Source organism: Lepus europaeus, chromosome 2, assembly GCF_033115175.1.
Source record: "Lepus europaeus isolate LE1 chromosome 2, mLepTim1.pri, whole genome shotgun sequence".
Taxonomy (NCBI): Eukaryota; Metazoa; Chordata; class Mammalia; order Lagomorpha; family Leporidae; genus Lepus; species Lepus europaeus.
The window spans coordinates 175,250,120-175,321,883 of NC_084828.1; the positions used below are offsets into that span (position 1 = coordinate 175,250,120).

General features: G+C 47.1%; 1 long non-coding RNA gene and 1 pseudogene across 1 annotated transcript; one reads left to right on the top strand and one right to left on the bottom strand.

The window, feature by feature from the left end:
* The first annotated feature begins 4,023 nt into the window (after positions 1–4,023).
* On the top strand, positions 4,024–18,446 carry LOC133777026 (uncharacterized). The gene is made up of 3 exons (XR_009868473.1): positions 4,024–4,171; positions 5,194–5,354; positions 18,359–18,446. It is a non-coding gene; the product is annotated as an uncharacterized LOC133777026 (long non-coding RNA).
* Positions 18,447–31,806: 13,360 nt separating this feature from the next.
* Positions 31,807–32,300, bottom strand: LOC133752284 (protein FAM136A-like; annotated as a pseudogene).
* Positions 32,301–71,764: the final 39,464 nt, after the last annotated feature.

Genomic DNA, 71,764 nt, shown 5'->3' on the forward strand with positions numbered 1-71,764 from the left:
CCCGTCCGTATTGTGTGGGTAACCGTCAATCACGGGATCCAGTCCCTTTGTGTGGGTAACCATCAATCATGGGATCCCGTCCGTATTGTGTGGTTTACCGTCAATCACGGAATCCAGTCCCTTTGTGTGGGTAACCATCAATCATGGAATCCAGTCCCTATTGTGTGGGTAACCATCAATCACGGAATCCAGTCCCTTTGTGTGGGTAACCATCAGTCATGGGATCCCGTCCGTATTGTGTGGTTTACCGTCAATCACGGAATCCAGTCCCTATTGTGTGGGTAACCATCAATCACGGAATCCAGTCCCTTTGTGTGGGTAACCATCAATCATGGGATCCCGTCCGTATTGTGTGGTTTACCCTCAATCACGGAATCCAGTCCATATTGTGTGGTTTACCGTCAATCATGGGATCCCATCCGTATTGTGTGGGTAACCGTCAATCACGGAATCCAGTCCCTTTGTGTGGGTAACCATCAATCACGGAATCCAGTCCCTTTGTGTGGGTAACCATCAATCATGGGATCCCGTCCGTATTGTGTGGGTAACCATCAGTCATGGGATCCAGTCCCTATTGTGTGGGTAACCATCAATCATGGGACCCGTCCCTATTGTGTGGGTAACCATCAATCATGGGATCCAGTCCAGATTGTGTAGGTAACCATCAATCATGGGATCCCGTCCGTATTGTGTGGGTAACCATCAATCACGGGATCCCGTCCGTATTGTGTGGGTAACCATCAATCATGGGATCCCGTCCATATTGTGTGGGTAACCGTCAATCATGGGATCCAGTCCCTTTGTGTGGGTAACCATCAATCACCGAATCCAGTCCCTTTGTGTGGGTAACCATCAATCATGGGATCCCGTCCATATTGTGTGGGTAACCGTCAATCACGGGATCCCGTCCGTATTGTGTGGGTAACCATCAATCATGGGATCCCGTCCATATTGTGTGGGTAACCATCAATCACAGAATCCAGTCCCTTTGTGTGGGTAACCATCAATCATGGGATCCCGTCCATATTGTGTGGGTAACCGTCAATCATGGGATCCCGTCCATATTGTGTGGGTAACCATCAATCACGGAATCCAGTCCCTTTGTGTGGGTAACCATCAATCATGGGATCCCGTCCATATTGTGTGGGTAACCGTCAATCACGGGATCCCGTCCGTATTGTGTGGGTAACCATCAGTCATGGGATCCCGTCCGTATTGTGTGGTTTACCGTCAATCACGGAATCCAGTCCCTATTGTGTGGGTAACCATCAATCACGGAATCCAGTCCCTTTGTGTGGGTAACCATCAATCATGGGATCCCGTCCGTATTGTGTGGTTTACCCTCATCACGGAATCCAGTCCATATTGTGTGGTTTACCGTCAATCATGGGATCCCGTCCGTATTGTGTGGGTAACCATCAGTCATGGGATCCAGTCCCTATTGTGTGGGTAACCATCAATCATGGGATCCAGTCCCTATTGTGTGGGTAACCATCAATCATGGGATCCAGTCCAGATTGTGTAGGTAACCATCAATCATGGGATCCCGTCCGTATTGTGTGGGTAACCATCAATCACGGGATCCCGTCCGTATTGTGTGGGTAACCATCAATCATGGGATCCCGTCCATATTGTGTGGGTAACCGTCAATCATGGGATCCCGTCCATATTGTGTGGGTAACCATCAATCACCGAATCCAGTCCCTTTGTGTGGGTAACCATCAATCATGGGATCCCGTCCATATTGTGTGGGTAACCGTCAATCACGGGATCCCGTCCGTATTGTGTGGGTAACCATCAATCATGGGATCCCGTCCATATTGTGTGGGTAACCATCAATCACGGAATCCAGTCCCTTTGTGTGGGTAACCATCAATCATGGGATCCCGTCCATATTGTGTGGGTAACCGTCAATCATGGGATCCCGTCCATATTGTGTGGGTAACCATCAATCACGGAATCCAGTCCCTTTGTGTGGGTAACCATCAATCATGGGATCCCGTCCATATTGTGTGGGTAACCGTCAATCATGGGATCCCGTCCATATTGTGTGGGTAACCATCAATCACGGAATCCAGTCCCTTTGTGTGGGTAACCGTCAATCACGGGATCCCGTCCGTATTGTGTGGGTAACCATCAATCATGGGATCCCGTCCATATTGTGTGGGTAACCATCAATCACGGAATCCAGTCCCTTTGTGTGGGTAACCATCAATCACGGAATCCAGTCCCTTTGTGTGGGTAACCATCAATCATGGGATCCCGTCCGTATTGTGTGGTTTACCCTCAATCACGGAATCCAGTCCATATTGTGTGGGTAACCGTCAGTCACGGAATCCAGTCCCTTTGTGTGGGTAACCATCAATCATGGGATCCCGTCCGTATTGTGTGGGTAACCATCAATCATGGGATCCAGTCCCTTGAACCCTCTGCTCTGCTTCGCTCACTCTGTTTCCTTTGGTGAATCTCAGATCCGTGACTGTGTGCGTGCTGCGTGCTGCCTTTTGAAATCTTTCAATAATACTCCAGTTGGATGAAGAATTTTAGAAGCTGGTTGTACTAATTAGGACGGTTTGGGTTTGCAAAGGACGCAAAGGCCCCCTGAATTACATGGAACCTCCTGATGGCCATTCTGACAGTGTATGTGGTAGGAGCCACTGATGGGATGGTTTTCTAGCTCTAAGTTAGAGGGAGTCAAGTGACATCACAAAGACGGGCAGGAGGGGGTCTGGGTGACCAGTGTCCCATGGAGTCTCTGTATTCTCATTTTTGCTTCATGCATTTACTTCTCTACCTCATTTATATCTTTCTTACTCTCTTGACTGGCTTGTTCTATGCATATGGAAAGAAAATAAGATTTCACTTACAGTTTCAGTTACCTGGAAAGAGATGGACTCTCCTTGTTTTCAGATACCAATCCCTGGCAAAGACCCTCAGTGGCCAGCCTGGATCAGATGTTCACCCTGGAACTGATGTGTTATTGAGGACAAATTGCGGAAGATGATGCATCCATGTCTTCCCCAGACCAGCTAAGGCCGGGTGCTGGTCCAGAGGTTACTGCGTTGATAGAGGGAGCAGAAGATAGGAAGGGGCGATTCCCAGAGCAAAATAAGGTTAGAATATATAGTTAGAGAAATAATTGTTCATCACAGTAATTTGAAGGAATTGGATTCCTGTAGTCAATGAGGTGCATATACTATAAAATACCAACTATCTTTGGTGCTGAGGAGATGAAATAGTTCTTTCAGGAAAAGAGAGTGCTTTAAAAATTTCTTCTTCCTGATTATTATGTGAGTGAAGATGAAAAATAGTAAAAAAAAAAAAAAACCCTAATATTACAATAATGTGATTATTGGAATGTTGATAGCAGTTAAAATGAAATGTCAAAGCATTGTAATTTTTCTTCATTTACACAGCTACTGAAATGTCACTTCAATTGAATGTGTATTTAGTTTAGCTCTTACTGCTGATTTAGATCTCAGAGCATTCGTTTGTTAGCTGGAATAACTTTTAAGGCCCAGCATTTTCCCCTTTGCATCTCAACATTTTATTCATGATGTCACCTATATGAATATTTGCAGATCTAGTGTAATCATTACATTGCTATACATTACCCCATCATATGGATATCAAAGTCCCCCCCCCCCGGCAGAGTTTGAGAGAGAGAGAGAGAGAGAGAGAGAGAGAGAGAGAGAGAGAGAAAGGTCTTCCTTCCATTGGTTCACCCCCCAAATGGCCACCATGGCTGGCGTGCTGTGCCGATCCAAAGCCAGTAGCCAGGTGCTTCCTCCTGGTCTCCCATGCGGGTGCAGGGTCCAAGGACCTGGGCCATCCTCCACTGCACTCCCTGGTCACAGCAGAGAGCTGGACTGGAAGAGGAGCAACCGGGACAGAATCCGGCGCCCCAACTAGGACTAGAACCCGGGGTGCCGGTGCCGCAGGCGGAGGATTAGCCAAGTGAGCGCCGGCCCACAATGCTGTTTTAAGTAATGGAGCCATTCTCATCTCCAGGCTGTGTTTCACTTGCCTGTGGAATAGCCTTACTTCCCGAAGTCTCACACGTTCCCTCAAAGGCTCACCAAGGATTTGTTGCTGCTTTGCCAAAAGTTCCAGCCGGTTTCCTGTTACCTGGGCTTATCTCAACTCACCATTACAAGTAAGATAGCTACAGGTGAGAGCCCACCCTTTCCTCTTTAGAGGATTCTTGAAATGGGTAAATAATCTCTTCTCTTTGTGCAGCAACAATAGCCAATGCTGATAAATTACTTATATCATACCGAACTCTGGGGTAAGGTCTTCTTCACCTACGTTTCACTTCTTCTCCAATGAGGGAGTATTATGACATTAACACCATTAGCCTTGGTCTCAGAGATTAAGCAACCTACAGAAGTCCAATGCAGAGAAGGTGTGGGGCTGATACTGGAGCTCAGGCAGTGTGACTCGAGTGTGTGTGTGACATGGGACTCTCAAATACTTGACACACTTTTCTGTTTCACCTTCAAGATCCTGTGCAGTATAAGAGGACCCAACATTAAGCCAAAGAAAGAGACGGAGACCCTAACACCAGAGAAATTTAATTTCATAGCTCTATACATTGAACTTCTCGCCCTCAGACAAGACCATGACTTGACATAACAGGCCGAGGGTCGAGGGCAGAGCCAGGAGGGAGGCGAGAGGCCACCCTTGTGGACATGAGAGAGGGACAGTTATTATAAAGTCACATTTGGGGCAAGAAGGCTGAGGACTCTCGTGGAAATCCACCCAGTAGGATCCCCAGAAGGCAGGGAGGGAATGGAATCAGAGGAAGTTCAAGGTGCTTGGAGAACCTGCCCTTCGGTTCCTGTGGGATGGAGACCAGAGTTGGTGCAACCACTTCCCTCTGGGGCAGCCCCACCTGCCCAATATCACCTATTGCTTTATTCTTCCCTATTCCCAATTCCAATGATGAAAGAAGAAATCTGATTGACTCAGTATCCTTCACCTCTTTTTGGGCGGAAACCCCAGTGCAAACCCCAGACTTGTGGCAGGCAAACAGTTGGCTGCCTTTGGGTCAGGTGCCTGCACGGGGCCCAAGGGCTGGAAGATGGGCGGAGCATAACCACCAAAAAGTCTTGGCTCCAGACCAGGTTGCAGAGCTGCTGTCGGGAGAGGGCTGGGGGTTCACGGGCATTGACATTAATGTCTCATTCACAGAGGGAGCGTGCTATAGCTCTATAGGCAAGACTGCTCTTCAGTGCTGCCCTGGACGTGTTTGTGTCTGTGGAGCGGATGTCTCCATTTCTGCAGGCTGCAGAATTCTTTCCACAGAGAGTCAGCCCACAGCACTCCTTCCCTGCCTGGCAAATCTGACGGAGGTAAAATTCCTGAGTTGTTCTACATGTTAAAATATTCTCACCTAGAAATTTCTGAGACTCAGGGTCACCCAATGTGATTTCCTGTTTTTGAAGACCCCATTTGGGAGTTTGGTTGAAGTTTTTAGGACTTACATTCTTCTTATTTTTTTTATTATCATATCTGCCACCTCATAATTTTCACATACATTCTGGGAGTCACCAGGGTTTTCTGCTGGCGCATGTTTTATACCCAGTGATTCTCAACTGTGGCTACAAGGTAGGATCACCCTGGGAATTGTAAAAAAATACTGTAGCCCACTGTGCACTTCTGAAAATTCTAATTTAATTATTCTATGAAGGCTTGAGCATTTTTCAAAAGCTCCCCAGTTGATTTGTTTTAAAGATTTATTTATATATTTGAAAGGCAGAGTTAACAGAGAGGCAGAGGCAGAGAGAGAGGTCTTCCATCTGCTGGTTCACTCCCCAAATGGCCGCAACAGCTAGAGCTGTGCTGATCCGAAGCCAGGAGCCAGGAGCTTCTTCCAGGTCTCCCATGTGGGTGCAGGGCCCTAGGACTTGGGCCATCTTCCACTGTTTTCCTGGGCCATCGCAGAGAGCCGATTGGAAGTAGAACAGTCCGGATTCGAACTGGCAGATATATGGGATGCCGGCACTGCAGGCGGCCGCTTTACCCACTACGCCACAGTGCCAGCCCCAACCCAGTTGATGTTAATATAAAGCCAGAGTCCATAACCACAGTTATCTGAGTGTGTCCCCTGCCCACAGCACCCTGAACGTGCAGCCAGTTAGAAACCTGTATTCTAAGGCCTCCCCCCATGACCTGCTGACTTAGAAGCCCTGGGTGGGCCCAGCAATCAGTGTTGTCCATGCCCATGGAGGATTCTGATGCATGCCCAGTCTCAGAGCCGCTGCCCACAGGCCAGGACTGTCCATTGACTGACCCTAAACAGAACCACACTTCAGACTTTGGAACTACGCCTTTTGCAGGTGGCTGTGGAGCCACGCAGCGACCCTGGGCTGTCTCATTGCTCCACAGAAGGTAATCATTTTGGCAGTCTTGGCAGTCCTTAGCTTGTTTGCTTACAATTATTAATTACCAAAATAAAGCAGCTAGTCCCATACCCCTCAGGGGCCCTCTTTACTATTTTTTTAAGAACATGATTGCATCCCTAATTGTCTCAGACAATCATTTTTCTCCCTGCACCTGTTTCATGACAAGATAAATTGGCCAGGTATTAAGGGCTGCTGGTTCTGTCTTCAAGTGCCTTAAAAAGATTTGTAAGCTTTTTGGGAGAAAAGACCCAGCAGTTGCTTAACAAGGTTTTCAGCGCTAACCATTTTCCCAGCTACAAACAGTGTGATGTGTTTTCAGTAAAGTTAAACGGCTGTGGTCGTCTGTTTCAGTGGACGCCCGTCCATGGCATTAGGAAGGCTGCGGTGCTGTAACTGTCACTGTGTCTGCGCCGAATGTGAGCTTCGGGATGGTGCACACTTCATTCTTGGCTGGCTGGCAGGGTGGCAGGGGTGTGGTGAACACTGAACACGTTTGATGAATGAATGAAAGAAGGAATGGATAATGGCATTGTGCAACACTGGCTGGTCGATCAGTGATAGCTCTTTTTCTTTAAGGTTTGTTTATTTATTTATTTGAAGGGGAAAATTAGAAGGGGACACACACATACAAAACACACACAGAGCTCCCATTTGTTGCTTCACTCCCAAAATGGCCACAATGGCCTGGGCCAGGCCAGGCCAAAGCCAGGAGTCTGGAACTCCCATTTGGGCCTCTCACGTGGATGGCAGGGGCCCAGGCACATTAGCATGGACTCGGATTGGAAGCAGAGCAGCTGGGACTCGAACTGGAGCTCCAGTATGGGATGTCAGCAATGTAAGTAGCAGCTTAGCTTGCTGAGCCACAGCACTGGCCCCTGTGCCATTGTTTTTATTTTGTATGATGGCCACAACTATGAAAGACTTGTTGTAACCCAAAGGTAATAACCAGATGGGGACATCAGAGTCCTTTGGGCGTCTAGGAGAAGACAGACTTGTGGGGTTTGGAGTTTCTCCTCAGTGGAGCGGAGCAGACCCCTGTCCTGCTGCACCGGGGGAAGTAGGGAGGGCGCAGTACTGTGCTGCCAGGGAGGGGTGGAGAGCACGGCTTGGGAGCTCAGCACGAGCGCAGTTAGGCCAGTGAGGGAGAAGACTCAACTGCAGTGGGGGAAGCCAGTCCTCCTCTCCCTGGGTGCCGAGTTGTCCATGGCAAGTGAGTGCGGGGAGGCTGTGGAGTGGTCACCTGTTTGGAGCATAATCCCCAAACAGGCATCGTGACAATAGGCTATTCAAAGGTGTTTGAGACTGTGGTGAAAAGGCACTGGGGCAGATGAAGCCAAGTTTTCCCAAGGCAGCCCTGTCAACCCCCAGGGGAGCGCCTGGCTTCGAGCCAACCTGGCCTGACCTTGTACTGGGGCTGGGGGTGGTAACCTGGTCCTCAGGGAATGTGGGCAAGTCCAGGAAGCACAGAAATTTCATGAAGGTCTCAGACTAAGAACAGACTTCCTCCCTCCACAGACCGGGCGTGGGCACCATTTGTCCAGGCGAGATGTGAGAGAGAAAGGCCCTTGAGCTGGGGAAAGCTCAAAAAGAAGCATTTCTGCCCATTGTTAGCAGAGACAGCCAGGGCTGGGCCAGCCTGAAGCCAGGAGCCAGGAACTCCGTCCGGGTCTCCCATGTGGGGGCAGAGGCCCTGCACCTGGGCCATCTTCTGCTGCCTTCCCAGACACATCGGCCGGGAGCTGGATTAGAAGTGGAGCAGCCGGAACCTGGCCCTAATACTTAGACATGGGATGCCAGTGTTCCAGGCAGTGGCTTACGCCACTGTGCCCCAACACCAGCCCCAATGATTTTTTTGGGGGGTGAATGATTTGGAATGAGGGTCTCCTGCTCACTCTGGTCAATTTTCTCATTGCCCTGTACTTCTGCCCCTAAGCACTTACTGTTACTCTGCTTCCCCCATCTCCCATTCTGGTCCACTTGCAGGTACAGTGTGTGTCAGTACATGAAAACGCAGTATTACCTTCCACCCTCACCGGGATCCATTGCTTTGCTTCATTCTCCGTTGTGAGGACAGCCAACAGGGTTTTTGTTTGTTTGTTTGTTTATTTATTTATTTTTAATAATACTGGAGTTTTTGTTTTTTAAGGAAAGTATTTCAGGTTGGTTTTTGTTGTTCTTAGTGTCTTTCTCTGCTTTGTGTTGTTACAACAAACACCCAGGACTGAGTAATGTATAAAGAAAAGAGGTTTATTTCACTCAGAACTCTGGAAAGTCCAGGCTGGGGTGGCCTTGTCTGGTGCTGTCCACCATGTCCTGGCACCACAGCTCAGTGGATGCCCCACACACGCTGAGTGTGTGGGAGAGCCATGAGTGGTGCACTTGGCTGTGACCCAGGGCTGTGGGGTGGAGCCTCCTGGAGAGCCGTGACCAACACCGAGGTCTGGGCTCCGCCGTCCAGAACAGTGCGTCTGGAGCTTCCCAGGTGATGCCGACGTGCAGCAGGATTGAGGCTGCCAGCTCTCCTGTGAAGAGGCACCCGGTGCATTCGTGACCTGAGAGACGGAACACACGGACGGTAGGTAGGCTGACCACAGATGACAACAGGGCTCTGACCGTAGCTCCTGCAGCAGCCCACCCAGAGCATCAGGATGTAGTCGCCAGCTGCCAACTTCCCTGTTTGTTCCCTTCTCTGTCAACTCAGGACCAAGCAGAGAAAGCCAAATGTGTTCCACAAATGAATCCTACTCTGCCCTACTCCTAGTGAGTCTGCCTCTGGCACCCCCCACCCGACCCCCAATCGTGCCCCAGTCAGGGCATACCCAAAACCCCCCTCCGTTCACCGTGAGGCTTTCTTATTCCCCCACCTGCCTTTTGAGACTGTGCCAAGCCCAAGTGGTGCTGGCTGACTCCCTGGTTATACCAAACGCTTGATTTTCACTATAGTGGTCTTCGTTTATTTCCATCTTGCTGCTCTTCTCTTCCATAACTGGCGCTGTGATCACAGCACATATAAATAACAGATTCTTTTGGCATCTCTCAAAACAAGGAGGATCCTGCAACACTGGGATAGCCCAAGTGAAAACTGGACCAAGTAGAAGAATTGAGGGTGTCTCAGATAATCCCGGAGCAGGGTACAGCTGGGCCTCCAGAACCTAGGAACAGAAGGTTGCAGGGAACAAATCTCTGTGTCGTATCTCCACTTTCTTCTCTGCATTGGCTTCCATCTTTCTTCTTTGTTTAGACCACCATTTAAAAAAAAAAAAGATTTATTTATTTACTTGAAGGAGTTACATGGAGAGAGAAGGAGAGACAGAGAGAGAAAAGGTCTTCCATCCGCTGGAGCTGCGCCAATCCAAGCCAGGAGCCAGGAGTTTCTTCCAGGTCTCCCATGTGGGTGCAGGGGCCCAGGGACTTGGGCCATCTTCTACTGCTTTCTCAGGCCACAGCAGAGAGCTGGATCAGAAGTGGAGCAGCCAGGACTCAAACCGGCACCCATAAGGGATGCCGGCGCTTCGGGCCAGGGCGTTAACCCGCCTACACCACAGCACTGGCCCCAAGACCACCTACCTGTCTTTATCGCAGAATATCCACTGCCAGCAACTCCTAGTTTGCTGCTTCTCAAAGACAGAAGAGAAGACCAAGTGGGATGTGCTGGAGGAGCGCCGTGCCTTTCCCTGCAGTCCACTGCACACGTGGGGACACTGGGGAGGGGTTTGCAGGGCACACAGGGAGCAGGGCTGAGGACACGCGAGCAGCACGACTTCAGGAATAATTTTAACAAGCAGGTGATTTAGTCTAAACCGGTGGTGCAGCACGTGTTCCTTCCTGCTCCCGAGGGACTCTTGTCTCGTCTGGCAAAGCTTACCTTGTGTAACCTGTACCCGCAGCTCCACTTCCCTGCGTCTGGGGATTATTTTAACATTTTACAGAAAATTGTCTTGAGATCTTGGTGCCGCACAGGGCCTTTCTGTATCCTCGCCACAAGCTCAGCTGTGGCCCCGTGCCTGTCCGTGCCCAGGGACCACTTACGCCCAACAACTGCCTGGGACTGCGGCTTTTTGAGGGGCCCTCGTGTCCTTGGGTCCTCTGGGCATGCAGACCTGGAGTAGGACATCTGAGAGCACCCCACTTCCCACGGCTGAGGGGGCACCCCACTTCCCAGTGCTGAGGGAGCACCCCACTTCCCACGGCTGAGGGGGCACCCCATTTCCCACGGCTGAGGGAGCACCCCACTTCCCACGGCTGAGGGGGCACCCCACTTCCCACAGCTGAGGGAGCACCCCACTTCCCACTGCTGAGGGAGCACCCCACTTCCCACTGCTGAGGGGGCACCCCACTTCCCACGGCTGAGGGGGCACCCCACTTCCCACGGCTGAGGGGGCACCCCACTTCCCAGTGCTGAGGGAGTACCCCACTTCCCACGGCTGAGGGAGCACCCCACTTCCCACGGCTGAGGGAGCACCCCACTTCCCACGGCTGAGGGAGCACCCAGACTTCCCACTTCTGAAGGAGCACCTCGAATTTCTGCTGAGGGAGCACCCCATTTCCCACTGCTGAGGCAGCACACCAAGTTCCCCTTGCCAAGGGAGTACCCCACTTCCCACTGTTGAGGGATCTCCCCAAAATCCCACTGAGGGAGCACACCGAGTTCCCCTTGCTCAGGGAACACCCCACTTCACACTGCTGAAGGAACACCCCAACTTCTTACAGCTCAGGGAGCATCTCAACTTCCCACTGCTGAGTACCCCACTTTCAGATGAGAGCACCCCAACTTCCCACAGCTGAGGGAGCACCCACTTCCCGTGGCTGACAGGGCACCCCAACACTACAAGTTCCCACAGCTGAGAGTGCAAGCACCCATGAGGAAGCACCCACTTCCCACTGCTGAGGGAATACCCCAACTTTCCACAGCGGTGGGAGCAAACATTCCCACAGCTGAGAGGGCCCCCCACTCACTGCATTTACCTCCACTTACAGGAAGTGGCACTGTTTCCTGCACTTGCCTGCCTTCACCGGTTCTCAGGGGCACAGGGACAGCAGGGAGGTGAGGTACCAGGGACACAGAATTTCTTGAGGTGGAATGAGCTCAGAGCCATCAACCCCTAATCAACTTAGATACCGAACTCCAGGCAACACAAGGAGGCAATTAAGTGTAAGTGTATGCCATTTGCTTTGCAGCTGAATATAAATTGCAGAGAGCAGAGTTTGGAGACACTGCTCAAGCCAAAAGTAGGGCACACTGCTTCTGCCATCAAATCATACACTCTAAGTACAGAGCAGCCCGCAAGATTAAGTCTGGAGTTGATACTTTCAAAGGAAGCTTGGGGGAAATGCTGCTGCAAATGTTCCAGCTGCTGGAACCATGGAGCTCTACACCGAGTCTTTATATCAAAGATTTTTCGGAGACATGACACATTTTCCATTATGCAAATTGCATATTCGTACTTTTTTCATCTGTGAAGTTCAATTAATGTTTTATTGTGTGAAGTCAAACAAGCGCCTACTCCTTAAACTTCTGGCTTTAAGCAAGCAGCAATATTGTCAGTCTGCTTTGATGTCTGCTTGTCTCTGAGCAGAGGGGGCAGGAACACAGGCAGCCGGGAGTTCTGCCTTATGTAATTGCAGAGTTCACAGTCTGTGCCCTTCTTCAGGGCTTGGGCATCATCTGATCCGGCATTTCCTACGCCAGGTATTTCAGGACCGCTTCGGACAGAGTGTCCCTCCCTGCCAGCCCCCCTGCTGCTCTGTTTTGCATTGGTTTGCAATGGACCTGCGCCTTCACTGGGAGGCACTCACCAGAGGACACTGAGGGAGCCAGAGGAGCCAGAGGACATTGTGACCCAGCTGGGAAGGCGTGAACGCCTCTGCTTGCTGATCACATAGGCTGTAGCAGAACACAGATATTTTTGAACCTTGATTTCATCATCGGTCAAACAGGATAAATGAGAAAAGCCATGTATATTCTTTCTACCTCACAGGGAATCAGATGACAATAAAAGAGATCCCGGCCTGGGGGGTCTCATTGACTGAGAACTTGCTGTTTGCCGTGCATTCTGCCAGAGTCCAAGAATGCAGTATTGGAGCAGAGACAGACATAGATGCTTCCACGTGGTTTACTTGAGTCTTGGAAAACTAGACATACATTCTTGTTTGTTTTGTTTTCATTTTATTTGAAGGGCAGAGAGACAGACACAGATGGACAGCCAGACCCAGCTCCCATTTGCTCGTTTACTTCTCAAATTTCTGAAATAGCCAGTGCTGGTCAGGATGAAGCCTGAACTCCATCTGGGTCTCTCATGTTGGTTGGCAAGGACCCAAGCCCTTGAGCCATCACGTGCTGCCTCCCAGGATCTGTTTTAGCAGGAAGCTAGAGTCAGGACAGGATCCTGGACTCGAACCCAGATACTTACATGAGAGGCAGGTGTCCAAGGACATCCTAACTGCTGCACCGAATGCCCACCCTGATACTACATTTTAAAGTCACACAGCAAATACAAACTTTAATGAGACCAATGCTCAAGGCATAGATCGTGGTGCTACAAGAGGCAGTACAGGATGCACTGATCTGGATTGGCAGTCAGAAGGCCCTGTTGTAGTGAAGATGGAGCTGTGCTCTGATGGAAAGTGGGCACTGGGGAAGGGGGAGGGGAGAGCCGGCCAGGCAGCAGGAACGAGGCCTACAGAGCCTGTGAAAAGAGGCCAGGATGAACACAAGGTATGAGGGCGCGAGAGACCATGCAGAGAAACAGGCGCCTTGCCCCGCCACCTCTGTCATTAGGTGGGCACATTGCATACACAGGACGGGGCATCAAAGTAACCCTGCATCCTGAGCTGACCACAGAGGTCAGAAATACCCTATCTACCCCCTGTCCCCCACAAATAAAACCTTGGCCCTTTCTTGAAAGTCAAGAACAACTTGGTTCCTGACTGTTTTAACTCTGTTGTCTTCAGATACACAATGATCCTTGTAGATGTGGTGACCAAGGAAGGAACTTCAGTTTTTTGAACAATGAAAATGTTCATACCTGAGACCAAGGAGCTTAGAAAGAATAGAAGTTTGTTTGGCTTATGGTCCTGGAGGCTGAGAAGCCCAAGACCACGGTGCTGGCATCTGCTCATCTGGTGAGGGCCTCGTGCTGCATCATCACACAGCAGAGGCATCCCACGAAGAGACAGCAAGGCGCCAGCCAGAATCTCTCTTCCTCTTATTAAGTCAAGGTCCCATCGTGGGGGCCACCCAGATGACCTCATCTGAGCCTCATTACTTCCCAGAGCCCCCACCTCCCATACCCATGCAAATTTCAGCATTAAAATTCCAACACATGGCATTTAGGGAAGAAGCCTCGCTCTTCTTCCAGCTTGGTGACTGAGGTGGCTTCTGACAGGCTGACCCGCCTGCCTGTGTCCGTCTTGGATGCGTTTTCTCTCAACGGGCAGAGTGATGGTCTTCAAACGTAAGAGATCATTTCTCCACCATCCCCAGTGACTTCCCCCTGGCTCTTAAGGTAAAGGCAAGATTTCCTAGCACAGCCTGCGGGCTTCTTTGCAAGCTGACCCTGACTAAATCCCTCTGGCCGCACTTCAGACGATTCAGGCCAGCATCAGAGGGAGATTAAAGCTGCTAGCATGTTTCTTACAATGTCTGCAGAAATGTCCAGCCTGCACACTGCTGGGACACTGTGAGCAAGGGAAAAAGCAGGTATTTAAGGGAAAACATTACACTTAACCAGTCCAATGATTATTTTCATTGTTCAACAGAAAACAGACTCAGACAGTAGGCGAGGTGGACACAGTTGAAAGCTATATAGGCCTAGATAATATATAAATGCCTATGTAGTCTGGCCTGGATGGTGGAGCCTTGTCCTGAGCTGGGAAACACTGAAGAGGACAAGGTTGGGTTATGTGAAGTCCCAGGTGCATGGAAAGTGAGTCTCAGCGTCCAGGGACTGGAGCATTCCTAGGGATGGAGGTGAGATGGTGCTCTCGTCCAGACCACAGGTGCCTTCCCAGCGCCCCTAAGTCTTAGGATGCAGTTCATTAAACCATCTGGTGAAACACAGAGAACTCATTCCTCTGTCAAATGTTCCATTGTGTCTCCTTGAATAATTCGCTTAAATGTATATGCAGGACAGATGAGAAATTAATATGAGGGCCGGCGCTTTGGCTTAATGGGTGAAGCCGCTGCATGCAGTGCCGGCATCCCATTTGGGCACTGGTTCAAGTCTCAGCTGCTCCACTTCAGATCCAGCTCTCTGCTATGGCCTGGGAAAGCAGTGGAAGATGGCCCAAGTCCTTGGGCCCCTGCACCCATGTGAGAAATCCGGAAGAAGCTCCTGGCTCCTGGCTTCTTGCTTCGGATTGCCCCAGCTCCGAGCGTTGCAGCCATTTGGGGAGTGAACCAGCAGCAGATGGATGATTTCTCTCTGTTTTTCTCTCTGCCTGTGCCTCTCTTTAACTCTGCCTTTCAAATATATAAGTAAATCTTAAAAAAAGAAATATGAATCAGCATTGTGGCACAGTGGGTTAAGCCACACCTTGTGATGTTGGCATCCCGTCCTAGAGCACTGGCTGAAGAGCTGGCTGCGGGGCCGGCACTGTGGTGTAGTGCAGTGCCAGTATCCCATATGGGCACTGGTTCGAGTCCCAACTGCTCCACTTTCAATCCAGCTTTCTGCTGTGGCCTGGGAAAGCAGAAGATGGCCCAAGCACTTGGGCCCCTTCACCCATGTGGGAGACCCAGAAGAAGCTCCTGGTTCCTGGCTTCTGGCTTCGGATTGCCCCAGCTCCGGCCATTGCAGCCAATTAGGGAGTGAACCAGCAGATGGAAGACTCTCTCTCTCTCTCTCTCTCTCTCTCTCTCTCTTGCTTGCTCTCTCTGCCTCTCCTCTCTCTGTGTAACTCCAACTTTCAAGTGAATAAATCTTTTTTAAAAAAATTCTTTCTGCATTGCAAATAAATAAATATTAAGAAAAAAAAAAAAAGAAAGAACTGGCCGCTCTGCTTCTGATCCAGTTTCCCATTAATGCGTCTGGGAAGGCAGCAGAAGATGGTCCAAGGACCTGAGTCCCTGCACCCAAATGAGAGATGCAGGTGGAGTTCTTGCCTCCTGGCTTCAGCCAGGCCCCATTCCTGGCTGTTGTGGAGTGAACAAGAGGATGGAAGATCTCTCTTTGTGTCTCCTTCTTTCTGTCAATTGCCTTCCAAATAAATAAATAAATACATAAATATTTTAGGAAAAAAGAGAAATTAACAACCTTTTATTAATAACTCTTTACATGTATGTGGCATTTTAAAATTCACTACTCAAAATGTGATCCCCGAATCAGCACCAGCAACTGGGAGCTTATGAGAAACCTGCATGCCCAGGCCCTGCCCCGGGACTAGTGAGCCAGAAACTCGGTGTTTGGGGGAGAGGGCAAGTCTGAAATCTGTGTTTGACAGACGCTCCCTGTGATTCCAGTGCACACCCACTTGTGAGCAGCGCTGCTTGTGTATAATAGCTGTTCAGCGCTTAACAACAGTTGTGGCAGGTAGACATCACAAGCGTACTTCAGAAAGCTTGTGGAAAGCAGAATTTAAAGAGATTGTGCCCACTGTGGCGTAGTGGGTAAAGCTGCCACCTGCAGTGCCAGCATCCCATATGGCCGCCGGTTCAAGTGCCGGCTGCTCCACTTTCGATCCAGCTCTCTGCTGTGGCCTGGGAAAGCAGTAGAAGATGGCCCAAGCCCTTGGGCCCCTGCACCCATGTGGGAGACCCAGAAGAAGCTCCTGGCTCCTGGCTTCGGATCAGTGCAGATCTGGCCATTGCGGCCACTTGGAGAGTGAACCAGCGGATGGAAGACCTCTGTCTCTCTGCCTCTCCTTTTCTCTCTGTGTAACTCTGACTTTCAAATAAATAATAAAATACATCTTAAAAAACTTGTGCCCATTTCCATGCACTTTGAAGTACCCTCGAATTATCATCCTGATTTCACTGAGGCAGAACTGAGGCTCTGAGAGCTCAGGTGGTTAGCTCAGAGACCCAGTCAGGGATGGCAGGAGCACAAACCCAGGCTGAGAACCCACGATTCTCCAGATCTACACTCAGTGCCCATAACAGCTTCTAAGTTGCACTGAGTGCAGGGACTTGAGATAGCTTGTACATTCTGCTAGGGACCGACGCTGTGAAATCTGTGGGTCAGGAAGAGATGGAGGAAATTCTAACTTGCACCAGATAATGAGCTGCTAGGTTATGTTCTTCTGCCTGGGGTCAGCCTCACAGATGGGAGTAGCGTTGTGCCGGCGCTGGCTGTCAACAGCTCACAGAGCCGATAACACACATCTTGGGCAAACTCTGAGCCTGAGGTGTGTGCTGGGGGTTACAGCAGGGTGAGAGTGCTTCCCCCACGGAAAGTGGCTGGTGCTACAGCCCAGGGTTCCCACCCCGCCTCCCAGGAGCTGGTTGTTAAATATCTACCAGCACAACACTGGGTGGGTGTTAGACACAAAGGTGACCCAGGGAGAAGGTGGGAGATGGAGCTTGGACAGGTCCACCACGGTCAAGGCGAACTGGAGCTTTCTTCTGTGGATTAGGATAATTGACAACAAATAAGTCAATCTTAAATCATGCACTTGTCGCTGAGCCCGACCAATGAACATGGGAAACAATGGATACCCTCTATTTGAGCCGAATGAAAAGCCTTTTACAAATGGATTTCTGGTTTCCACTAAGTATAAAGTGCAACTCGGGCAGGACTTCCATGAAGAGCATTTCTTCAGCCCCTCTGATGTCAGCTTGCACAAAATAGTTACGTGCCATCAGCAAGACCTAGTCTAGAACAGAGATGAACTTTCACCAAGACAGGTTTATTTTGTATATATTTCAGTGAGAGTTCAGGTCGCCTAAAATTCCACGAATTTTTCTTTAAACCCGACACGGGGAAACTAATCATTGCAACATGAGCTCAGTCTGGGCCGGCTGTACCCAGACCTTTAAACCAGGACATCTAGACGCAGGAGGAGGCGTTTGAACATGACTTTTTTTTTTCTTTTCAACTTTTATTTAATAAATATAAATTTCCAAGGTACAACTTTTGGATTATAGTGGCTTTCCCCTATAACCTCCCTCCCACCCGCAACCATCCCATCTCCTACTTCCTCTCCCATCCCAGTCTTCATCATGATTCATTTCCAATTATCTTTATATACATAAGATCAACTTAGTATATACTAAGTAAAGATTTCAACAGGCTGCACCCACATAGAAACACAAAGTATGAAGTACTGTTTTGAGTAGTAGTTTTACCGTTAATTCACATAGTACAACACATTAAGGACAGAGATCCTTCATGGGGAGCAGGTGCACAGTGACTCCTGTTGTTAGTTTAACAATTGACACTCTTATCTATGATGTCAGTAATCACCCAGGGCTCTTGTCATGAGCTGCCAAGGCTATGGAAGCCTCTTGAGTCCACCAACTCCGATCTTGTTTAGACAAGGCCACATTTAAAGTGGAAGTTCTCTCTTCCCTTTAGAGAAAGGTACTGCCTTCTTTGATGGCCCTGAACATGATTCTAATTCTCACTGAGGTCAAGGATGTCAGTCCTGGGACAATTTAGAACCCCAGCCCCTTAATTCACAGATGAGGAGCTTAAAGTCCTAAGAGCCTTGATTGCTGGTCCAGAGCCACTCTGCTAGGTGCTAGCAGGTGTATCATCAGTCTGTTAACAGTTATAGAGCACCTAGTGACTGTCAGCAGAGCAGCATCTGACTGTGTGCTAGAGATGGGAATCCCCAGCCCCATCATAGACCTGCTACAAAGCATCCCGAGTAATTCTGAGAATGCAGAGCCTTGTGGGGGGGTCACTGCAGTGAGGCTGCAGGACTGGGGAGCTGGTTCCATGGTACAGGTTTAGTTAGATATCAGTTGACACATGCCAACCAGCTGCCTCTCTTCCTGTCCCTCTTCCCAGGCCTCCCACCTACCCCCAGACAATCAGAGACCTTGAAGGGGTGGCTCAGATCCTGGTTACTGAGGATGGCTCTTCTACCACGCTGCGGTCTGGAGCTACAAGGAAGGTGGGGTGCAGGGCAGGTAGCTGGTTTTACTCGGTGCTGTTCACCATCACTTTTGAGTGGACTGTGTTAGGTGTCAAACACCACTCACCACCTCTTGAATCAGGGCTAGGGTGTTGCTGCTGGTTATGCAGTCTGGTGCCCCTGACCTGCAGCCCCCACCTGCTTTTGTTCTCTCATACCCTGAGTGGCAGGGACTTCTGAAGGACGCCCAGTCCTTCAAGTCCTGCTTTGCTGAGGCCCCCAGTGCAGCTGCTCACCCACTCCACCCTCCTTTTCTTTTCTTCTTCTTCTTCTTCTTCTTCTTTTTTTTTTTTTTTTTTGACAGGCAGAGTGGATAGTGAGAGAGAGAGAGAGAGAAAGGTCTTCCTTTGCCATTGGTTCACCCTCCAATGGCCACTGTAGCCAGTCCATCGTGCTGATCTGAAGCCAGGAGCCAGGTGCTTCTCCTGGTCTCCCATGCGGGTGCAGGGCCCAAGCACTTGGGCCATCCTCCACTGCCTTCCCGGGCCATAGCAGAGAGCTGGCCTGGAAGAGGAGCAACCGGGATAGAATCCGGCGCCCCGACTGGGACTAGAACCCCGTGTGCCGGTGCCGCAAGGCGGAGGATTAGCCTGTTAAGCCACGGCGCCAGCCTCCACCCTCCTTTTCTGCCATGCCCCGTTTTCTCACCACCAGTGCCACCTGACCTCCTCCTCTTGGAAGTCAAGGAGCCCAACACTGCCTCCCTCGCAGCTTCCCTCTCCCCACCTCATCTTTCCGCATCTCCAGCTTTTTCCTTCTGTCCTCACCTTTCATTTCCTTTACAGGCGACTTACAAAGACGCCGTTAGTGCCAGACAAGGTGCAGCCATAATCCTGCCCTCAGGATGGACTCAGTGAAGACTGATACCTCGCATGCAAGCAAGCACACGCACACAACAGACATGTAATGAGATGGTGATCACAAACGGTGACAAGGGCCACGACGGAAACCATCCAGGCCCTCAGAGACTCTGCTGCCTCCAGGGCTTTCCCTACTTCTGTGCACACTGGGCGTGGTCCTGGCCTTGTTTGCCTGCACTGATTTAATTTCCATCATTTCTCTCCCTTACTCCAAAACCTCTCCTTCTGTCTACAAATAAAATCAACCCTCTCCCAATGTAAAATGCATCTTCATGATTCTGGGATTGGCTTATAGTCAGGTTTTTTTTTTTTTTTTCTGCCTTTTTGTTGAAACTGTGCCTTCCATTCACCTGGTCACTAAGGTCTCAATCCAGTGGCCTAGGATTCCTCATCTTGACTTGCTTGTAGGACTGACTTGCTGAGTTCAACCTGTTCTTTCCCTAACTCCTGGGAGCTGAAGCTCATCTTCTCGGTCTTTCTGAACGTGCTTCTCTCCTTGTCTTTCTCTCACGCACCCTCTTTGTGAAACCGCTTCCTATTTTCCAGTCTGAAGTAGCCAGAACGTGCTCTCACATCATACAGTTCTCCTCCTTAACAAGCCATGCACTTGCTGCCCCTGCTGGCCTCTCTGGGGTTGCAAGAACTGTGTGTTAGTTTTGTTTCTCCCATGGGGCTTTGCCCTTGGGACACTCAATAACCATTTGGAAAGGATTTCTATCAGCTGTTCAGCAACAGTGTTAGTAGACATTATTAAGTGATATAAAATAATTCTTAATTAATTTGATGCATCTGTGCATTTCGTGGATTTCAAGGCAGGCATTAGATGTTTCAACTGGAGAAGAAATGATTCTTATTCCAAAACTGAAACCAGACCCATCTGCAGCCCTGGAGCCCATGAAAAGGACCTCAGTCAGGGCTGCCAGAGCCATGCCCAGTGTGGCTTTGTCTCAGTCATTAATAAACCTGAAACGTGTGACTCTAAACGGATAGTCAGATGTTAAGTACATTGTTAACGTTCACCCTGTAGTGTCCTTCATTCTCTCTGTAATGACGTTCTGGAATGTGTCCCCATACCCCTTTGTTCCTCACTCCCCTCCAAAACCAGAAGTGCCTTGTTGGGCCATATCTGATGTGTTAATAGAGGATCTTTGCACAGGTAAACACTAAATGGGGAGCTAGGGATGCTAGTCAGGGCTGCTGGAAGAGAACTTGTTCAAAGATGTTATGGCAAGAAGACTTAAAGAGAGCCAAAAGTTGGATTCAGCTGGAGCAAGAGAGTGATGAGCGGGCCCTGCATGAGACACACAGGTCAGCGGTTGCTCCCCTCCCACCCCCCATTAGCTGGGGACAGCATCAGAAGCACAGGTGAAGTTTATGGTCTGTGAACTCTGCCATGTACCAAAACCCAACCCCAAGTCAGTAAGAACTGGACAGAGAAAGCATTTCTACTTTTTTAATAAAATTATTTATTTGAAAGGCAGAGTTACAGAGAGAGAAGGAGAGACAGAGAGAGAGGTCTTCCATCTGCTGGTTCACTCTCCAAATGGCTGCAACATCTGGGGCTGGGCCAGGTTGAAGCCAGGAGCCAGGAGATTCTTCTGGGACTCCCATGTGGTGCAGAGGCCCAAGGACCTCAGCAGGGCAGGTGCAGAGGCACCTCAGCAGGGAGTTGGATTGTAAGTGTAGCAGCCACCACTGCAGGCCATGGCCTACCCGCTGCACCAGAGTGTTAGCCCCATATATATATATTTAAAGGTTTTTATTTATTTATTTGAGAGGTAGAGTTATAGACAGTGAGAGGGAGAGACAGAGAAAGGTCTTCCTTCCATTGGTTCACTCCCCAAATGGCCGCAATGGCCAGAGCTGCACTGATCAAGAGCCAGGAGCCAGGAGCTTCTTCCTGGTCTCCCATGTGGGTGCAGGGGCCCAAGAACTTGGGCCATCTTCCACTGCTTTCCCAGGCCACAGCAGAGAGCTGGACTGGAAGAGGAGTAGCTGGGACTAGAACCAGCGCTCATATGGGATGCTGGCGCTGCAGGCGGAGGATTAACCTACTGCACCATGGCGCCAGCCCCCCCACATGTATATTTTTAAAGGTAAGTTTCACAGCGTTGGTAACTTTCCAAGTCCCTACCACAGCCTCTCCATGGTAACATGGTGGGTGGAGATGAAAGCCAGGAAAGGAGAGCATCTCCTAAGTGAAAACCAACTTTCAAGCAGTGTTCAAGGAGAGCTTTTTTAGTTTTCATTTTTAAATTGTAAATTGACAAATTATAGTTGCACATCCTTATGGAGTACAATGTGATGTTATGATTTATGAGTAAAATGTGGGCAAATTAAATCAATGTAATTAACATATCCATCCCCCCAAACACTTACCATTTTTGACAATAACAAAATTTGAAATCTACTCTCAGTGATTTTTAAATGTGTGATGCATTAGAGGGTTCAGAGCTTCAATTAAACAAGACAAATAATTTTTTTTTCCTTTGGGATCTATTGCACAGTGTGGTAAATATAGTAAATAATAATATGTTATGTATTCAAGAAGGCCTTTATCTCATCATTAATATTTCAAACTAGGCCATGATCAGAGCTCAACAATTCCCAGGTTCTGGATGTTAAATACCAGAAGGAGATAGTGGAAATAGCTATTTTCCACCTTCCACTTGAGCACCTGTGTGTGTCTGGTCCATTATTCCAAGATCTATTTAAGAGTCTTCAGGGCTGGTGTTGTGGCATAATGGGTTACCCTGCTGCCTGCAATGTCAGCATCCCGTATCGGTGCCAAGTCCTGGCTGATCCACTTTTTTTTTTTTCTTGACAGCCAGAGTGGACAGTGAGAGAGAGAGACAGAGAGAAAGGTCTTCCTTTTATCATTGGTTTACCCCCCAAGTGGCCGCTACGGCCGGTGCACTGCGGCCGGCGCGCTGCACCAATCCAAAGCCAGGAGCCAGGTGCTTCTCCTGGTCTCCCATGCGGGTGCAGGGCCCAAGGACCTGGGCCATCCTCTACTGTACTCCCGGGCCACAGCAGAGAGCTGGACTGGAAGAGGAGCAACTGGGACAGAATGTGGCACCCCAACCGAGACTAGAACCCGGGGTGCCAGCGCCGCAGGTGGAGGATTAGCCTAGTGAGCCGCGGGGCTGGCCAGCTGATCTACTGATCCAGCTCCCTGCTAATGTGCCTGGGAAAGCAGTGGAGGATAGCCCCTGCACTCATGTGAGAGACCCAGAACCTCCTGGCTCCTGGCTTTGGTTTGGCTTAGCTCTGGCCATTGCAGCCATCTGGGGAGTGAACCAGCAGATGGAAGATTTCTCTCTTTGCCTTTCCTTTTCTCTCTGTAAATCTAACTTTCAAATAGATAAATGAATAAGTCTTAAAAAACAAACAAAAAAAGAGTCCAGCCTCCATGAGCTGGGAAGACGGTTACAGGAAAGCCTGCAAACACTGCTATGGTCGTGCCTGGTCACGCTCGCTGGCAGTCATTTCTAATTCTCTGCTGATATTAGGTCTCGCTGCAGTTAATAACATCTCTCATCAGTTGTGGCCACTTGGAAACCATTAGGTACATGTAGAACGCCCTTTTCGCTCTCTGAGAAACCCAAGTTGTTTTACAAATTTTCCCTGACCAAGTAGACAACTGTCCTGACTTACACTCTGCGAGCAAATCGCATTGAGATGAGCCTGGAAAAGGAAGCTGTCCCTTTTCATTTAACATTTTTAGTTCCCACCTGTTCTTCTCAGATGTATTTTTACTTTCCTCTTTGATCGTCTCCCTGGCTGAATGCTGTCTCCCACTCAATTCTTTTGGATTTCTGGTGGGAGGAATTTTCTGTAGCTCTCCAAGTTTAAGCTAAAAGCTCATCTGTCTCAGCATCTAAAAGGACAGCATCTACCACCCTCTTCCTCTGCTACTGATCTCATTTCTTGTGACCTTCAACAGTTAGATGAACGCCTCAGGGCCTGGGGTGGAAGCCGATCTGTGTTCACATCCCTGGGGTTGAGCTCAGTCCTGGCAATTGGAGTTGCTCAGTAAGTGCTGCTTGACTGAAGGAATTCTGTTCTACTCCACTTCATTAGACATTTATGAGGCCCCTGGAGGAGGCACAAGGCCGGGACACTGGAGGAAGGCAGGTGCATAGCATGAAGATGCTAATGACGGAGCTCCTTGGTTGTGTTTATGCTGGGGAAAAGAACTAAGATTTATCTCACAGATCTTGTGTAATGTTGGGAGCTATCACATCTCACTCTCTGTGACACTGAAAGATCTGACCTGCCTCCCTTTGCACTGGGTTGTCCTACCTTCTGAAGATTTTCAGACTTGGAGAGAAGGCCCAAGAGTTCAGATCACCAGGGCTGTAGAAAACAAAGCAGTGTTTCATGTGCCAGAATATTCATAGACACACTTCCATTAAATCTCCTTAGCAACCCCAACAGTCAACAGCATCCCTATTTTGAGTTGAATAAAATGAGGGCTCAGATGAAATGTTTCAGGGCGGTTTTGAAGTGAACCAGGGGAGCTCCTGTGAATTCACCCCCAAAATGCTGGAATCTGAAGTAATTTCTGTCAGTTCTTCTTTTCCTTAGTACCATTAAGTGCCATGGTGATGTGTGTGTGTGTGTGTGTCCCTCTCTGTAATTCTGCCTTTCAAATAAATAAATAAATAAATAAATATATTTTTTAAAAACAATTACGGGGGCCGGTGCTGTGATGCAGTGGGTTAAAGCCCTGGCCTGAAGTGCGGCATTCCATATGGGCACCGGTTCTAGTCTTAGCTGCTCCTCTTCCCCTCCAGCTCTCTGCTATGGCCTGGGAAAGCAGTAGAAGATGGCCCAAGTCCTTGGGCCCCTGCACCCACATGGGAGACCTGGAAAAAGCTTCTGGCTCTTGGCTTCGGACCAGCCGTTGCGGCCATCTGAGGAGTGAACCAGCAGATGGAAGACCTCGCTCTCTGTCTCACCTCTCTCTGTAACTCTTTCAAATAAATAAAATAAATCTTTTAAAAAATAAAAATAATGATGTACAGCTTTTTGTTGAATGTAATATTTCATTTCTTCAGGGAAAACAGTCAGAAGTGCGATTGCCAGATAAATGTATGCATGTATTTCAGAAAGTTCACATGGGTGAGTGTTTGGCCTAGAGGCTAAGGCATCACTGGATGCTTGTATTCCACGCTGGATGGCCTGGGGTCAAGTCCTGGCTCAGCAGATGACTCCAGTGTCCACTAATATGCGCCCTGGGGGTATCAGGTGATGTCCCAGCCACATGGGACACCGGGATTCAATACCTAGTTCCTGGTTTCAGCATGGCCCAGCCCTGGCTGCTGCAGGCGTTTGGGAAATGACTCAGCAGATAGGAGATCTCTGTCTCTCTGCTTTTCAAATAAAATAAATAAGTAAAATTTTAAGTTTTCAGAAAATTGAATTAATAAATACATTTATTTTGGTGCAAAAAATTTGAAATTCACACATAGTTTTCTCATAATTTTTCATAAACTTTGTGAAGATTGCTCATGTTTATCTTTGTAAAAGTGTGAACAGTGTTTCCAGTGTGCTGGTACCATTTTGAATTCCCACCAACAATATACAAGAGTTACGGCCACCTCATACCTTATCAAATAGTATCAGAATCATTTATTTCATCCATTCTAATAGCTGTGTAGACCCTTTAATTCATATGTCCCTTAGGGCTAACGATGTTAGACATCTCATGGGCTTATCTGTTGAATTTATATTCTCATTACTGAAATGTCTAGGTCCATTGCCCACTTTAAAAATGGGGTTGTTTGTTTTCTTGTTGAATTTTTAGAGCCTTTTATATACTCTGGATATAAATCTTTTGCCAGCTATAAGAATTTCATTAGCAGTTTTGTCACGAATATAATGCCCATGTTTCTGTGAATCTATTGCTGGACTTTCCCATAGGCATGTCCCATTGATCCGGGTCCATCCTGTCAGTGTTACACTGTGTTGATTTCTGCAACTTTCTAATATACCTTACAATTGAGTGGTATTAATCCTCCCATTTTATTCTTCTGTATTTCTTTTTTTGCTATTCTATTTCCTTTGATAATATTTGTTAAATTTATAGATAATTTTGGAGACAATTGATGTCTTCACTATCTTTGTTACCTCTCTTCATTTACTTAGATTTCCCTTTAGCTCCTGTATCAGTATTTTTCCGTTTTTAGCACACAGATCCTGCACAGGTCTTCTTACAGTTCTATTTTGGAAGTTACCATATATATATTTTTTTCAAATTCAAATTTCTAATTGTACATTGTTGGTATATACAACTAAAATCAATTTTATTTGATTTTTTATTTGTGTCCACTTTGTACACTGCAAATTTTCCAAGCTCACTCATTAGTTCTAGGGGCTTTTTGTAGACTTCTAAATATTTTCTACATAGACAGTCGCATTTTCTGTAAGCAGAATTTTATTTTAGTTCTTCCTTTTTTTTAAGATTTATTTATTACTTTATTTATATGAATGACAGAGTTACAAAGAGAGGTAGAGACAGAGAGAGAGAGGATTTTTTTTTTTTTTTTGGACAGGCAGAGTGCACAGTGAGAGAGAGAAACAGAGAGAAAGGCCTTCCTTTTGCCATTGGTTCACCCTCCATTGGCCACCACGGCTGGTGTGGTGCACCGCGCTGATCTGAAGGCAGGAGCCAGGTGCTTATCCTGGTCTCCCATGGGGTGCAGGGCCCAAGCACTTGGGCCATCCTCCACTGCATTCCTGGGCCACAGCAGAGAGCTGGCCTAGAAGAGGGGCAACCAGGACAGAATCCAGTGCCCTGACCGGGACTAGAACCCGGTGTGCCAGCGCCGCAAGGTGGAAGATTAGCCTATTGAGCTGCGGCGCCGGCCATCCCTCTAATATTTCTAAGCCCCTAGCCCTTCACCTCATTGTGGGAAAAGTCACAGCCAACTCAATGGATCAGATGCATACTACCATCTATTTAAAGATCAAAACCAGGCAAATTTAATATTATTAACTTATTAATAACATGTTAATAATTATTATATTAGTATTAAGTCAGAAACAGGTTCCAGCATTGTAGCACAGTGGATTAAGCTACTGTTTGCAACATCAGCATCTCATATCTGAATGCTCATTTGAGTCCTGGTTGCTCCACTTCGGATCTAGCTTCCTGCTAATGTGCCTGGGAAGGCAGCGGAAGATGGTTCAAGTGTTTGGGCCCCTGCACCCACGCAGGAGACTTAGATGGAGTTCCTGGTTCCTGGCTTTGGTCCAGCCCAGCCCTGCTGTTTTGGCCATTTGGGAACGGAATCAGCAGATGAACAATGATGTTTCTGCCTTTCAAAGAAATAAATACATCTTTATGAGAAAAAAAATAGTATTTATCCTTGTGGGAACGGGGGGAACTGTGATCAGTAGAGAGCATGAGAGTGGCTCTTGAGATCATGCTCATGTTGTACTTTGTGATCTGGGAGCAGGCTGAATGAATGTGTTCAGTTTGCAAAAGTCCAATGAGCTATACACATAAGATATGAGCACATCCATATCTATACATTGTACTTTAACAAAGAGGTAAAAATTGTTGCCTGGCTCTAGAAACAAAGCCCTCGATAAGAAGGCAAGCCAAAAGTGAGGTCCCTTCCTTTGCAGAGGGGAAAACCAAGTGGTCACGAAGTCACATGAGTGAGTCAATGATCAAGCCAGGGGTGGTGCCCATGTCTGATTCCAGGGCAGGGTTCTTTCTGAGCGTGTCTAAAGGAATTTAGACTGTGGCCCAAAATATAGTGATTTAATGACCTATTTCCTCCTGCACGTCTGTACTGGTCAGCTTTTTGAGCACTATAATGGAATACCTTAGGCAGCTAACTTTCAAAGAGAAAAGATTTCTTTTGCTCACAGTTCTGGAGGCTCCAATTCATCCAGCAAGGGCACAGGCATTAGCTCTGGGGAGGGGCCAACAGTGGATGGCGTGCAGTGGAAAGAGCCGGGCCAAACTCGGGCTTTTATAACAACTCTCTGGTGAGAACTGCCTTCCAAAGGTGTGCCCTCCCCACCCCTAAAGTCCCCAACACCTCCCAGTAGTACTACTCTGAGGACCAAGCTCCTAACAATGAGTCTCTGGGGATGTTCAACATCCAGTCACGTCCAAACCCTGGCGGCATCTTTGCCCCTATCTGTTGGATTCACAGGTTTTGGAGGAAATGTTCAGTTTTTACTTCTAGCAGATTTGGGTTGCTTACCTGGGGCATGGAGAGCAGCCTGGCCATTGCCCAGGGCCCCAAATGCAGAAGAGCCCCAGCTTTGGTCCAATGCTCTGCTATCACTTTCTTGAAATTATTAATTTTAAAGAAGGGCAAAGCATTTTCAATTTCACTGGATCTGACAGAATACAGTCCTACAAATAAATGTAGCTTTGTGCAATAAAGGCAGTGTGCGGCCGGTGTTGTGGTGCGGTAGGTTAAGCTGCCACTTGCAACGCCAGCATCCCTTACGTGTGCTGGTTCCAGTCCCAGTTTCTCCACTTCAATCCAGCTCCCTGCTAATACACCTGGGGAAGCAGCAAGTGATGGCCCAGGTGCTTGGGCCCCTGCCACCCACACAGAAGACCCACATGGAATCCTGGGCTCCTGGTTTTGGCCTGGCCCAGCCCCGGTCATTGCAGCCATTGGGGAGTGAACCAGCTGACGGAAGAGTTCTCTCTCTCTCTCTTTCTCTCTCTCTCCCTCTCTCTGCAACTCCACGTTTCAAATAAAAAATTATTTTTTTTTAAAAAGAAGGCAGTATGTACTTGGATCAAATGAGTCAGAGGAATTTGTTATGTAAAGGTAAATCCTATACAATAACAAATCCGTTTCGCACCAAGAATAATTTCCTAATTAATTTTGTTACTAACTCTCAAAGAAGAAACAAAACGGAAAGTGCAGTAACAAAAGGATCCTGGGGCAGTGGGGCTGAGGGACTGGAAAGGAATGAAGATGATCTGAGCCAGCCCTCATTTTGCAGATGGAGGGAATGAGGTCCAAAGCAGGGCACATCTGCAGAGGAGCTGAGCTACCCATGCAGGTGGACGCCAAGGGAAATCAGTCAACGTGGTGCGATCAGTGAGGCTTCAGTGACATTTCAAACTCTGGCAGGGTTTCCGGAGCACGTCTTAGGCCATCCCATACAGAGCCTCCAAGCCAGGCCAAAACGTTATACAGCCTGCTTTACGCAGCAGAATCCCTGCTGGAAAGAAAGTGTACAGGAACACCGATTACATTGTGTGTAAACTAATTACCTTACTGTAGCATCTGCCATATACAGTGCGCGGCTGGAGACCGGAATGGCCGTCGGGACGGCTCTGCCTCTCGCAGGCTGTTGGCGCCCCTCAGCCCAGCTTGGTGTCTGCCGCACTCAGAGCAGGTGCTGGTGGCAGAGCCCCTGGCCCGTGTCTGGGTGCATCTCGGCCCACCTCTGAGATTCAGGTGGCTGGGTCGTGGCTGTGTCCTGCTTAGACCAGTGGCAGTTCCGGAGCCCGAGAACATGGGGGTGAATTCAGCTTTGCAAGCAGCAGGTGTGGGTGAGGGTTAGGGGCGTGGCAGCCTAGCTGGGGAGGCAGACCCGGTGACTGCTCGAGGCGGTGATGCCAGGAAGACTTGCTGGTGGAGTCCGGCCAGGAGAGCCGAGGAGAAGGGCTCTGGGCAGATGAGAGGGGGTTAACCAAGAAAGGGCCCGGGAAGGGCAAGACTGGCAGGTGGGGAAGAGGACTCCAGGGCAAGAAGTGGGCATGGAGAGCCAGGTGGCGGCCAGCGGTCGGCAAGGGAAGGTGAGAGTCGGAGCCACGGGGACGGCAGCTGGCAGGTTCGATCCCAAGTGAAGACACCGGAGCTCGGCCCGTGGACGGTGCCACGCGGGCGCCCTCAGCGGAGGCGGGCAGCGGCGCAGGCGCCGAGGGGCCGTGGGCGCCGCGACGCCCGTGGGACGCGAAGGTGGCGCGCTGAGGGCAAGCCTGGACGTGCGTCTGCGACAGCTGGAGGCGTGGGTTCGAAGCTCGCGAGGTCTCCGAGGGACCGCGCACGTCACTGCTTTTAACCACAGCTGAGGGGACGACAGCAGGGACGCGAGAAGAGGCCGTGACACTGCCCAGAAGGCGACCCGCGCTCCGCGGCGCCGAGCCCGCCTCGCCGGTGCCGTGTCTGCGGCCGCGCGGCCGGCCGGCGCGGTCTCCCTTCCCCGAGCAGGCGCTGCGTGGGCCGGCGCTGTCCTGGCCCTCCGTGCGCTCCTGAGCGCGGGGAGGCCCGGGGGAGGCCCGGGGGAGCGGGGCCGGGTTCCAGGGAGCGCAGACTGCGAGCGCGCAGGGCGTGCGGAGGGGCGGGCGGCCGCCTGGGTGGACGTGCGGGCTCCCTGCTGTGGGACGACGTGGGACCCTAGCCCAGCGCAGGGCGAGCTGCTCCGCCCGCCCTTGTCGGCGAGGGGTCGAGGAGCGCGGGCTGGGCCCCAGCGGTGCGGTTTTGGGCGGTGCGGGGCTGCAGCAGGAAGGCGCCTTGCCGGGGGGCATTTGGAGCCACTTTAAGGAACAGTTTGTTTGTTTGTTTGTTTGTTTTTTAAGATTTTATTTGTTTAGAGAGGTAGAGTTACAGAGAGGTCCTCCATCCGCTGGTTCACTCTCCAATTGGCCGCTATGGCCAGAGCTGTGCCAAAGGGGAGCCAGGAGCCTCCTCCAGGTCTCCCATGCGGGTGCAGGGGCCCAAGGACTTGGGCCATCTTCTACTGCTTTCCCAGGCCACAGCAGAGAGCTGGATCGGAAGAGGAGCAGTCGGAATAAGAACCGGCACCCATATGGGATGCCCACGCTGCAGGCGGAGGATTAGCCTTCTATGCCACAGCACTGGCCCCAAGGAATAGTTGTTGACTCCATCCTAAATTATAAGAAGCAAAATCATTAGCTGCCAATGCGTAATACAGAATTTCGAATGGAAGCCTCATTTTACAGTAAGCACAGGTATTGGGAGCCTTCATTATCTTTTTTGGGGGAGGATTAAACCTTATTTATGTTCTCTAACATAACAGCATTCAAACAATGAACAGACAAGCTATATTATTTCAGCAACTTCTTAAAAAAAAAAGAGTCCTGGCCGGCGCCGTGGCTCAACAGGCTAATCCTCCGCCTTGCGGCGCCGGCACACCGGGTTCTAGTCCCGGTCGGGGCACCGATCCTGTCCCGGTTGCCCCTCTTCCAGGCCAGCTCTCTGCTGTGGCCAGGGAGTGCAGTGGAGGATGGCCCAAGTGCTTGGGCCCTGCACCCCATGGGAGACCAGGATAAACACCTGGTTCCTGCCATCGGAACAGCGCGGTGCGCCGGCCGCAGCGCGCTACCGCGGCGGCCATTGGAGGGTGAACCAACGGCAAAAGGAAGACCTTTCTCTCTGTCTCTCTCTCTCTCACTGTCCACTCTGCCTGTCAAAAAAAAAAAAAAAAGAGTCCTTATCAAAAATGCTAAGGTGGTATGTTGGGCACAACACTGTGTGTTGCAGAGGCCCCAGACAACAATGGGGTTTGGTAATGTGGGGCTGCCTTCCCTTCCTTTGCTCCCAGGGGAAAAAGCTTGTTGAGCCCAAGTTGCTTGCGTTTTCCTTGGTGTTGCTGTTGCCGGGGAATTATCTGAGTCAGGCTGTGCTGACTCCGGGGACTAAGTGAGCAATGCTGTGTGTAGGCTTCCATTCCATTCTGTTACACAAAACTCACGTTTTTCCAAACCCAGTACTTCACGCTCTCATAATTATGTGGTCAACAGTTCATCTGTTGACCATTCATTCCTGGATACTGGTATAGATCATGGTCAAAACCCCCTTTCCTTTCAGGGGGACACTCACTGCAACTTTATCCTGGTACTCTGGAGACGAGAGCGCCACTTCCCACACCCTGTGTGACATCGCTTCTCCTGGGTTTGCAGTGTGTAAGAATCTACAAGCTGGTGGGCAGGAAGGCGTGTCCACAAAGAGTCCTTAGACGTTCTTTCCCAAACTACTCCCCCTCCCAACTCCACATCTTAAGTCAATTTCATGCCCTTGTATATAACACAAAACTGGGCAAAACAAAGGCCCAGAAACACACTTTCCCCTTTTAGCATCAGTGACCTGGTGAATTTTGTGTTACAGTGTATGGAAGCAGCGTGGTGATACCTCTGCCAAACAGGAGGCTGGCAATGCGCAGAAGCCCCTCCTCAGACTGCACCAGGCCTCAGGCCAATGAGAGGAACCCACCGCCTACAGGTGCCTGTGGGTAAGAAAACTCTGCTGCTTTGGAGGCGCCAACTTGGTACAAGGATGGCCGTACTGCCAACACACACGCTTGCCACGTGAAATTTAAGCTCCGACCAAGATTTTAGCACTAGCCTTTTTTTTTTTTTTTCATTTCACTTCCAAGGATTGAAGTATAAAAGAGTCAGCATCCAGAGGCAGGTGACATCTGCTTTACGTTCGTCTTCCTTCACGTCATTCATGAAAGACTGAAGTTCCCATTCCTTTTGAAAAGCAGCTCCTTCCCTGAGCCCTGATGGCCACTGGCAGATTGGGTTTCCCAGTGGATGAGAGCAACTCCTTCATCTTCTTGGTCATGGTTGGGATGAGGTGCACGGGGTCATCCACACACTGGCGACACAGCTGTCCAGCTGCTGCTTCACCTGTAACCCTATTCCTGTGTCTGTTGCATCCTTGGCTTTGTCATTGCAATGCAAGGTGCACTGGGCCAGGCACTTGTCACAAGGTGCACTTCAGCTCGCTTGTCACCAAGGCCTGGGCCTGAGCCAGGGCACATGGCAGCACTGGATGTACTGGTGCACCTGCTGCATGGACGCCCAGCTGTCCTCGCGGCAGCCAGCGCTGCACTGGAACATGAGGCCCTGTGTCTTCTGGATGTTCTCCCTCTCCAGATTCTTCACTGTGGAGTCTACCACCTCCTGCACCCAGAGCTGCTGCAGCTCCACCATGGTGACCCCGCGCTGCGCAGCACCGGCGCCCACGTGGACTCCACTTCATCGTCTTAATCCTTTCTTCTGGGGAGGATAACGTCAGACTGAAGCTGCACCTTGAGAAGCCAGCGATATGGCAAGAGAGAACTTTGTCTTGTCACCCTGCTCTGGAAGTCCTCAGCTTCAGGACTTGGGATTTCCAGCACAGAGACCATGGAGCCTGAAGCGGTGCACTGGGCTGGAAGTGGTGGAAAAGAAGAAGCCAGGGAAGCCACAGGGGACGGGTGCCCCAGACCCAGGCGAGCACACCTGATGCAGAGGGGGATCTGTCGAAGGTCCAAGCCGAGTTCTGTGATCAGTGTCTACATTTGCCTTCTTCAGCGAGACTGGGCGCCCCCTGCAGGACATTCAGTGCTTCCAGGCCTCACAGACAATCGCAGACTGCGTTGACCTCTGTGACCCAGGCACTGATAAAGTGATGCAGGTGGTTCCCCAAAAATACTGAAAGAAATTGGCCTTGGGCCTGAACCGTGTAAGGTCCATGCCTGTGGACATGGCTGGGTAGAGCGTCTCCTCTCACCATCGGTCACAAGGACGAGCTGCAGCCCACGGTGAGTAAGTTCCCCTGATAAACGCTGTGTGCTGACCACCCTGGCATTTCTTTCTTTGGAATCCCAGGCGCTTGGGGGACTCACGTGTGGGAACTCCCCAGCCACTGCTTTCGTGGCAACTCCAGCCGTGGGTTCTATGGGATAAAACAGATGTTGAGTCCTGTCCTTGGTCAGGAGTGCATGAAACAATGGGAGCCGTACGCTATCCTTCACTCACTATCGACCATGCTGAACACCATGCTAGGTGTGTAGCTTGACCAAAATTTCTGAGCCATAGCAGGTGCCTGGACGAGAACCCAGGTCTCAGGGCTGCTGTATCAGATCTCTCCACTGACTTGTACCGTACTGCCCAGTCTATATAATCCAGTATGCAGGTGTGTCTGCCTTTGGAGACAGAAATGCTGTAAGACCCCAAAGACTGTTGGATGGAGGAGTTTCAGGCAGGTGTTAGTAGTGGGACTTTGCCTGCTTTCTGCAAATGGTGCCAAATAGGGAGGCACCCTGCCTGAGTTAAGGATGTGGTCCAGGATGTGGTTGTTGGGGAGGTTCAGGAAATGAGCAGTGAACAGCCTGACCGGACAGCTGGCCTAGTGGTGATTGACGGTTGAGACGTAGAGCTGTGGAGGTCTCCCACTGCAGACCCGAGGCCCAGCCTCCCCGGGCCCTGTCTCCTTTCACAGGCAGTGCTTGCTGCCCTGGTTAGCCTGCAGGGCATGCAGCGTCCTTGGGAACTTTCTGGATACCCTGAGGTGGGGGCCTCCCCTTTGGAGTGGATTTGTTCTGGCTCTGCAGAGACGTGGGTTCATCAGGTCCTGGACAGCACTGCTCGGCTAAAGTTGTTTTTTTTTTTTTTCTGTAAAGTAAAATTTTACTAATTATGTTGGAAGGGAGTAAGATTAGCATAGAAGTAAGAAATTTTCTAAAATAATAATTATGAATAAAATATGCATTAGATAACTAAAATTTTATTTTATTTTTAACTTTTTAAAAAGATTTTATTTATTTATCTGAGAGAGAGAGTTACAGACAGTGAGAGTGAGAGAGAGAAAGGTCTTCCCTCCATGGGTTCACTCTCCAAATGGCCGCAGCAGCTGGAGCTGCACCGATCTGAAGCCAGGAGCCAGGAGCTTCCTCCGGTCTCCCACGTGGGTGCAGGGCCCAAGGACTTGAGCCATCTTCTACTACTTTCCCAGGTCATTAGCAGAGAGCTGGATCGGAAGAGGAGCAGCCAGGACTAGAACCGGCGACCATGTAGGATCCAGTGCTTCAGGCCAGGGCTTTAACCCTCTGTGCCACAGTGCTGGCCCCAGAAAACTAAAATTTTATTTATGCTATCACTGGATCAGAAAATTTACATAAACCTGTATTAACATGATTCTATCTTGATTCACTCATTCAACAAGTATTATTGAGAATTTATAAGACATTGTCTTTGATGGTAGAGATATGAAAACGAAACAAAACAACATAAATATGACACAGTATAAGTACAAGACTATGATAGATATCATAAATTATTGAAAAAGAAGTTATGATGAGGTTTACCTGTTTTTAAAAAGCTACAAATTATTGAAACAGAATAATTGAATAAACTTAACAAAGTGTAGATGCTTATATTTTAGATAATTTTCCATGTATTTTACTTTTTTTTTTTTTTACCTTTTAGATGCTTTATTACTTGTCACGGAAAAGGAAGAACATGTAGTATTTGTTCTTTAGGGACTGGCTTATTACAAAAGGGTGATGTTTTCCAGTTTCATCCATTTTGTTGCAAATGACTGGATTTTAGTTTGTTTTTTACTGCTGTAGAGTATTCCATTGTGTTTATATCCCATAATTTCTTAGCCAGTCTTCAATTGACAGGCATTTGGGTTGATTCCATATCTTAGCTATTGTGAATTCAGCTGCAATAAACATGGGGGTACAAATAACTTTTTCATATGTTAATTTCATTTCCCTTGGGTAAATTCCCAGGAGTAAGATGGTTCAGTCATATGGTAGGGTTGTATTCAGATTTCTGAGGTATCTCCATACTGTCTTCCACAGTGGTTTTACCAGTTTACATTCCCACCAACAACGGATTAGGGTACATTTTCCCCCACATCCTCACCAGCATTTGTTGTTTGTTGATTTCTGTATGAAAGCCTTTCTAACTGGGGTGAGGTGAAACCTCATTGTGGTTTTTATTGGTATTTGATGGCTAGTGATCCTGAGCATTTTTTCATGTGTCTGTTGGCCATTTGGATTTTCTCTTCTGAAGAATGCCTGTTGAAGTCCTCTGCCCATTTCTCTCTCCTCCTTCCTTCCTTCCTTCCTTCCTTCCTTCCTTCCTTCCTTCCTTTCTTTCTTTCTTCCTTCCTTTCTTTCTTTCTTTCTTTCTTTCTTTCTTTCTTTCTTTCTTTCTTTCTTTCTTTCTTTCGACAGGCAGAGTTAGACAGTGAGAGAGAGAAAGACAGAGAGAAAGGTCTTCCTTCCATTGGTTCACCCCCCAAATGGCCGCCACGGCCGGCATGCTGCGCTGATCTGAAGCCAGGAGTCAGGTGCTTCTCCTGGTCTCCCATGTGGGTGCAGGGTCCAAGGACTTGGGCCATCCTCCATTGCCTTCCTGGGCCACAGAAGAGAGCTGGACTAGAAGAGGAGCAACCGGGACAGAATCCAGCACCCCAACCGGGACTAGAACCCAGGGTGCTGGTGCTGCAGGCGGAGGATTAGCCAAGTGAGCCACGGTGCTGGCCTTGAAGAATGCCTGCTGAAGTCCTTTGCCCATTCCTTAACTGGGTTGTTGCTTTTGATGTTGTTGAGTTTCAAGAGCTCTTTTAGATTCTGGCTATTAATTCTTTTTCAGTTGCATAGTATGCAAATAATTTCTCCCATTCTGTCGGTTGCCTCTTCACTTTGCTGAGTGTTTCTCTTGTTGTGCAGAAGCTCCTCAATTTCATTTCATCCCAGTTGTCAATATTGGCTTTGATTGTCTCTGCCTTTGGGGTCTATTCCAAGAACTCTTTGCCTATGCCACTGTTTTGCAGGGTTCTCCCAATGTCCTCTAATATATCGGGTCATAGATTTAGGTCTTTATTCCATTTTGAGGGGATGTTTGTGTAAGGTGTAAGGAAGAGGTCTTGCTTTATATTTCTGCATGTGGAGAGCCAGTTTCCCAGCACCATTTGTTGAAGAGACTGTCCTTGCTCCAGGGATTGATTTTCTAAGTTTGTTGTAGATGCTTGGATTGACTTGTGGCGTTCCTGTTTTGTTCCATTGGTCTATCCATCTGTTTTTGAACCAGTTCCAGGCTGTTTTGATTATAATTGCACTTTGATTATAATTGAAATCTGATATTGTGGTGCCTCTGGCTTTGTTTTTGTTGAATAAGACTGCTTTAGCTCTTCCAGATGTCCCGTGTTTCCTTATGAATTTCAGCATCCTTTTTCTGTATCTGAGAAGAATGTCCTTGACATTTTGATTGGTACCCCGTTGAATCTGTAAATTGCTTTTGGTAGTATGGACATTTTGATGATACTGATTCTTATAAACCATGAACATGGAATATTCCATTTGGTTGTTTCATATTCTATTTTTTTAATGTTTTGTATTCTCATCATGGAGATCTTTGACATCCTTGGTTAAGTTTAATCTAAGGTATTTTTTTGTAACTATTGTGACTGGCATTGATCTTAGAAGCTCTTTCTCAGCTATGGCCTTGTCTGTGTTACAAAGACTATTGATTTTTGTGTGTTGATTTTATATCCTGACACTTTACCAAACTCTTCTATGAGTTCCATTAGTTTCTTAGTGGAGGCTTTTGGATTGCCTATATATAGAATCAGGTCATCGGCAAATAGGGATAGTTTGACTTTCTCCTTCCCAATTTTTGCTCCTTTGATTTCTTTTTCTTACCTAATGGCTATGACCAAAGCTTCCTGGACTATACTGAATAGCAGTGGTGAGAGTGGGCATCCTTGTCTGGTTCCAGAACCCAGTGGGAATGCTTCCAGCTTTTCCCATTCAATAGGACACTGGCCATAGGTTTGTCATAAATTGTCTTGATTGTGTTGAGGAATGTTCCTTCCATCCCCAATTTGCTTAAAGTTTTCATCAGGAAAGGATGTTGTATTTTATCAAATGCTTCTCTGCATCTATTGAGACAATCCAGTGGTTTTTTTCTTCAACTTGTTAATTTGATTTATCACATTGATTGCTTGTGAATGTTGAGCCGCCCCTGCATACCAGGGATAAATCCCAGTAGATGTGGGTGAATGCTCTTTCTGATGTGTTGTTGGATTCGATGGGCCAGAATTTTGTTGAGGATTTTTGCATCTAGGTCTGTAGTTCTCTTTCTCAGTTGCATCTTTTTCATGTTTAGCGATTGAGATGATGCTGGCTTCATTAGAAGGAGTTTGGGAGGGGCCGGCGCTGTGGCTCAGTGGGTTAACGCCCTGGCCTGAAGTGCCGGCATCCCATATGTGTGCAGGTTTGAGACCTGGCTGCTCCACTTCCCATCCAGCTCTCTGCTTTGGCCTGGGAAAGCAATAGAAGATGGCCCAAGTCCTTGGGCCTCTGCATGTGCATGGGAGACCCAGAAGAAGCTCCTGGCTCCTGGCTTTGTATCGGCACAGCTCTGGCCATTGCGGCCATCTGGAGAGTGAACCATCGGATGGAAGACTTCACTCTCTCTGCCTCTCCCCTCTGTGTAACTCTGACTTTGAAATAAAATAAAATAAATGAATAAATAAAGGAGTTTGGGAGGATTCTCTCCCTTTCAATTGTTCTGAGAAGCTTGAGAAGAATTGGAGTTAGTTCTTCTTTAAATGTCTGGTAGAATTCAGCAATGAAGTTGTCTGGTCCTGGGCTTTTTCTTTGTTGGGAGGGTCTTTTTATTCCTGATTAGGTTTTCTGTCTACAAGGCTCAGTTTAGGTTGTATGTGTCTAGGAATCTGTCCATTTTTTCTAGGCTTCCCAGTTTGTCTGCATATAGCTGTTAGTAGTAATTTCTGATGATTCTTTTTATTTCTGTGATGTCTGTTGTTAGATTTTGTTTTGTTTTGTTTTTAACTTTTATTTAATAAATATAAATTTCCAAAGTAGTTTATGGATTACAGTGGCTCCCCCCCCATAACTTCCCTCCCACCCACAACCCTCCCATCTCCCGCCCCCTCTCCCATTCCATTCACATTAAGATTCGTTTTCAATTATCTTCATATTCAGAAGATCGATTTAGTATATATTAAGTAAAGATTTCATCAGTTTGCACCCACACAGAAATACAAAGTGTAAAATACTATTTCAGTACTAGTTATAACATTAATTCACATTGGACAACACATAAAGGACAGATCCCACATGGGACGTAAGTACACAGTGACTCCTGTTGTTGACTTAGCAAATTGACACTCTTGTTTATGGCGTCAGTAATCTCCCTAGGCTCTAGTCATGAGTTGCCAAGGCTATGGAAGCCTTTTGAGTTCGCCGACTTTGATCTTATTTCGACAAGGTCATAGTCAAAGTGGAAGTTCTCTCTTCCCTTCAGAGAAAGGTACCTCCTTCTTTGATGACCTGTTCTTTATACTGGGATCTCACTTGCAGAGATCTTTCCTTTAGGTTTGTTGTTTTTTTTTTTTTTTTTGCCAGAGTGTCTTGGCTTTCCATGCCTGAAATACTCTCATGGGCTTTTCAGCCGGATCCGAATGCCTTAAGGGTTGATTCTGAGGCCAGAGTGTTGTTTAGGGCATTTGCCATTCTATGAGTCTGCTGTGTATCCCGCTTCCCTTGTTGGATCATTCTCTCTCTTTTTGATTCTATTAGTTGGTATTAGCAGACACTAGTCTTGTTTGTGTGATCCCTTTGACTCTTAGACCTATCAGTGTGATCAATTGTGAACTGAAATTGATCACTTGGACTAGTGAGATGGCATTGGTACATGCCACCTTGATGGGATTGTATTGGAATCCCCTGGCACATTTCTTTTTCTTTTTTTTCTTTTTTTTCTTTTCTTTTCTTTTTTTTTTGACAGGCAGAGTGGATAGTGAGAGAGAGAGACAAAGAGAAAGGTCTTCCTTTTTGCCATTGGTTCACCCTCCAATGGCCGCTGCAGCTGGCACATCTCGCTGATCCGAAGCCAGGAGCCAGGTGCTTCCTCCTGGTCTCCTGTGCGGGTGCAGGGCCCAAAGACTTGGGCCATCCTCCACTGCCTTCCCGGGCCATAGCAGAGAGCTGGCCTGGAAGAGGGGCAACTGGGATAGAATCCGGCGCCCCGACCGGGACTAGAACCCGGTGTGCCAGTGCCACACGGCGGAGGATTAGCCTGTTAAGCCACGGCGCCAGCCTCCCTGGCACATTTCTAACTCCACCATTTGAGGCAAGTCAGCTTGAGCATGTCCCAAATTGTACATCTCCTCCCTCTCTTATTCCCACTCTTATATTTAACAGGGATCACTTTTCAGTTAAATTTAAACACCTAAGAATAACTGTGTGTTAATTACAGAGTTCAACCAATAGTATTAAGTAGAACAAAAAAATACTAAAAGGGATAAAGTATTAAATTGTACATCAACAGTCGGGACAAGGGCTGATCAAGTCACTGTTTCTCATAGTGTCCATTTCACTTCAACAGGTTTCCTTTTTGGTGCTTGGTTAGTTGTCACCGATCAGGGAGAACATATGATATTTGTCTCTTTGGGACTGGCTTATTTCATTCAGCATGATGTGTTCCGGATTCCTCCATCTTGTTGCAAATGATCGGATTTCATTGTTTTTGACTGCTGTATAGTATTCTATATAGTACATGTCCCATAATTTCTTTATCCAGTCTACTGTTGATGGGCATTTGGGTTGGTTCCAGCTCTTAGCTATTGTGAATTGAGCTGCAATAAACATTAAGGTGGGGGAAAAAAGGGACACTAATCCACTGTTGGTGGGAATGCAAACTGGTAAAGCCACTATGGAAGTCAGTCTGGAGATTCCTCAGAAACCTGAATATCACCATACCATACAACCCAGCCATCCCACTCCTTGGAATTTACCCAAAGGAAATTAAATTGGCAACCAAAAAAGCTGTCTGCAGATTTTTTTTTCATCTCTAATGTTATTCATTTTGGTTTTCTTTCTCATTTTTTTTTGTTAGTTGGGCCAATGGTGTGTCAATTTTGTTTATTTTTCAAAAAAAAAAAAAGCTCTTCATTTTGCTGATCATTTGTATTCTTTACTTTTTTTGTTTCAATTTTGTTGATTTCTTCTCAAATTTTTATTATTTCTTTTCTTCTGCTAGTTTTGGATTTGATCTGGTGGTGTTTTTCTAGGTCCTTGAAATGCATTGATAGCTCATTTTTTGGTGTCTTTCCAATTCCTTGATGTAAGTTCTAATTGCTATAAACTTTCCTCTCAACACTGCTTTTGCTCTATCCCCTAAGTTTTGATATGTTGTATTGTTGCCTTCGTTTGTTTCCAGAAATTTTTTGACTTCTGTATTGATTTCTTGTATGACCCCTTGTTCATTCAGGAGCACGTTGTTCAGTCTCCTTGTGTTTTCATGTTCTGGAGATTCTTGAGTTGTTGATTTCCTGCTTCATTCTTTTGTGGTCAGAGAAGATGCATGGTATGATTTTGATTTTTTTGAATTTACTGAGACTTGGCTTATAGCCTAGCATGTGGTCAGGCCTAGAGAAAGTTCCATGCGCTGGTGAGAGGAATGTGTATTCTGTAACAGTAGTTACAGAAGTTCTGTAGATATCCGTTGGGTCAATTTGGTCTATGGTGTCAATTAAATCTATAGTTTCCTTGTTGATTTTCTGTCTGGTTGATCTGTCCATTGCTGAAAGTGGGGTATTGAAGTCCCCCATTACTATTGTATTGGAATCTATGTCTCCCTTTAGATCTATTAACAATTACTTTAAATAGCTGGGTGTCCCATAATTAGGTGCATGTACATTTATAATAGTCACATCTTCCTGTTGAATTGATCCCTATTCATTATATAGTGCCCCTCTTTGTCTCTCTTTACAGTTTTTGTGTTAAAGTCTATTCTGTCTGATATTAGGATGGCTGCACCAGCTCTTTATTGGTTTCTGTTAGAATAGAATATCTTTTTCCATTCTTTCACTTTCAGTCTGTATCCTTTTTTGTTGGTGAGATGTGTTTCTTGTAGGCAACAAATAGATGGGTTTTGTTTTTTAATCCATTCAGCCAAACTGTGTCTTTTAACTGGAGTGTGAGGCCATTTACATTCAAAGTGACTCCTGATAAGTAATGACTTGGCTCTGCCATTTTTCTATAATTAGTCCTTTTCTTTACTTTTGATTTCCTTTGTACTTTTACTGGGAGATTTTCTGCCTTCACCTTCTTTCATAGTGATGGCCATATTTCTGTGTTTCCGTGTTTACATACCCTTAAGCATCTTTTGTAAAGCTGGATGAGTGATGACAAATTCTTTCAGTTTCTGTTTGTTATGGAGGGTCTTTATTTCGCCTTCATTCATAAATGAGAGCTTTGCAGGCTACAGTATTCTAGGTTGAAAGGTTTCTGATGAGAAGTCAGCTCTAAGTCTAATTGGAGAGCCCCTCAAAGTAATCTGGCATTTCTCTCGTGCATGTTTTAGAATCTTTTCTTTATGTTTTACTGTGGAGAGTTTGAGCACAATGTGTTTGTGAGGATCTTTTCTGGTCATGTCTGCTAGGAGTTCTGTGTGCTTCCTCACTTGGACGTCCCTTTCCTTCTCTAAATTAAGAAAGGTTTCTGTAATTCTGTCACTAAAAAGGCCTTCTAGTCCATTCTCTCTTTCCATGCTTTCTGGAACTCCTAAGATATGTATGTTGATCATTTGATAGTATCCCATAAATCTCCAACTCTTTTTTTAGTTTCTAATTTCTTCTTTTTGTCTGGCTGTAAAATTTCCAGAGATTTGTCTTCTAGCTCAGTTATTCTTTCTTCTGCCTCACCAAATCTGTTCTTAAGGCTTTGCATTGCATTTTTATTTGTTCTTGAATTCTTCATTATTTCATTTTGATCTCTTTTTAAAATCTGAGTTTCATTGGAAAAATTTTCATTCTTGACATGTATGGATTTCTTCAATTCAGTGATTTTCTTCTGATTACTTCTAAGTAATCCTATGATCAGTTTTTTTAATTCCATTTCTGGCATTTTGTCAATCTCTTCATCTTCATATTCTAATATTGACGTGTTGTGTTCCTTTGGGGGTGTCATATTGTCTTCCTTATTCTTGTTTCTTGAATTGCTGCATTCATTATTAGGCATCTGTGGAGATTGTTGGCTGTTGTTTTTTTTTCCCCTGTGATGGGTTGGTGGAGTGTCCAGTCTTTCAGTGAATACCCAGACTCACATGCTGAGTGTGACCAGGGAGCTCTGTCTGGTATTCTAATGTGAGGGTAGTGTCCAAGGTAACACCCAAGTTGGGTGTGGTAAATTTTTTTTTAATCAGAGGGGAGGAGTCTAAATCCTGGGTGCTAGCCCCAGTGGGTACAATATTCGTCTGCACTGCCACCAGAACCACACAAAGGATCCTTCCAGTCCTTGTTGTGAGCCCAGATCCTGCAGCCATGGCTCTCACCAGGGAATCAGGGAGCCCTCAACGTGTGGAGCCTCCCACAGTGACTGCCCAAAGTCCCAGTCACACTCTGTGCCCTCCCATGCAGCCACATGTTTTCACAGTCCCAGCACACAAGGCTCCCACAGTTACGAGCACCCAGCCCCTGTCAGATCTCCCAGCCAGACTCAGGCACCTCCTCTTGGCTGATGCTGTGCGTGTGGACGTAGCTGGCACAGCTATTATGTATGTCCAAGGTGGTGCCTGCCCTCTCTCAGTTACAGGATGCTGGTGCTGGGTGCTCAGGGAAAGAGAAACATGCCCCTCTTTTCCCTCTAGGTTGGGATGTACACTGCCCCCAACAGTGCTCCAAGCTGGGCTCATGCCAGGCTCTTCCCTCAGCTTTATCTCCAATGGCTTGGGCTGGTGCAGTCTGGTCTCACCTCACTCTCCAAAGCTGGTGCTGAGGCTCTTGGCTGCTGGGTCCTGAGTTGTGCACGTCCACATGCTCCATGTAGGTCCACAGTGTCCCTTTAATTGGCATGCTGTCTCCTCTGGAGTTTTCTCCCTAACTTTTCTGTGAGGTTGCACTCTCTCCACTGCTAGAGCAGTAACCTCCCTCCCTCTTCCACCATCCTGAGGTCCTGCTGTTCTGTTGTTCACCAGTGCTGTTGTCTACCAGGACCTGGGCAGAGAGCTCACTTCCACGTGGCACTTGTCAGTCCCAGATCCAGAGAGCAGGGTTTTTCTGGCATGTTTGGCTGCCTGCCTCTCTCACTCAGCCCTTAACAAGTATCTAGGACTCACATCCTTGGGAGCCTCACAGCTGCAGGGCCCACCTAGGACAACCTCTGAAGTCGTCTTTGTTTCTGGCTCCTGGGAATTTGCTTCTTGTCTGCTGGGTACTGAAGAAAAGCCTTGCTAAGCGTTGAGCATTCCTACATGTACCCATCTACTGTCTGGTCCTGGCCCAATGCGGGACTTGTTTGGAACCAGACATTCCTGTATTGAAGACAAAGAGAGAAGGAATTTACATTCTGCCTCACAGGCCACTCACAAGCCTGACCTCAGAGCCTTGTGGTCTACATCCTTCTTTTTGCCACAACCAATCCCCTGCGTTTCTAGTTGCTGAGGAAACTGCTGAGCTCACACCCAAGTGGTACCGTGTGGCTCCCCGCAGCATACAAGCAAAAATTCCAGTTCGGTTCTGCCCACTTTTGTTTCTTATTGTACAATATCTACTGACAAATTATGTATTTATTTGAAAGGTAGAGTGACAGAGGGAGAGAGAGAAGGAGATCTTGTAACTTCTGGTTCACTCCCCAGATAGCTACAACAGCTGGGGTAGGGAAAGGCTGAAGCCAAGAGCCAGGAACTCCATCTGGGTCTCTCTTGTGAGTGTCAAGGGCCCAGTGGCTTTGGTCATTGTCTGCAGCCTCCCAGATGCATTAGCCGGGAGCTGGATCAGCAGCAAACCAGCTTGTAGTGGAATAAGTACCCTAGTATGGGGTAGCAGTACAACGAGGGGCAGCTCAGCTGGCTGTGCCACAATCCTGGCCCCCAAACATTTATTTTTTAAATATATATGAGTCTATATACTCTTATATATTCCAGCCTGTCTCTTTGTTTGGTGCAGAATTTGGGGTGGGTGTTGGTTTGCGTGTCTGCCAAGGCTGCCGTCTTATCCAGGCTCTGGACAACTTGTGTAGCGCGTTCGTGTAAGCTCACAACACAGTCTCAGGGTCAGGGAGTGCGGAGGGAGCCGGAAGTGCTTCCCTGGGAGGCAGGTGGCACTTAGCTATCCAGGACAAGGGCACAGATTTGCCGCCGGTGCAGAGGGACCACTTTCTGTGCAGTCAGGACTCTGGTTCTCACCGTCAGCGGCCATATGGGGCCAAGAACATTTGTCAGCTGGAGAACTCGCTGATCTGAGAAAGACTTTTCACAGGACAGCCCAAAATATTTCTTTAAACTTAGGGAAAACTGGTGGTGACTTTTCTGTGTGCCAACTGCTGACTTGGATTTTGCTTAAAGATACACCAGGTGGGAAGAGAGTGGAGCACTGCAAGGAGCATCCCCGTGGTGAGTGTCGGCTCTGGGAGGGCTCAGCGGAAGGCACAGCCACCCTCAAAGTTGCCAGCAAGCTCAGAGGTGACGGGACATAGAGTAGGTAGACTGGACGCTCATGGTCTGAGTTTCAATGGGGATAAACATTCAGTCCCTGGGTTAGCTCGACCCCTCTGTGCCTATAAAATGAAGATTAAAATTATACCTACCTTTGCTGCTACATGCAAAGATAGATATAGAGGGTGGGCGTTGTGGCACAGAGGGTTAGGCCTCTGTGAGGGACACCTGCACCCCAGATTGGAGCTCCCGGGGCTGAGTCCTGTCTGCTCTGACCCCCCTTCCTGCTGATGCACACCTCTGGAGGCGGCAGTGGTGGCTCGAGCCCCTGCCATCCACGTGGGAGACCCAGATGGAGCTCCCGGGGCTGAGTCCTGTCTGCTCTGACCTCGCTTCCTGCTGATGCACACCACCGAAGGCAGCAGTGATGGCTCGAGCCCCTGCCATCCATGTGGGAGATCCAGATGGAGCCCTGGGGCTGAGTCCTGTCTGCTCTGACCCCCCTTCCTGCTGATACACACCTCTGGAGGCGGCAGTGATGGCTCGAGCCCCTGCCATCCACGTGGGGACCCAGATGGAGCTCCTGGCTCCTGGACTTGGTCCGGCTCAGCCCGGGCTTTTGCAGGAATTTGGGGAGTGAGCCAGCAGGTGGAAGATTCTCTCTCTCTCTCTCTCTCTCTCTCTCTCTCTCTCTGCTTCCCTCTCCTTCTCCTCTCCCCTCTCTCTGTCACTTTGCCTTTCAAATAAAAATAAACAAAAAATAAATTTATTTTAGTTCAAAAATATTTTCAGTCTGCAAACTTTTCATGAAGTGAATGAGTGTCGTGGGGGGGTATTTGGCCTGGTCGCCAGTTCTTGGTAAGATACCCACACCCACTATGGGAGCACTTCAGTGTAGCTCCAGGCTGAGGCTCCTGACTCCAGCTTCCCGCTACTGCAGTAGGTGATGGCTCAGGTGGCGGTTCCGGCCACCCACCTGGGAGACCTGGATGGAGTTCCCAGCTCTGTTGCAAACGTTTGGGGAGTGAACCAATGGATGAGAGTTGTCTCGCTCACACTCTCTCACCTTCTCTCTCTTCTCTCTCTCTCTGCCTCTCAGATAAATTTTTTAAAATGTCTAATGAGGAAAATGGAGTTATGAAAAACTATTTATGGATTACCACATTTTTTGGAACCAAAATACATTTGCCTTTTACTTTCGCTTCCTACAAGCTTTTTGAAGTCGCTTCATACGCAGCAGTGTGGGGATTGCAGTGTCGCAAGAGAAGGATTCGGACAGTGCCTGGTGCACAGCACGCCGTTTTGTTGTAAGCGGTGCAATGCTAAAATCTCAGAGATGTGTTTCGCTGAGGCCTCTGAGGTGAAGACAGTCGGAGCCAGGCACTCCCGAGGTCCAGCCAGAGACTGGGTGGAGGCCACCTGCTCTGCAGAGCCCGGGAGGCTGCTTCAGAGGGAGTCGAGGACTATGGCCTCCCCGCTGGAGGGAATACAGGCGCCTCTCTGTACGTTAAGCCCAGTGAGGAGATGCAGTGTGGCCTGCACTTCCTGGAATGTAGGGTTGTGATGGAAGGTACCCGACACTCCTCTGGAAGCACCTGCAGAGGAGAGGCTGTAGCTGGAGGCTAAGGAAGGAGGGGGGAGGCAGAGAGCTTCTGCTGTGAGTTGAATGAAAAAGGACACTTCCCAGGAAAGAAGCTGGAGAAGCAGTGCAGGCAGAAGCCAGTGGGTGGGGTGTCATCCCACCTGGGAGGTGCAGCTGAAGTCCCCACCCCTCGTGTGGGCGGCAGGGCGGGGGAGGCAGTGTCTGTAGGGAACTGGGAACTCAGGGAGAAAGTTCAGGTTTGGACGCTGAACCTACTGGGGGGTGTCAGCGACTGCAGCTGTGCCCATGTAGAAACCCGTCTTTTCTGACTGCACCTCTGTCCCAAGAAGGAAGCCTGGAGCAGAACTGGAGGTTGTGGGAGGAAGAATGGAGAGACACTGTGGGCAAAGAACGATGAGCAGACACCATCCCAGCTCACTTCCACGCTACATGACTTCAAGCCTGAGTTAGCCCTATTGGAGGATTTTTCAATTAGATGAGAATTTAAAGTCAACAAAATGGGTTTGCAGAGGCATCGGTGGGGATTAATCTGGGGAAGATGTTTGTTTCCAGTCTTTGCACATTATGAAGTTCAGTTGTCTTACGTCAGTTCCAGAGCAGAGCCAGAAACAGGTGTCCAGGTGCACAGACTCCTGGGGAAGCCTGTAGGAGAGGCAGTGAATCAGGATTGGGCAGGGCAAGAAGGGAAGCAAAGATGTGGTTTCGGGTAAGGACTAGCCTTGGTCTGACCAGCAGGGACTGCAGGGCATAAAGAACTCTAGCACAGGTGTCGCCCTTGGAGGGGAGGGGACAGCCGAAGTCCATCAGCTGAGGTGCAGTGGGGAGTAAGCTCCTGGGGTAAGTAGCTCCTCTCAGCCATGGGCAGTTCCTCAGCTGCAAGCTTTGAGCTGTTAATAGCCAACATCAAAATAACAGAGATGGAGCTGGCCCTGTGGCTTAGCCAGTAAAGTCTCCGCCTGCAGGGCCGGCATTCCATATGGATGCCAGTTCGATTCCCCGCTGCTCCACTTCCGACCCAGCTCTCTGCTATGGCCTGGGAAAGCAGTGGAAGATGGCCCACGTCCTGGGCCCCTGTACCCAGGTGGGAGACCTGGAAGAAGCTCCTGGCTCCTGGCTTCAGATCGGCACAGCTCCGACTGTTGCAGCCACTTGGGGAGTGAACCAGTATATGGAAGACCTCTCTTTCTGCCTCTCCTCTCTCCCTCTCTCTTTCCCTCTCAACCTCTCTCTCTCTCTCTCTCTCTCTCTCTCTCTCTCTCTCTCTCTCTGTCTCTCCTTCCCTCTGTGTAACTCTGACTTCCAAATAAATAAATAAATCTTAAAAATAGCAGAGCTGAGAGTGCTGTGCCCCACAGGAGGGATCTCCATGGGTGCCAGCAGTGCCCACTGCAGTGCCTACCTCAACACCTGGGCCATAGAACCTTTTCTTTTCAAAAACTTGGGCAGTCCTCTTCAAACATGTGAAGTTAACGTCTACGTTAGATTTTTAATCCTGGAAATGCTATATGAAATACATGTTAAGGCAGAGCCAGTTCCCCTGCCCAATTTGTGTCACCACATTGACCCTGATATGGAATAGCCCCCCCTTTTTAAAAAAAAATTCAGTGTTTTTTATGACGATAATTGTAGTGCAGCATAGCACACACTTAATGTTCCCCTTCCCCAGCATAAGAAACTAGCCCCTGACATGTGAGGGGTCCATTGTAAAGCAGAATTAGAGGCTACATAGCACTCATCAAAGTATTTGAAAGATATAAGTCCAGCCACCAAACTTAGAATGAGCTGTATGCCCCTACGTTGACATTTACACATTCAGAACAACCTGGAAAGCCAGATTTGAGTTTATGATTTCCGATTCCTGTGGGTTCATGCTGGCATGAGACAGCAGCGGAGAGGGGCCCCAACCTGTGACTCATAAGCCCTCCTCTTCCCGCCCCTGGTTCCATTTTGTTCTGGAAGGAAACTGAACACCAGTGTAGTAGTCGGCTTGGGCTGCCGCAGCTAAATGCCACAGTCTGAGTATTAAAATACCAAATCTATTTTCTCACATGCAGATGATCGTTGCTATCACTGTGAGCCACGTGGCTCTAGATAGCTCATCAAAGAGAGGCGCACAGTAGAAGATGGCCCATTCCAGATCCTCTAAGGTGCAGGGCCTCAGACAGCAGCTCTTTGGCCGGGCTCTGAGGGCAGCACAGATCAAAGGACATCCATTCTGTGTGCTTGGGGGCCTGGGGCTTCCCCAGGCAAGGATGGGCTTCTGTATGCAGTAGAATAGGGACGGTTAATCAGGATATTCGAGAACAGGAATTTTCTTACAAATGTGTAGAAGAATCCTTTGTCTAGAGAATACAAATAAGTTAAACTGTGATGAGCCCACTTATTTGCTTGATTGTGCAAACACACTAAAATGTGCGCGTTTTGGAATAGTTGAAGTATAAGGTGACTTATGCAAGCCAACAATGCTGTCTGTTGCTTTTCAAAAATGCCTGTGAGATTCTCTTGCAGGACTGCCCACGACGCTGCATTGTGAGCTTCGGGCGGAATCAGACCCATCACTCACGCTGAGACTCGGTTTCGACCTCAGACAGCATTTCCCAGCTTGCTCACCCAGCCTACTCAGCAGACGAGGCTCCAAATGGCTGCGAACTGTTTTCAAAACTCGCATACCCCTCTGAGGATACACACTGTCAGATCTATCTTTCTAAAACATCTCAGGTCATGTGCGTTAGTGGCTCTCAGTTGCATGGAGAATTGACTTCCCAGCCTGCTTTTAAAAACATTCTACATCGGGGCCCGCAGTGGCTCACTTGGTTAATCCTCTGCCTGCGGCGCTGGCATCTCATGTGGGCGCCTCTTCCAGTCCAGCTCTCTGCTGTGGCCCAGGAGGGCATTGGAGGATGGCCCGGGTGCTTGGACCCCTGCACCCACGTGGGAGACCAGGAGGAGGCACCTGGCTCCTGGCTTCGGATTGGTACAGCGCTGTTTGGGGAGTGAACCAGTGGAAGGAAGACCTTTCTCCCTGTCTCTCTCTGTCTATAGCTCTACCTGTCAAATAAATAAAAAATAAAAATAAATTAAAAAAACATTCTAAATGATGTGTCCCTGTATCCCCTGCGTGGCCTCCAATTCTGTCACCCTCCAGTAGCCTCCCAGGAATGTGCAATGTCCACTCTACTAACAGTGAAGGGAACCAAGGACTGAGCCTTTACTGTGCTAAGAGCTTTACGTAGCATCTGTTATCTTTACAGGGTTTTATAGAATAAAAGTTATGTCTGTAGTAGATAATACTGAAGCAATGATCACTGACATTTAGAGCAGTGCTTAGAACGTGACTAGCAATTGTCCAATAGACATACATAGTAAAAATAGATTCACCATATCACTTATCTAACCCTCTTCTGAGTATACATCTAGAATAAAAGAAATCAGCCTATCAAAGAGATTCCTAACTCCCATGGATGCTGCAGCATTATCCACGGCAGTGAAGATAGGGGATCCACCTGGGTGTCGTTTAACGGGTGAATGCGTGATGGAAATGTAGGATGCATACTCAGCTGAATTTTTTTTAAGTTTTCTGTGATTTCTCAGCAATGTCTAGTGGTCTTCAGTGTATACATCCTGTGTATCACCTGTCACATTTCCCCCTAAGTATTTCACATTTTTGATGCTACTGCAAATGCTATTACATTTCAGCTTCTGATTATTTGTTGCAAATATGTAGAAATACGATTTATCTTGTTGTACTGATAGTGTTTTCCACGCCCTTGGTAAATGTGCTTGTCGGTTCAGTTCACTTTGTAGATCGCATGGAACTATGTTGTCTGCACAGGTCGACATCAGCTTTCCTTCTCCTCCAATGCAGATGACTTGTACTTCGTTGTCTTGCCTTTCTGTACTCTCTAGAAGAGCCTCCAACATAATGGTAGATGTCCTCGCCTTATTCCATTTTTTCCCAGAAACTGTTTATTTAAGGAATACAAGGTTCATATATTTTATAAACACAACTTTAGGAATATAGTGATTCTTCCCACTTTACCAGCCCTCCCACTCATAATCCCACCCTTCTTCCTCCTCCTTCTCTTAATCCCCTCATTTTTTACTAAGATCTATTTTAATTTTTTTTAAAGATTTATTTTATTTCTTTGAAAGAGTTACAGAGAGAGGTAGAGACAGAGAAGTCTTCCATCCGCTGGTTCACTCCCTAGAGGGCCACAGTGGCCAGAGCTGCACCATTCCGAAGCCAGGAGCCAGGAGCTTCTTCCAGGTCTCCCACGGGAGTGCAGGGGCCCAATTGTCCAATACATACATACATACATATATATATATATATATGCACCTGGGCTATCTTCCACTGTTATCCCAGCCCATAGCAGAGAGCTGGATCAGAAGAGGAGCAGCTGGGACTAGAACCACACCCATATGGATGCCAGTGCTTCAGGCCAGGGCTTTAACCTACTGTGCCACCACACTGGCCCCAACTAAGGTCAATTTTCAATTAACTTTATATACATATGGTTAACTCTATACTAGGTAAAGAGCTCAACAAATAGTATGAAAAAAACTTCCTTAACAGTCAAGACAAGGGCTGTTCAGTCGTCACATCTCATCAATTTCACTTCTATAGATTACCTTTGGGTGCTCTATTAGTTTCCACAGATCAGAGAAAACATGTGGTATTTGTCGCTTTGGGACTGGCTTATTTCATTAAGTATGATGTTTTCCGGTTTCATCAATTTTGTTGCAAACAACAGGATTTCATTTTTTTAACCACTGTGTAGTAGTCCATGGTGTACATATCCCATAATTTCTTTATCCAGTCTTCAGTTGACAGGCATTTGGGTTGATTCCATTTCTTAGCTATTGTGAGCTGAAATGAACATGGGGGTGCAGATAATGCTTTTGTTTACTGATTTCATTTCCCTTGGGTCAATTTCCAGGAGTAAGATGGTTCAGTCATATGGTAGGTCTATATTCAGATTTCTGAGGTATCTCCATACTGTCTTCCACAGTGGCTTTACCAGTTTACATTCCCACCAACAGTTGATTAGAGTGCTTTTTTCCCCCACATCCTCACCAGCATTTGTTGTTTGTTGATTTCTGTATGAAAGCCATTCTAACTGGGGTGAGGTGAAACCTCATTGTGGTTTTGATTTGCATTTCCCTGATGCCTAGTGATCCTGAGCATTTTTTTCATGTGTCTGTTGGCCATTTGAGTTCCTCTTTTGAAAAATGCCTGTTGAAGTCCTTTGCCCATTTCTTAACTGGGTTGTTTGTTATGTTGTTGTTGAGTTTCAAGAGCTCCTTATAGATTCTGGCTATTAATTCTTCATCAGTTGCATAGTATGTAAATAATTTCTCCCATTCTGTCGGTTGTCTCTTCACTTTGATGAGTGTTTCTTTTGCAGTACAGAAGCTCCTCAATTTCATTTAATCCCAGTTGTCAATATTGGCTTTGATTGTCTCTGCCTTTGGGGTCTATTCCAAGAACTCTTTGCCTATGCCACTGTTTTGCAGGGTTCTCCCAATGTCCTCTAATATATCGGGTCATAGATTTAGGTCTTTATTCCATTTTGAGTGGATGTTTGTGTAAGGTGTAAGGAAGAGGTCTTGCTTTATATTTCTGCATGTGGAGAGCCAGTTTCCCCAGCACCATTTGTTGAAGAGACTGTCCTTGCTCCAGGGATTGGTTTTCTAAGTTTGTTGTAGATGCTTGGATTGATTTGTGGCATTTCTGTTTTGTTCCATTGGTCTATCCATCTGTTTTTGAACCAGTTCCAGGCTGTTTTGATTATAGTTGCCCTGTAGTTTGTCTTGGAATCTGATATTGCGGTGCCTCTGGCTTTGTTTTTGTTGTATGAGATTACTTTAGCTATTTGGGGTCTCCTGTGTTTCCATATGAATTTCAGCATCATTTTTTCTATATCTGAGAAGAATGTCTTTGATAGTTTGATTGTTATCCCATTGAATCTGTAAATTGCTTTTGTTAACCAAACTTTAAAGGAAGATGTAGCAGCAGTTATTCTCAAACTCTTCCAAACAATTGAAAGGGAGGAAAACATTCCAAAATCCTTCTACAATGCCAGCATCACCTTAATTCCAAAATCAGACAAGGATATAACAACAAAAAAGAAAGTATAGACCAATATCCCTGATTAACATAGATGCATAAATTCGCAATACTAGTAAAATTGAATCCTAGAACACATGAAAAATATTATTACCATGACTAAATGAGTTTTATTCCAAGGATTCAAGGATTGACAGTTCAACATTCACAAATTAATGAGCATGGTACATCACATCAAAAGAATGAAAGATGAAAATTACGTGATGTTTCAATAGATGCAGAGAAAGAATTTAATAAAATATGACATCAAGGATCTAAACAAACCTTTAACAAATTAGTAATAGAAGAACACGTCAGTACAATAAAGGCCATATATAACAAGGCCACAGCAAAGATATTGAATGGGGAAAAGAATGGTGGGATGGTGAAAGAATTTCCACTAAGATCTGTCACCAAAGATGTCTACTCTTTCCACTCTTATTCATTATATTCCTGAGAGTTTTAGAGCCATTGGGCAAGAGCAAGAACTACAAGGCATCCAATTAGGAAAGGAGGAAGTCAAATCATTCCTCTTTGCACATGACATGATTCTATGTGTAGGAGAACCAAAGTACTCCACAAGAGTCTATTAGAAAGGATTAGTGAATTTATCAAAGTTGCAGAATACAAAATCAACACACAAAAATCAGCATTTTTATACAATAACAATAATCTTCCGAGAAAGAGCTTGTCAGAGCAGTTCCAATCACAGCAGCTACAAAAAATTAAATACCTTGGGATAAATTTAAGCAAAGATATTAAAGACCTCTACAATGAAAATTACGTAACATTAAGGAAAGAAATTGAAGAAGACATCAAATAATGGAAAGATCTTCCATGTTCATGGTTTGAAGAATTAATATTATTAAAATGTCCATGCTACCCGAAGCAAATTACAGATTCAATGCAATCCCCATCAAAATACTGATATTCTTCGCAGAATTAGAAACATCCTTCCTAGCTCTGTGTGGAGGGCCTGTCGTGCTGCAGCAGGCCAGGCTGCTGTGTGTGATGCCGGCACCGCATCAGAGCACTGATTCAAGTCCCCACCTTCTTGCTTCCAATCCAGTTCCCTGACGGTGTGTCTGGGAAGGCAATGGGAGATGGCCCAGGTCCTTAGGCCCCTGCTGTCCACGTGGGAGACCCAGATGCAGTTCCTGGCTGCTGGCTTAGGCCCGGCATAGCCAGGCTGTTGCAGCTGTTTTGGGAGTGAACTCATGGATAGAAGATCTCTTTCTCTGTTTCCCTTCCATCTGTTACTCTTCCTTTCAAATAAGTAAATAAATCTTTAACAAAGCGTTTTTTAAAAAAATACATGTGGAAACATAAAAGACCCTGAATAGCCAAAACAATATTGAACAAACAAACAAACAAACAAAAAACCAAAAAACAATCTAGAGACATCAACAACACCGGATTTCAAAATATACCATAATAAGGGCCGGCACTGTGGCATAGCAGGTAAAGTCACCGCTTGCAGTGCTGGCATCCCTTATGGGAGCCGATTCGAGTCCTGGCTGCTCCATTTCCAATCCAGCTCTCTGCCATGGCCTGGGAAAGCAGTAGAAGATGGCCCAAGTCCCTGCACCCACATGGGAGACCTGGAGGAAGCTCCTGGCTCCTGGCTTTGAATTGGCGAAGTTCCGGCCATTGCAGCCAATTGGGGAGTGAACCAGTGGATGGAAGACCTCTGTCTCTCTCTCTGCCTCTCCTTCTCTCTCTGTGTAACTCTTTCAAATAAATAAATAAATCTTTAAATATATATATATATTGGCCTGCGCCGTGGCTTAACAGGCTCATCCTCCGCCTTGCAGCGCCGGCACACCGGGTTCTAGTCCCGGTTGGGGCGCCGGATTCTATCCCGGTTGCCCCTCTTCCAGGCCAGCTCTCTGCTATGGCCCGGGAAGGCAGTGGAGGATGGCCCAAGTCCTTGGGTCCTGCACCCGCATGGGTCACTCCCCTGATGGCCACAATGGCCAGAACTGTGTTGATTCGAAGAAGCCAGGAGCCAGGAGCATTTCAGGACGGGGCTTTAACCTGCTTTACCACAGTGCCGGACCCAATATTTTAAAATTTATGAGTGAAATTGAACATCTTTTCATTTGATCAGTTTATAGCACATGCCTATATTTCTGCTGATCTAGGGTCTTTCTATTTGTTGAACTCTTTCTCTAATGGTGCATTAAGCCTTTGACTATAATGTAAATTAAAAATATGATATATTAAATTTTTTTAAGTTTAAAAAATCATACTACATGATCATTGTGACCAAAAGAGCGTGGAACTGGCATACAAATAGACACACAGACAAACAGAACAGAATAGAAACCACAGAAATACTCTATGCATCTACACACAAAGGGTTTTTGGGAAAAGTGCTTAAAAGACTCCTTGGAGAAAGGACAACCTCTTCAAAAAGTAATGTTGGGAAAACTTGACTTCCACATGCAGTGTTTGAAGCTAGGCCCCTATCATAAACCCAACAGAAAAATCAACCCAAAAAAGGACCAAAGAGCTAAATGTAGGACCTGAAATTATGACACTATGAGAGGAAAGCGTAGGGCGGCACTCCAAAACATTGGCACAGGCAATGATTTTTTGGATACAACCCCAAAACACAGGAAATACAAAAATTGACAGATGAGAGTGTATCAAACCAGGAAGCTTCTACACAGCAAAGGAAACCATTAACAGGGTGAACAGACAACAAATCAAATGAGGGAAAAAATTTGCCAGCTGAGCATCTGATATAGAATTAATATCCTAAATATGTAAGATTTTAAGAAAGTCCACAACAACAAGGAGATAGGCAGTGTGCCACAGCAGGTTAAGCCACTGCGTAGGGCACCTGCATCCCACATTGGAGTGTTGATTCAAGTACTGGCTACTCTGTGTCCATTCTACCTTCCTGCTCATGTACCCTTGGGAGCCACAGATGATGGCTCAAGTGCTTGTGGTCCATCCACCCTGTTGAAGACTGTATGGAGTTCCTGGTTCCTTGCTTCAACCTGGCAAGCCATAGATGTTATGGGCATTTGTGGAGTGGACCATCAGATGGAAGATCTCTCTGTCTCTGCCTCTGTCTCTGTCTCTCTCTCTCCCACACACACACTCTCCTACTCTCTCTGTCTCATTGTCTTCCAAGTGGATTAAAAAAAAAAAAAGATGGAAGACCTTTCCGTCCGTCTCTCTCTTTCTCTCTCTCTCTTTCTCTCTGTAAACTCGACCTTTCATATAAATGAGTAAAATCTTTTGAAAAAAATTCAACAGCAAAACAATCCAGTTTCAGAAATGGGCAAAGGATCTAAGTAGACATTTTTTGAAAGAAGAAATATAAATGACCAGCAAATGATTGTGAGGATATGGAGAAAACACAAAAACACTATTGGTGGGAATAAAAATTAGTACATCCATTATGGAAAACAGTATGGAGGTTTCTCAAAAGACTAAAAATGGACTTACCATATGACTTGGCCACCCCATTTCTGGGAATATATCCAGAGGAAATGAAGTCAGCATATTAAAGAGATACCTGCACTTCTGTGTTTGATGCAGCACTCTTCATAGTAACAAAGATATGTGATCAACCTGGGTGTCCATCAATGGATGAATGGATAAAGAAAATGTATATACGCAAGTGTTGTATATTTCTTGGCAGTTAAAAAGAGTAAAATACTGACATTTGCAACAAAATGCATAGAATTGTAGACCATGATAAATGAAATAAGACACAAAAGACAATTATTGCATTATCTCTCATGTATGGATGCTCATACACTTACATATGTATACATACATGCATGTGCTTAAAAACATGTGGATGCTATATTTTTGGTTTGTTGATATTTATGAATGTTGCCTTCACTGGATTATACCACTTACATAATAATATGCTGTTATTTTCTCATGATCTTTGCATGAATCCCCATTATTTGGTATTAATATATCCACTCCTGGTTTCAGAAAAATAGTGTGTATATATATATAAAATGTTCATGTATGAAGTGACTATGGAAGAACATTAAAATATGTTAAATCTGTGTTTATTAAACTCTTGTTTGTGCTTTTCTGTGTTATTTGAAATATTTTTATTTATTTATTTAAAAGATTTATTTTATTTATTTGAAAGACCACTACAGAGAGAGGTAGAGATAGAGAGAGAGGTCTTCCATCTGCTGGTTCACTCCCCAGATGGCCACAACGGCCAGAGCGTGCCGATCCGAAGCCAGGAGCCAGGAGCTTCTTCCAGGTCTCCGACCTGGGTACAGGGGCTCAAGGACTTGGGCCATCCTCCACTGCTATGCCAGGCCATAGCAGAGAGCTGGATCGGAAGTGGAGCAGCCAGGACTAGAACTGGTGCCCATATGGGATGCCAGTGCTTCAGGCCACGGCATCAACCCGCTGCACCACAGCACCAGCCCCTGAAATATTTTTAAATAAAAGACAAAAAATAATTTAAAGTAAAATTTCTTGATATCATAGAAATATTTATATATTAATTTGCTCAAAGATAACATTTAACTCATTACAGGTAAACACAAAAAGCTATAATTATGGAAATATATATTTCCCAAAATAAAAAATTAATAAAAAGAGTAGCATGTTTGCAATTTTCCCGTGCTCCTTAACACATGACCTAGTAGAGGACAGCTGGGTACTCACTTCTGCGTCTGTGTTTACTCTGCTGCAACGTGGTGTTTTGGTCAGCACATGGGGAATGATTGGCCTTGCCCGGATAAGCAACTGGAAAAGAGAGGAGTAACCGAAAAGCCTTTTCAAATCGTGGTGAAAATTCTGTTTTACTACCATAACAAAGCTCAACAGGTGATCATTTCTTAAAGATTATCCACAACATGGAATCTGAAATCATAGTAATGAACTTTTCCAATATTAAAATTTCATTTCCAATATTAAATCATTAGTTTAGTTTGCACTCTCAGTGGGTTATATATATTTTTTCCCAGGAACCTTTTATTTCAAAAATACAAACTTCATGCATTTCATAAATACAACTTAGGAATATAGTGATTCTTCCCATTGTACCCAGCCTCCCACCCGTTTTCCCACTCTTCTTCCTTCTCCCTCTCCTATTCCCATTCTTATTTTTCACTAAGATCTATTTTAAATTAACTTTATACACATATGATTAAATGTATACTAAGTAAAGAGTTCAACAAATAGTAAGAAAAAAAAAAACTGTACCTCAACACTCAAGACAAGGGTTGTTCAAAGTCATTGCACCTCTAAGTGTTAATTTCAATACTATAGATTACCTTTTAGGTTCTCTGTTAGTTTCCACAGATCAGAGAGAACATACTGTATTTGTCCCTTTGGGACTGACTTACCTCAGTAAGTATGATCAATTTAATCAATTTTGTTGCAAATGACAGGGATTCATTTCTTTACCACTGTATAGTATCCCATGGTATGCATATCCTGTGATTCCTTTACCCAGTCTTCAGTTGATGGGCATTAGGGTGGATTCCATTTCTTAGCTATTGTGAATTCAGCTGCAAGAAACATGGGGGTACACAGAACTCTCCTTGGGTAAATTCCCAGGGATGGGATGGCTGGGTCATATGGTAGGTCTGTATTCAGATTTCTGAGATATCTCCATACTGTCTTCCACAGTGGCTGCACCAGTTTACATTCCCACCAACAGTGGACCAGGGTACTTTTTTTCCCCACATCCTCACCAGCATTTGTTGTTTGTTGATTTCTGTATGAAAGCCATTCTAACTGGGGTGAGGTGAAACCTCATTGTGGTTTTGATTTGCATTTCCCTGATGCCTAGTGATCCTGAGCATTTTTTTCATGTGTCTGTTGGCCATTTGAGTTCCTCTTTTGAAAAATGCCTGTTGAAGTCCTTTGCCCATTTCTTAACTGGGTTGTTTGTTATGTTGTTGTTGAGTTTCAAGAGATCTTTTAGATTCTGGCTATTAATTCTTCATCAGTTGCATAGTATGTAAGTAATTTCTCCCATTCTGTCGGTTGCCTCTTCACTTTGCTGAGTGTTTCTTGTGCAGTGCAGAAGCTCCTCAATTTGATTTAAACCCATTTGTCAGTTTTGGCTTTGGTTGCCTCTGTCTCTAGGTCTTTCCCAAGAACTCTGCCTATGCTGGTGTCTTGCAGGGTTTCCTCAATGTTCTCTAATATCTTTATTACTGATTCAGTTTCCATCTTGGCTATTGGTCTATTTAGGTTTTCTGGGTTGTTATGGCTCAATTTAGGTAGGTTGTATGTGTCTAGGAATCTGTCCATTTCTTTTAGGTTTCCCAGTTTGTCTGCATACAGCTGTTTTAGTAATTTCTGATGATTCTTTTTTATTTCTGTGATATCTATTGTTATATTTTGTTTTTCATCTCTAATGTTTTTTTTAATTTATTTTTAATCAATTAATTAACTTATTTGACAGGCAGAGTTAGACAGTGAGAGAGAGAGAGACAGAGAGAAAGGTCTCCCTTTCTGTTGGTTCACCCCCACTAATGGCTGCTACGGCCAGCATGCTGTGTTGATCCAAAGCCAGGAGCCAGGTGCTTCTCCTGGTCTCCCATGGGGTGCAGGGCCCAAGCACTTGGGCCATCCTCCACTGCCTTCCCTGGCCACAGCAGAGAGCTGGACTGGAAGAGGAGCAACCGGGACAGGATCCGGCACCCCAACCGGGACTAGAACCCGGGGTGCTGGCGCCGCAGGCGGAGAATTAGCCATGTGAGCCGCGCTGCCGGCCTCTATTTTTTTTTTTTTAAAGATTTATTTGCAAATCAGAGTTACATAGAGAGGAGAGGCAGAGAGAGGGAGAGAGAGAGATGTCTTCCATCTGATGGTTCATTCCCCAGTTGGCTGCAATGGCTGGAGCTATGCTGATCTGAAGCCAGGAGCGAGGAGCTTCCTTGGGTCTCGCTCGCAGGGGCAGGGGTCCAAGGACTTGGAAATGGAGCTGCCGGGTCTTGAACCGGCCCCCATATGGGATGCCAGCATTTCAGGCCCGGGCATTAACCTGCTGCACCACCGTGCCGGCCCTGGTCTCTAATGTTATTGATTTGGATATTCTCTCTCATTTTTTTGGTTAGTTGGGCCATGGTGTGTCGATTTTGTTTGTTTTTCCAAAAAAAAGCCCTTCATTTTGCTCATTTTGATCATTTGTATTGTTTTCTTTTTTTGGTTTAAAATTTGTTGATTTTTTTCTAATTTTAATTATTTTTCTCCTGCTAGTTTTGGATTTGGTTTGGTATTGTTTTTCTAGGTCCTTGAAATGCATTGATAGCTCATTTTTTGGTGTCTTTCCAATTCCTTGATGTAAGTTCTAATTGCTATAAACTTTCCTCTCAACACTGCTTTTGCTCTATCCCCTAAGTTTTGATATGTTGTATTGTTGCCTTCGTTTGTTTCCAGAAATTTTTTGACTTCTGTGTTGATTTCTTGTATGACCCCTTGTTCATTCAGGAGCACGTTGTTCAGTCTCCTTGTGTTTTCATGTTCTGGAGATTCTTGAGTTGTTGATTTCCTGCTTCATTCTTTTGTGGTCAGAGAAGATGCATGGTATGATTTTGATTTATTTATTTATTTTGATTTTTGACAGGCAGAGTGGACAGTGAGAGAGAGACACAGAGAAAGGTCTTCCTTTACCATTGGTTCACCCTCCAATGGCCGCCGCGGCTGGCGCGCTGCGGCCGGCGCACCGCACTGATCCGAAGCCAGGAGCCAGGTGCTTCTCCTGGTCTCCCATAGGGTGCAGGGCCCAAGCACTTGGGCCATCCTCCACTGCACTCCCGGGCCACAGCAGAGAGCTGGACTGGAAGAGGGGCAACCAGGACAGAATCCGGCGCCCCGTCCGGGACTAGAACCCGGTGTGCCGGCGCCGCAAGGCAGAGGATTAGCCTAGTGAGCTGTGGCACCGGCCTTGATTTTGATTTTTTTGAATTTACTGAGACTTGGCTTATAGCCTAGTATGTGGTCAGGCCTAGAGAAAGTTCCATGCGCTGGTGAGAGGAATGTGTATTTTGCAACAGTAGGATGAGAAGTTCTGTAGATATCCGTTGGGTCAATTTGGTCTATGATGTCGATTAAATCTATAGTTTCCTTGTTGATTTTCTGTCTGGTTGATCTGTCCATTGCTGAAAGTGGGGTATTGAAGCCCCCCATTACTATTGTATTGGAGTCTATGTCTTCCTTTAGATCCATTAGCATTTCTTTTAATTAGCCAGGTGACCTCTAATAGGTGCATATACATTTACAATAATCACATCATTGTTAAATTGATCCCGTATTCATTACATAGTGCCCCTCTTTGTCTCTCTTTACAGTTTTTTTTTTTTTTTTTGACAGGAAGAGTGGATAGTGAGAGAGAGAGACAGAGAGAAAGGTCTTCCTTTTTGCCGTTGGTTCACCCTCCACCCTCCAATGGCCACTGCGGCCGGTGCATCGCGCTGATCCGAAGCCAGGAGCCAGGTGCTTTTCCTGGTCTCCCATGTGGGTGCAGGGCCCAAGGACTTGGGCCATCCTCCACTGCCTTCCCGGGCCATAGCAGAGAGCTGGACTGGAAGAGGGGCAACTGGGATAGAATCCGGCGCCCCAACCGGCACTAGAGCCCAGTGTGCCGGTGCCGCAAGGCGGAGGATTAGCCTGTTAAGCCACGGCGCTGGCTCTCTTTACAGTTTTTTGTGTTAAAGTCTATTCTGTCTGATATTAGGATGGCTGCACCAGCTCTTTTTTGGTTTCTGTTAGAATGGAATATCTTTTTCCATCCTTTCACTTTCAGTGTTGATGCATTTTTGTTTGCAGGATGTGTTTCTTGTATGCAGCAAATAGATGGTTCTTGGTTTTTTTTTTTTTTTTTTTTTTTTTTTTTGACAGGCAGAGTTAGACAGAGAGAGAGAGAGAGAGAGGTGTTCCCTCCATTGGTTTATCCCCCAAATGGCTGCCATGGCCGGCATGCTGCGCCAGTCCGAAGCCAGGAGCCAAGCACTTCCTTCTGGTCTCCCATGCAGGTGCAGGGCCTAAGCACTTGGGCCATCCTCCACTGACTTCCCAGGCCACAGCAGAGAGTTGGACTGGAAGAGGAGCAACTGGGACAGAACCAGCACCCCAACCATGACTAGAACCTGGGGTGCTGGCACTGCAGGTGGAGGATTAGCCTAGTGAGCTGCGGCACCGGCCGGGTCTTGTTTTTTAACCTTTCAGCCAGTCTGTGTTTTTAACTGGAGAGTTAAGGTCATTTACTTTCAAGGTGACTACTGATAAGTAATGATTTGGCCCTCCATTTTGCCTTCAATATTCCTATCGTTTACTTTGGATTTCCTTTGAACTTTCCCTGGCAGATTTTCTGTCTTCACCTTCTTTCATAGTGATGACCATGTTTCTGTGTTTCTGTGTGTAGCACATCCTTAAGTATATTTTGTAAGGCTGGACTCAGAAATTCTTTCAGTTTCTGTTTGTTAATGAGGGTCTTTATTTCACCTTCATTCATAAATGAGAGCTTTGCAGGGCACAGTTTTCTGGGCTGACATTGTTTTTCTCTTAAAGCTTGGAATATAACTCATCATTCTCTCCTAGCCTGTGGGGTTTCTGATGAGAAGTCCTCTGTGAGTCTAATTGGAGATCCTCTGCAAGTCACTGGCGTTTCTCTAGTGCACATTTGTAGAATCTTTTCTTTATGATTACTGTGGAGAATTTGAGCACAATGTGATGTGGGGAATATCTTTTCTGGTCCTGTCTGTTAGCAGTTCTTTGTGCTTCCTATACTTGGGCATCCCTTTCTTTCTCCAAATTAGGCAAGTTTTTTCTAATTATTTCACTGAAAAGGCCTTCTAATCCATTCTCTTTCTATACCTTCAAGGACTTCCAAAGCCTGTATGTTGGGTCATTTGATCATATTCCATAAATCTCTGACACTGTTTTTTTTGTTTGTTTGTTTGTTTTGTTTTTTAATTTTTGACAGGCAGAGTGGACAGTGAGAGAGAGACAGAGAGAAAGGTCTTCCTTTTGCCTTTGGTTCACCCTCCAACGGCCGCCGTGGTAGGCGCGCTGCGGCCGGCGCACCGCGCTGATCCGATGGCAGGAGCCAGGTGCTTCTCCTGGTCTCCCATGGGGTGCAGGGCCCAAGCACTTGGGCCATCCTCCGCTGCACTCCCTGGCCACAGCAGAGAGCTGGCCTGGAAGAGGGGCAACCAGGACAGGATCGGTGCCCTGACCGGGACTAAACCTGGTGTGCCGGTGCCGCAAGGCGGAGGATTAGCCTAGTGAGCCGCGGCGCCGGCCTTCTGACACTGTTTTTTAGTTTTCTAATTTTTTTTTTTTTGGTTTGACTGTAAAATTTCCAGAGATTTGTCTTCTAAGTTGGATATTCTTTTTTTCTGCCTCACAATGTCTGTTGTTAAAGCTTTCTGCAGCATTTTTGTTGTATTGAATTCTTCATTTCCAGTATATATATATATATATATTGACAGGCAAAGTGGACAGTGAGAGAGAGAGACAGAGAGAAAGGTCTTCCTTTTTCCGTTGGTTCACCCTCCAATGGCCGCTGCGGCCAGCGCATTGTGCTGATCCGAAGCCAGGAGCCAGGTGCTTCTCCTGGTCTCCCATGTGGGTGCAGGGCCCAAGCACTTGGGCCATCCTCCACTGCCTTCCCGGGCCACAGCAGAGAGCTGGACTGGAAGAGGGGCAACCAGGACAGAATCCGGTGCCCCGACCGGGACTAGAACCCGGGGTGCCGGTGCCGCAGGCAGAGGATTAGCCTATTGAGCCATGGCGCCGGCCCAATATTTTGCTTTAATTTCTCTTTAAAATCTCAATTTCATGGGAGAAGCTTTCTTTCATCTCATGTATGGATTTCATTAGTTCATGGGTTTGCTTCTGATTACTTCTAAGTAATTTTGTGATCGATTTTTTGAATCACATTTCTGGCATTTTGTCAGTCTCTTCATCTTCATGTTTTAGTACTGAAGTGTCATATTCTTTTGGGGGTGTAAATTTATCTTCCTTATTCTTGTTTCTTGAATTGCTATTTTTATTATTAGGCATTTGTGGGTATAATTGTGTTTTTTTTTTTCTCCTGTGATAGCTTTTGTCTTTGTAATAAGCCTCTGTGGCTTAGTGGAGTGTCTGCTCTTTCAGGGAACACTGTGCTGGGTGTGGTCTGGGAGCTCTGTCTGGTGCCCCAGGGTGAGGGGAGTGTCCAAGGAACACCCAGTTGAGTGTGGTAAATGTCTCTCTCTCTTTTTTTTAATCAAATGGAAGGTTTGTTCTGCTCTGTTGGTGTATTCTTGTGCTTATCTCTTCTCCTCGAAGGAGATCCGTGCCTGGGTGCTGGCCCTGATGGGTACAGTTTTCATCTGTGTTGCCACAGGACCACACAGAGGATATGTGCACTTAGGTGTGAACACAAATCCTGCAGCAGTGACCCTCACCAGGGAAATCGGCCCCAGCATGTGAAGCCTCCCACAGTGACTGCCCACAGTGCCAGCCACAGCCTGCACCCTCCCAGGCAGCCATAGTCTTTTCACAGTCCTGACACACAGGATCCTACATAAGCTTCCAACCCCCCTCCCCGTTCTCCCAGCTAGACTCAGGTATCTCTTCTTGCTGGTTGCTATGTGTGTGGATACAAGCTGGCCGAGCTGTTATATATGTCCAGGATGTTGCCCACTCTCTCTCAGCTAGTAACAGGACACCGGTGCTGGGTGGTGGGGGAGAGAGAAATGTGCCCCCTTTTCTTCCTGTAGGTTGACAGGTGCACTGTCCCCCAGAGGGCTCTAAGCCAGACTCCTGCCGGGATCTTCCGGGATCTTCGCACAGCTTTACCCTCGTGTCTTGGGCTGCTGTGGTCTGGTGTCACTTCACTCCAAACCTGGTGCTGAGGCTCCTGGCTGCTGGGTCCTGAACTGTGCAAGTCCACACCCTCCACGTAGGTCCGCAGAGTTCCTCTAGTGTGCGTGGAGTTTCCTCCGCCGTTTTCTCATTTACTCTTCCCTGAGATTTCCTTCTCTCTACTTTTTAATTTATTTATTTGACAGGTAGAGTTACAGACAGAGAGAGGCAGAGAGAAAGGTCTTCCTTCTGTTGGTTCACCCCTCAAATGGCCGCTATGACTGGCGCTGCACCGATCTGAAGCCAGGAGCCAGGTGCTTCCTCCCAGTCACCCATGTGGGTGCAGGGGCCCAAGCACCTGGGCCATCCTCCACTGCCTTCCTGGGCCACAGCAGAGAGCTGGACTGGAAGAAGAGCAACCAGGACTAGAACCTGGTACCCATATGGGATGCCTACACCGCAGGCGGAGGATTAACCAAGTGAGCCACAGCACCAGGCCATCTCTCTACTTTTTTAAAACCATCTTACACTAGATTATATGTGTGTGTGTGTGTATATATATATATATATATATAAAATGTGTATATATTTATAATACACATACATACATATATTTGTAACAATATGCATTGTTTATTTGGAAAACATTAATTCATTGAGGTATGCTTTTTTTTTCAAATAGTGATACAGTTTATTATATAGTATTTGAAATCATGTTAATTAAGATGTGCACTGATCAAATGGGAAAGTCTCGAAGTATCAGGAATACGTAAGCTTGTGGTGGCACTACCATGTTTTCCAAAATTCAGGTTGTTAAATGCTCAGATCTTACCATTGGCAACATTCACCATGAGTTGTTTTTCCTGACGTGACAGGCTTACTTTGTTAATTTTTGGGGTAATATCTGCCAAGTATTTTGCCTAAATAACCCTGTTTAACTGCCTGTCGTTAAAAAGAAGTACCCCCACCATCAAACATCCATCCAGCTCAGCTCACAGCCCAGTCACACATGCTCTTGTCCTTGAAACGGACACCGAGCTTCAGGGAGCAGCTGACCGCACACTTCCCGTCTTGTCAGTAGAATATTAAACACGTATGTATTCAAGGGGAGTAGCATAATAAAATCAATCACTTCTACTGTTTATTCAAGGGCATGCTGAAGTAAAGCTAGCATTGTTTCCTGTGAGGGAATGAAAGCCTAGGATGACTAATGGTAAGTTTGTTGCTACTGCCTTAATTTTAGGAAAGGCACCAGCAGTTTTGCCCACCATTCCTTGTTTACCATCAGTGCAAGGGTCATTATGATGAAAAAGCAAATGCTATCTTAGTATTATTGTGAAAATGGCATTGACCTCACGACCTGTGAGATGGTCCCAGGATCCCAGGACCATCTGAGTCTGAGGGCCACACTTTCAAGACCAGTGGTTTAAAAGGGTAAGCTTGTCCACTTGGAGGGTAAAGGGGTCTGTGCAGATAAAGGGATGTTCACGGCAGAGCAACGCCAGCATGCAGAGAACTGTGCCTGAGTGAATGCTGGACTTGGAGGCTGGGAAGCTGCAAGAGGTTTGCTTGGCTGGGGCTGTAAGGTCCGAGGGTGAGCAGTGGCTGACCAGGCCAGAGGGCTGGGCAAGGTCCGCCAGCAACAGCCTTGCAAATGCAGAAAGGGCGTCACATCACCTCTGCTTAGTCCTGAGAATGACCTGAATCTAATCGTGAAGATGAGCCAGACAGATCCAGTGTGCTGGAGATTGTGCCAAACACCCCGCCTGGACTCTTGAGAAAGGCACAAAAGGTGGGGGCAACTGCTTTACAAGAGCTGGGCCACTCAGGCTGCTCTAACAAAGCATCTTAGTCTAGGGAATTGATTTATTTATTTTTAAAAGGTTTTATGTATTTATTTGAGAGGTAGAGTTACATATAGTAAGAGGGAGAGAGAGAGAGAGAAAGAAAGGTCTTCCATCCGCTGGTTCACTCCCCAAATGGCTGCAACAGCCAGAGCTGAGCCTGTCTGAAGCCAGGAGCCAGGAGCTTCCTCCAGGTCTCCCACACGGGTGCAGGGCCCAAGCGCTTGGGCTATCTTCTGCTGCCTTTCCCAGGCCATTAACTGGGAGCTGGATTGGAAGTGGAGCAGCTGGGATGCGAACCTGCTTCCATATGGGATGTAGGCATCGCAGATGGTGGTTTTGCCTGCTACACCGCAAGCTGGCCCCAAGGCAACATTGTCTTGTCCTGTCGTGTTTTGTTTCCTTTCCCTTCCCCTCCCTTCCCTTCCCCTCCTTTCTCTCCCCTCCCCTCTCCCTCCCCTCCCTCTCCCCACCCCTTCCCCTCTCCTTCCTCTCCTTCCCTTTCCTCTCCCCTCCCCTCCACTTCTCTCCCTTTCCCTCCCTTCCCTTCCCTTCCCTTCCCCTCCCCTTCCTTTTCCTTTCCTTTCCAACGCAGAGTACAGAGAGAGAGGGACAGACAGAGAGCAAGCTCTTCTACCTGCTGGTTCAGTCCCCTAAAGGCCACAATGGTTGGAGATGGGCCGGTCTGAAGCCAGGATCCAGGAGCTTCTTCTGGGTCTCCCTTGTAGGTGCAGGGGCCCAAACACTTGGACCATCCTTTGCTGCCCTCCCAGGCACAGTAGCAGTGAGCTGGATCAGAACTGGAGCAGCTGAGACTCAAACTGGCAAGCATATGGGATGCTGGCATTGCAGATGGTGGCCCAGCCTGCCATGCCATGGCACTAGCCCCTAATTTCTAAATGTGATAATTTTCTGTTACACAAGCAAAAGCCTTTGTTTCAGGGAGATATGTGCTGAAATGGTTATGGATGAAATATGGTGGCTGTGAGTAGTGCCATTCTCAAATGATTCACCAAGAACTATTTGTGTCACTTCTAACAAACATTACAGAGAGACTTACACACACTAAGATGGCTTTGGTGCACGGAGAGACATAATCTTGCAGGGCCTCCATTTATACGTGGCCTGTTGTGGACTGAATGTTGTTACGTGGCACATGACTGTGCTTATAGAGAATGAGAGGGGCCCTGAGACCTAGAGATAACAGACCAAGTAGACTTGAAACTTAACTTTGCCCCGGTCAAAATTCTCTATTTCACAGCCTCTCACCTGCCCATTTCAGACTGTTGAAACAGGTTGTGCTACTCCCCTGCCCCAACCACCCTAACCACATAGCATTCCACCAAAAAGTTCTATTTTTGCAACCTTGATCCTGGATCCCCTGCCTAGCAACACCAGCATCACAGCAGCGGCCAATCAGCTTCGGCCCCGTCTGCCCGTAAAAACCAACCCATGTGGGCACTGTAACTCCCCTGGACTGTGAGCTCCTGTTTGCTTGGCCCTTTGCCACCAGCCCCTCCCACTGCTGAGGTCTTTCCAGCCCCAATGAAGCTTTGCTCCTCTCGCCACTGCATCTGCTCTCATCATGCTTCCCAGCTCTTGGACTCAATCCACAAATCCCCACGGCAGAAGGACAGCAGTGAGACAAAGTAGCAGAATGTTAATTTAATGCTCGAGGTAGAGGCTATAGGGTGGTAGCTTTACATTCTTGGAAATTCTCGTAGGTTTGGAAATTTTTTTAAGATAAATACTGGACTATAAGGAGTTTGGGCTTTGTCCTAATATCGAAGGAAGGTGCTAGGGAAGGGAGTCATGTGATCAGGGCTCTTAAACGTGAAGCCACAATTCAAACAGGAAGCCCACTGTCTGATGTGAGCAGATGTGGTGGGCGATGCTGGCTCCAGAACCCAGGATACAGATCCCCCAGGGCCCCCCCACACCCTCCCCACTTTCTCACCTTCCTTTTGCTCTGAAACACTTGGCTTCCTCTCTCTGGTTGTGAGCAGGGGTGCCCTGCAGGAATTGTGGTCTCAGAGATTGGGGGAAATGACAGTCAAAGGTGAGCTGGAGTGGAGTGGGAATTGCTGGGGAGACCTCGGGTTGGGATGCAGGCTTGACACCTGGGGAAGGAGAGAGGAGGGAAGCGCCTCAGGCCACAGCTCAGTTCTAACAGAGTCCTGGCTTGGCTGACACGGAGTTCCCAGGTCATTGTTGCCCACCGGAAAAGAACTCATCAGCAGGAACGTAGCCAGAGCAGCATGGAGAAAGCCCATTCTCGCGGGTCACCCCAAGGTGCAGTCTCTGGAGCCTGTTGGCCAGCTGCGTCCCCATTCCCTTAGGAGGCTTTTGAGAAGGAGATCTGAGCTGCGTCTTCATGGCTTCCACACCCTGTTGGTTAGAAAAAGTAGGGGGAGGGTGAGAGCAGAGATGCCGGGCAGAGAGGTGTTCACATGGTAGCTATAACGCTGTCTCAGTGCCCTTCCAAACCAAGGAGTGCGCAGTAATTAAATCTGGATTTAATTTGCATGCCGACGATCACAAAATAAGAAGCACAGAGCAGCCTTTATTCAGTAACGGTGTGATTTGATTCAGTCTTTCTGAGTGATTCCTGCGAGAGGGAAAACATGTACTTGGTGTGTAAAGTCCAGTGCCTTTTTAAAAACGCTCTTGTTGTACGACTTTAATTTACTGTGTTCTCGTCAAAGTTCAGGATGCCTGAGAGTGTCTTTGCTTTTTATTTAGTAGTAGCATGAGTTGGTGTACAACTAAGAGTAGAATCTGCAGTTTCTTCGTGATTAACCCTTATTCCATGCTGCAGCTACAGTGTGTAACCAGGGCTGGAACAAGTCTGAACTGTCCCCAAAAGATGGACGGGGGTTGCGATGGAAGGACTGGATTCTGATAGGAATAGAACTAGTGAAATGAAGTGCAGTGGTCCAGCTGCTCTGGAAAACAGTTCGGTGGTTACTCAAACACATCAATTTAGAATTACCCCTGGATGCAGCAATTTCAGCTGTGAGTGTATGTCCAAAGGAATTGAAAGCAGGATCTTAATATATGCGCTCATATTTGTATTTGTGCACTCAGGTCATAGCCTTAGTCACAGGAGCCAGAAGGTGAAAGCAACTCGCGGAACGCCCATTTATTTACTTATTTATTTATTTTAAAGAGGAGAAATGAAGCTGTGTTGTTAAAAGAACAGTGGGGAGAGCATGAGGACTGGTGGTGCGAGGGTAGCTCCTGGGGTGCTTTTGGTTAGGGTGGTGGTCACACGGGTGTAGTCAGCTTGTGAAATTTCATCAACTCTGAAGGTATCCTTTAGGCATTTAGCTGCTTGCAGACTTTAGTTTTAAAAAGCCGTGGCCGGCGCCGCGGCTCAACAGGCTAATCCTCCGCCTTGCGGCGCCGGCACACCGGGTTCTAGTCCCGGTCGGGGCACCGATCCTGTCCCGGTTGCCCCTCTTCCAGGCCAGCTCTCTGCTGTGGCCAGGGAGTGCAGTGGAGGATGGCCCAAGTGCTTGGGCCCTGCACCCCATGGGAGACCAGGAGAAGCACCTGGCTCCTGCCATCGGATCAGCGCGGTGCGCCGGCCGCAGCGCGCTACCGCGGCGGCCATTGGAGGGTGAACCAACGGCAAAAGGAAGACCTTTCTCTCTGTCTCTCTCTCTCTCTCACTGTCCACTCTGCCTGTCAAAAAAAAAAAAAAAAAAAAAAGCCGTAAATTCATGGGTCAGAAGCAACTAGGAGTCTGGCGTTGCCACGGTGGTTGAGAAGCCAGTCTTTGCTTACTGATGTCAGAACTGACATGGTGGAGACCTTGGCAGCACAGAGTTTCTCTTGGTTGTGAGACTACACTGTGGTGAAGACACAGCCGTGGCCTTTAGAAAATGTGATCAGGTTGAAAACCTTCCCAGGTCCATTCGCTCACATGAGTTCCTCACAGCACTGTGAGAGCCGCAGTACCATGGTAGCTGCTTGCAAGGAAACTCAGGTGCGGGGCCAGCACCGTGGCGCAGCAAGTTAAGGCCCTGGCCCGAAGTGCCTGCATCACATATGGGTGCCGGTTTGAGACCCGTTTGCTCCTCTTCCGATCCAGCTCTCTGCTATGGCCTGGGAAAGCAGTGGAAGATGGCTCAAGTCCTTGGGCCCCTGCACCCACGTGGGAGACCTGGAAAAAGCTCCCGGCTCCTGATCGGCGCAGCTCCAGCCATTGCAGCCAATTGGAGAATGAACCAGTGGATGGAGGACCTTTCTCTCTCTCTCTACCTCTCCTCTCTTTGTGTAACTCTGACTTTCAAATAAATAAATAATTTTTTTTTGACAGGCAGAGTGGACAGTGAGAGAGATAGAGACAGAGAGAAAGGTCTTCCTTTTTGCCATTGGTTCACCCTCCAATGGCCGCTGCGGCCGGCGCGCTGCACTGATCCGAAGGCAGGAGCCAGGTGCTTCTCCTGGTCTCCCATGCGAGTGCAGGGCCCAAACACTTGGGCCATCCTCCACTGCACTCCTGGGCCATAGCAGAGAGCTGGCCTGGAAGAGGGGCAACCGGGATAGAATCCGGCGCCCCGACACGGGACTAGAACCCGGTGTGCCGGCACCACTAGGTGGAGGATTAGCCTGTTGAGCCACAGCACTGGCCCAAATAAATAAATAAATCTTTAAGAAAGAAAGAAAGAGAGAGAGAGGAAGAAAGAGAGAGAAAGAAAGAGAGAGAGAAAGAGAGAAAGAGAGGAAGGAAGGAAGGAAGGAAGGAAGGAAGGAAGGAAGGAAGGAAGGAAAAGAAAGTTGGGTGACTGATGGAAGCCGTCTCAGCTGGTGAGAGCAGACCAGAATTCAAGCAGAAGCAGGCTGGCCCTGAGGCCTGTGTTGGCCCCTTCTTCCTACTCTGCTTCCATATCTTTCAGCATGCGACAGTTCCTCTGTTTCTATTTCAAATATGTGTTTATTTATTTGAAATGCAGAGTTACAGAGAGGTCCTCCATCTGCTGGTTCACTCCCCAAGTGGCTGCAATGGCCAGAGCAGGGCTGATCTGAAGCCAGGAGCCAGGAGCTTCTGGGTCTCCCATGCGGGTGCAGGGGCCCAAGCACTTCTACTGCTTTCCTAGGCCATAGCAGAGAGCTGGATCAGAAGAGGGGCAACCGGGACTTGAACCGGCACCTGTATGGGATGCCAACTTGCAGGCGGTGGCTTTACCTGCCACGCCACAGCCCCGGCCCCTGACAGTTTCCCTCACTCGTTGATCCTGTGTCTCAGTGGCCTAGCTGTCTAGGTTCTGCTTATGTTATGTATACATTCCTCGTATAGAGAAGTAATTCTATAATGTTTCTTGGTACTCACACTGTTTTTCAATTAGATTTAAGTTTTTGATGTTTTAATTTTTAATTCAGTGCTTTCTTAGAATACATGAAAGAGTATTTTTATTTAGGCTTTTTTGTTGTAGAACATAATGACATTAAAAGGAACTTCAAAATTAGGAGGTTATCCATAGCCTGGCAGTTTAATCCAATCATTATTTTTGGTCGTTTTTAATGAAATTTCCTTTTGTAGGTCTTTTTTTAAAAGTATGATTGACATACAAAAAGTTGTTCATATTTAAGGTAGAACAATTGCTGACTTTGGAGATAGGTCAATTACTATTTAAACTGCAATATGCCTCCTGCATCTTTTCTCATGTGTTTGTGTTTTCTGACTTTTTCATTTACCAATCTATATCCTAGATTCTTAAATATTTTTATTTTTTAATATTTGTATTTGTTTATTTTCATTTTATTTGAAAGGCAGACAGAGAAATCTCCCATTCACTGACTCCCAGAATACCCACAGCAGCCGGTGGGTTATGGCCAAATCCAGGAG